The sequence below is a fragment of the Rattus rattus genome, chromosome 7 (genome assembly GCF_011064425.1).
Source record: "Rattus rattus isolate New Zealand chromosome 7, Rrattus_CSIRO_v1, whole genome shotgun sequence".
Classification (NCBI taxonomy): domain Eukaryota; kingdom Metazoa; phylum Chordata; class Mammalia; order Rodentia; family Muridae; genus Rattus; species Rattus rattus.
The window spans coordinates 127061673-127132783 of record NC_046160.1 but is presented as its reverse complement, the minus strand read 5'-3'; the positions used below and the strand labels follow the sequence as shown (position 1 = coordinate 127132783).

The 71111-nt window shown below is 49.7% G+C and overlaps 1 protein-coding gene and 1 long non-coding RNA gene across 2 annotated transcripts; one reads left to right on the top strand and one right to left on the bottom strand.

Moving 5' to 3' along the window:
- Window positions 1-12305: 12305 nt before the first annotated feature.
- On the bottom strand, window positions 12306-43248 carry LOC116906271. Its single transcript, XM_032909160.1, has 7 exons — window positions 43183-43248; window positions 40719-40728; window positions 39055-39166; window positions 35247-35320; window positions 34900-35144; window positions 26541-26626; window positions 12306-12639 (listed from the first exon to the last, which is right to left on the bottom strand). The coding sequence occupies exons 1-7, from the start codon at window positions 43246-43248 to the stop codon at window positions 12555-12557; spliced, it is 678 nt and encodes a 225-aa protein (XP_032765051.1). The 3' UTR covers window positions 12306-12554.
- Window positions 43249-45501: 2253 nt separating this feature from the next.
- Window positions 45502-61936, top strand: LOC116906293. The gene is made up of 4 exons (XR_004388589.1): window positions 45502-45741; window positions 49098-49254; window positions 55275-55365; window positions 61811-61936. It is a non-coding gene; the product is annotated as an uncharacterized LOC116906293 (long non-coding RNA).
- The last annotated feature ends 9175 nt before the right edge of the window (window positions 61937-71111 follow it).

Sequence of the window (71111 nt, the reverse complement as noted above, 5' to 3'; positions counted from 1 at the left end):
GGGGGGGGTCTGTGTGAGAGGAGGCAGGGAGGAGCTCAGAGGAGGGAGGGCTGAATGAGCAGGAGGGGAGTGGGCTTTGCGTGACATTAGTGGACTCAGCCTGAAGCACTGAAGCGAGAGAAGCGACAGAAGACTCAGCTTTTCCGGAGCCACTTGTGTGGCTGTGAGGAGAGCTTTGTGTGACCTCTGGATGCAGGAGGATCTCTGCACAACAGTCAGATGTGGAGCAGCTTGGGGTGATATTGGGAGGACTAAAGGGGTAGGGGAGGAGCTCAACATGATATCAGGAGGCAAGGTGGGTCCGGGTTACATGTGGTAGGGACACATGACTAGATAGAGACTTATGGGTGAATAAATGGCTCTGTGTGATACTCCTGGAATAGGAGCATGGCTCGCTCAGTGTGACCCAGGGATAAGGGCGAGTAATAATTCAGTGGAGGGGTGCTTGGTAGGACATAAAAGGGGGGTCTTGGTATGACATAACTAGACGAGACAGTCAGGACACGTTAGAAGGATTTGTGTGTATAGGTTGGGGGCTTCTTAGGATAACTGGAGGGGATTTCATGAGACACACAGTGGAAGGCTAGCACATGACAGAGGGGTTTGATGAAGTGCCTGGTACTGTGTCTCAGGCGAAGGGAGAAGACACAGGAGCTGGGAAGGCGACCTGACAAGAATGAGGAGCTCATGCAGTACAGTTCACACATGAAGGGGGCTGGGCATGAGACACAGAGGGACTCAGGGGGGGGAGGGGCTGTGAAAGGGTAAGGAGGGATTCATTGTGGTTTGATACTGGACCTCGTGTAACACAGAGGTGACAGAGGTTGAGTGTGACACTGGGGGCCTGAACATCACGCATGAGTGGAAGAAGGGATTGAGCGTGAGCCATGAGTGGGGAAGCTTGTCAGGCTGACAGAACCTTCAGGTGACTCCTGTGGGAGGCTTAAGCAGGTGGGGAGGTGAGACACACGGGTGTGGCATGAGAGGTGGGGGGCCTAGGGTGACATCACCGGTCGGGTTTGATATAACTTGTGAGCATAAGCACCTGGAGATTGCTATTCCACGGGACACTGTGGTGTCCTGGGTTGAAGGGAGGCCCAGAAGTGATCTCAGGCCCCACCCAAGGCATCAGCATACCCAACCCAATTCCAGTTCTGAATCTACGAAAGCATTCAAGGGAACATCCTGCAAAAGTATACACAGACTCACCCCAATAATACATCCTTGAGGACTCAGTACCCCAATCTCAAGTAGATTCCAAACCCAAGGGAACCTTTTAAGTCCCATGACCCACCCTCCTAAGGTTTCTCAGACCTAGGAACTTCCAACATAGATGTTTAACAGTATGTGATCAAGGAAAAATAATTAATAACAAACAACAGACAAGAGAGATCCCCATGCCCCTCCCCGGAGCCCCAAAGTGCATAGAAAATAGCACAGAGAACAACCCCCAACGAAGCAAACACTTGGGGGTGCTGACCCAGAGACTCTGGTGTAGACTATAAGGAAACAAGGCTGCTGGGGGACAGGAGTCTGGGAGGGAGCCATGGGGAAGGTGTTCGCTCTAATGGACTGAGTACCTGGTACCATTTCTGAGACAGGGCCACCCATAGGGAACAAAGAGGGTACCTAAGGTCTCTCCTTGCAGATCCCTTTGGCAATACTGGGGCAGAGGCAGCATCTACAGCCCCTCCCTATGTCCGCGTCCCCAAGCAGCCTTGACACAGGCTCTCGCCATCCAGCCGCTGGCATGTGTCTCCCCGAGTTGTGGACTCTCAAGGGCAACGTCCATCTACACGATGCCTGGCACAGGGCCTGGTACACAGTAGACCTTCACCGAATGTGCAAACAATGAATGAAAGCCTACCATGTACAAGGCCCTGGAGGCCAGAATGAGCCCAGAAGCGAAGATGATGGAGGTGAGGAGGTGAGATGCTGTGCCCAGGAAGATGACAGAGGCCAGGCAGAGGTGATGAAAGTCATGGTGATGAAGTCCGTGGTGACAGACATGCATGAGATGGAACAGAACAGGAGGGAAAAGCCAGGACCCAAGGCTAAGCCTGGAAACCTCTCTCTCTCTCCCTCTGAAGATCAGTGTGGGTCCCCTATGTGGCTTGATCCTCCACCCAACCATTCAACATGACAGATCGTTATCCCGGCAGGCATGATGGTCGGAGAATTTCTGAGCCTGGGTGTCCTACCAGGTAGGAACAGCAGATGTCCTGAGCAGCACCCCCAACCCCGTAAACAAATTCTGTTTACCGACACCCACATGGAATTCTAGAGAGCCGCCTCTCCTCCTCCACAAGTCCATCTTAAAAAATTACACGTCTCATTATCGTGTATGGGAGAGTGTGGGTACGCAATAGGGCGGTCAGGGGATAACTTTCCGGAGAGCCTTCTCTCTCCTACAGCGGGTTCTGGGGATTGAACTCAGGTCATCAGGCTTTCACAGCAAACTGCCGAGCCTTCTCGTTAATATCGTAAATCTCATTTAATTTCCTTTAAATGTTTCCAATTTTAAACGGGCCACCAAACTCCCAAGGCAAGCTAGAAAGTTAGCAAGCTATAAAGTGGTCTCCAGAACACTGCCCAATAGACTTGTGACTGGTTTGCCAGAACTTTCCAGATGTGTCCGAGTTTATTCCTGCCGATTCTTGCTGGCATATTACCCAGCAAAGAGCTTGCTCAGAAAAACTCCGATGCCATCAGGGACCTTCAGTTCAAATTATGGTGCTCGTAGTTGTCAGGAAAACAAATACATTGCACGTGGTTACTGAATCGCTTTACCTGCACAGTGAAGGGTGCAGGGAACTCACCTGGAGCCGAGTGGATGATGTCATCTCTTGGTGGTGCCTCGGGGTGTCTCTCTGTTGAAGCCGTGGTGTAGCGGTGCAATCTGGAAAGCCCATCCAGTCTGGAGCTCCCCAGACCAGCACCAGAGGGCAACAGGTACCCCAGGGAGTGGCTAGGGAGGTTGGTCTAAGGAGGTAGACCGATTCTGGCCCAGTGAGCTATCACCAAACCAGGAGAGTGGGGTGGGGGTGTCAGGGTCTGGGGAGCTGATTAGAACCCCAAACAAAGGGGCAGGAGCTAGAGGCTGGACAAGTTGACCAACTCCTCATAGGGAAGAGAAGCCCTGATGCAAGGGGCTCTTTGCAGCTGATAGGGGAGGGGAAGTACCACACTCATGCATGCAGTATGGGGCTATCTCAAGCATATGGTCAGAAAGAAGGGGAAATTGGGGAGTGGGATCACAAAGGTGGTAGGGACTGACCACCAACTCATAACCCTGTAGTGGCAGTAGCCAGACAGACTGGCTGGTGGTCAAGTTGAGGAGGTCGGGAGCGGGACATGGGGGGGAAAGTGTACGTAGAGTCTGCACCTAGGGCATCTGGGGCTCAGGGGAAATCCACTCAGTCTCTTCTTACTGCCAGGCACTCACAATTATCCGTCACACCCACACTCACACAAACCACACGAGTGCACTCAAGCACACACATAAGCTAACATGCACATGCACACCATGCACACACACCACACACACACACACAAAAAAACACACACACACACACAACACAACATACCATAACACACACACACACACACACACACACACACACACACACACACACACACACACACACACACACACACAGACTAGGTCTCCTGCATGATGGGGCCTCTGATGGGAGTCCAGTGCCCACCTGAACCTAACACACAGACCAGTGGACATGGGGGCTTATTTATGCCCCCAATCAGGCACTACCCATTATTGTGGCTGCCCAAGAACTGGGTAAAGGGGTGGTGGGGATAGCCTCCATCTGAGGCTCCCAGATAGGAAAACCCTCTAGAGGAGATACTTTTAGAAGCTACATGATCACAGGGCTGTATGAGCCATAAGGCCCAGCCTTTTGCGGAGGATGGCACTTTATTCTAAGTAGAAGGAAGTTAGGGGTATTAATCTGAAGTTGTGGATCAGTAGGGGGTCTGGAGAAAGAATCCTGCTTCTGCTAGAACCACCTGAAAATTTATGGTTTGGCCTTCATGCCTTCTCAGAGCCAGGGTCTCTGTCTATGATACACAGACACACACACACACACACACACACACACACACACACGACACAAACAGACACACACAGACACACACACACCCCACACACATACACATACACAGACACACACACACACAGAGACACACACACAGAGACACACAGACACACACACACATGCACACACAGACACCTCCCCTCATACATCCCACCATCAGACAACACCATGCAAACAATAAAGTGCTTTGTAAAGTGCAGGTATATAGACAGTGATCTGAAATACCACCAACTCCCTCCCCATCCCACCATCTCCCTCCATGCCCAGCCAACCCCCCACCAGGCTTGCTGACTACTTCCTACCTAGTGGACCCACCTCACTTAATACCTAGCTACCCTGCAGAATGACCCTGTATACAGTAAGAGTTAATACCAGCCAGGTCGAACGAAGCTAACACCTAATGCCAACTCCCTTGCCCAATACGATTTGGGTCTGGGTCCTGAGAGAGTCAAGGGTGTCTAGGATATTAGCATCATCCCACGACTCTAACCAGTGTCTTCATAGGGCAGTCAGGGACCTCCCTCCTTTATTGAATCCAACCTGTCTTCTGCTGACTATCTTCTCCATCCACCTGGCCACTAATGGTTCCAGATTCACTAAGGGGCTTTCTAGAAGTCTATATATCAGACTTCGCCATCACCAAATAGGACACTGTATAGGAGAGATGGGGATTCCAGAGTTGGGACCAACATGTCCTGTGAGAATGGGAGGAGAGTCAGTTAAAAGCATCTACTATGAAAATCGGCATGTGTTGGGGGATGCGGTAGGGGCAGGGGAGTGCCTCACTGCCTGCCTGTCCGCCCTGGCACACTCCAGCTCAGTCTTTGTAATAGCAGCTGCCAGTGAGGACAAGAGGAAAATTACAGTCATCTAGAGAAAGCTGTGACCCAAGCATCACCAAGCTGCAAGCCCTTTCACTGAGCTGGGAGTATCAGGGAAGCTGGGACCAGCTTAGCTCATCCCAAGAGGGACAAAGACTATGATTTTCCTCTCTGGAGTCATTATCCACTTCCCTGCCTCTGGTCTCTTCTGTCCAGTAGCTATCATTCAGGAAGCTAACCATCCCTTTGGAGTTAATCATCTGGACCACACCATTCGATTCTGAATGCTACAGGTTATAGAATCAGGTGGATGGAGAGGACACAGACAGGTGAGCCTGCAGCAGCTTCAAAAAGAACAAATTGAGTAATGGGAAACTGAGGCTAGAGGGAGGGGAGTCAGGGAGCAATTGGGTCTGGGAAAATACCCAGGATTACCTAGACAGGGAGAAAGAGCACTACTCTGTTCTTCTTTCACTCTTACCCTCTCTCTCTCATTCGGAGGGTCAGAGCTGGTGATAGAACCCAGAACCTCACACATACTAGGGAAATTTTCCATCACTGAAGCTATACCCCAGCTCTCACCTCTACCTCAAGTCTGAAGCTGAACCTGATGATCTGGAAGCCTATGTCGTCCCGGACACCGCCACATTCTGCTGGAGTCTTCTTGTGAGTGCAGTGGAGGAGCAGCGACATTTCTGAAGGTGTGCGAATTCTTCATCCCTTGAGTCGGTCGGCATCACCAGTCTTTGATTTGGCCTCACAATCTGTTGTAGAGACGTCTGGGAACTCAGCAATCACTAGTTCTTGGAAATCTTCTAAAATAACTTGGCCAGATGAATCGATGAGCAGAGACAGTCCTCGAAGATGGTCTTACTCTTTTGTTCCATTCCAGGGTCTAGAATTCCAGTTAGTCATCAAAGAAGTTCTTGTGTATACAGTCTAAATTCAACTGAATGTCCAGGCAATGTCACCAAAATGATGGTGGCACCATCAGGGTATTTTCTCAGGAACTCTTGCTAACTGCTTCCTTTCCTCTAATGCCAGCTAAAGAAAGAGTCGTGCTGGGAGATGGAACCTTGTCAGAACAGCGTAACTGATGAGATCAGGTTCTCAGAAGCCCCCAGTATATAGGCTGTGCAGATGGCAAGTCCAGAATGACATTCAAGGCTCTCTTCTCCAAGTGGCTACAGTCTTTGTCCCCCAGCCCGGTGCCTTCTGTGATGCTCTTACAGCTTCTGAATAAGTCACTATTTTTTTTCTCTTATTTATTCAACTGTCACCTCCCAAGCTCAGTGGACAGTATGGGGTCAACCATGTCCCAAGAGGACAAAAGATGCTACCAAGAAGCACAGAGCAAGCCTTCAGCTCCAAACATAACCTCATCTGGTACGTCAGTGCCCATGCCTCCAGTTATTTCGGGGTCTCCTTTGTGGCTGCTACAGTCTTTATAGTTATCACAGTGGTCTTGCCCTGTCTCCAGCCTCAAATTCATGAGCTTCTATTGCTGGAAGGAGGCAGCCCTTTCTAACCAGCCCCCAAGGTCGCAGCTTGACAGCAGGCTTGTGAGTGGGTGTTTAGCACCTTGCACTGGGAGAGGAGCGAAGCCTCGGAAACTAGGTTGGGTTACATTCCAGCCAACTTGGCATTCCTGTGGGGTCAAGGCTGGTTGGTGTCTGTCCAGCCATGAACCCAGCACAACTAAAAAGCATAAAGTGGTGCTTTGCTGTTAGCATTACCCACTGTTGGGCAGGCATCCTCAGAAGGTGCTGATCTGCAACCCATGACATCAGTTATCATAGTCTTATAACATGTGGCTCTGCTATCAGGAGTCTCTTTCCCACATTTCTTCTGAAAACTCTCTCTCTCTCTCTCTCTAAATACGTTAGAGTCATTGAATGCCATGAAAAGCATTGTCATCTGTCCACTCAAGTCTCAGGTCAAGCTTTGGACACACCAGCCCTGTCCCAGGAAAGCCCATAGTCTACAAGTTGTTTTTTGTTGTTGTTGTTGTTGTTGTTGTTTGCTTGTTTGTTTGTTTTTTCTTAATTGCAGATATCCGAGTTTTTCTCAAAAAAAAATGGAGTTTGACTTTCAGCTCTAGAACACCAATGAGGTCCCTTCTTCTGGACAGATCATCCAAAGTAGAAATCACAAAGTCTCTCTTTCTGGACACTTGAACTTCATTAGAGACTACAGACGGGGTCTCTAGGAGAACATCAAAGAGGTTGTTCTTGCTGACCCTATCTGAGCTTCACCAAAGCTCTATCTTTAGAACAGCATGGAAGTCTCTCTTTCTGGACACCTGAGCTCCATTAGATATTGAAGTGAAATTCTAGGTCTAGAAAACGAAGAAAGTCTCTATTTCTAGACATCTGAGCTTCACTGAAAATGGGATGGATTCTTGAAATTAACACATGAAGAAAAAAAAACCATACTTCTGGACCTCTGATCAGCACTGGAGATTAGAAATGCAGACTTGTTGTAGGAAAAAGCGGTCTTCTGGTGTCTACGTTTTAGAACCTTGAACCGTGGTTCTAGCTCGAGCATGTCAGGGAGGACCCTCTTTCTAGACTTCTGTGCTTCTAGAATCTGTGCTTTATCAATGAATGAAAGTACAGTCTTTGTTCTAAAGGCCCCCTCTTTCTGGATAATTGGACATCAACAAAGATTAGAGGTAGAGCCAGGCTTCTGGAACAGAGTGGAAGGAAGTCCCTTTTTGTCAAAGGGTGGAGATGGAGTCATAGCTTTAGTACATTGTGGACATTCTTCTTTATGAACATCTGAACATCAAAGGCTGGAGATAGAGTCCTGGTTCTATAAATTCATTGAGAATACTCTTTTCTGGACACCTAAGCTTTTCTGGAGACATGGAGGCATAGAAGGCTGGAGGTAAAGTCTTGGTCCTAGAAATCATGGAAGACCCTCTTTCTGGACATGGACACCATCAAAGGCTAGAGGTGGAGTCCTGGTTCTAGAACATCATGGAGGCCCCCCCCTTTCTGAACATCTGAGCTTCATCAAAGGCTGGAGCTAGAGTCTTAGGTCTGGAACATCAGAGAAGTCCCTCTTTCTGGACATCTGGACACCATCAAAGGCTGGAGGGAGGGCCCTAGGTCTGGAACATCAGAGAGGCCCCTCTTTCTGGACATCTGAGCTTCATCAAAGGCTGGAGATAGAGTCCTGGTTCTTTAAATTCATTGAGAATACTCTTTTCTGGACACCTAAGCTTTACTGGAGACATGGAGGCATAGAAGGCTGGAGGTAAAGTCTTGGTCCTAGAAATCATGGAAGACCCTCTTTCTGGACATCTGGACACCATCAAAGGCTAGAGGTGGAGTCCTGGTTCTAGAGCATCATAGAGGCCCCCCCTTTCTGAACATCGGGGCTTCTTCAAAGGTGGGGGCTAGAGCGGTAGGGCTGGAGCATCAGATCAGGCCCTGTTTATGGACCGCTGGCCACCATCAAAGGCTGGAGGGAGGGCCCTAGGTCTGGAACATCAGAGAGGCCCCTCTTTCTGGACATCTGAGCTTCATCAAAGGCTGGAGATAGAGTCCTGGTTCTTTAAATTCATTGAGAATACTCTTTTCTGGACACCTAAGCTTTACTGGAGACATGGAGGCATAGAAGGCTGGAGGTAAAGTGTTGGTCCTAGAAATCATGGAAGACCCTCTTTCTGGACATCTGGACACCATCAAAGGCTAGAGGTGGAGTCCTGGTTCTAGAGCATCATAGAGGCCCCCCCTTTCTGAACATCTGAGCTTCATCAAAGGCTGGAGCTAGAGTCTTAGGTCTGGAACATCAGAGAAGTCCCTCTTTCTGGACATCTGGACACCATCAAAGGCTGGAGATAGAGTCCTGGTTCTTTAAATTCATTGAGAATACTCTTTTCTGGACACCTAAGCTTTACTGGAGACATGGAGGCATAGAAGGCTGGCGGTAAAGTCTTGGTCCTAGAAATCATGGAAGACCCTCTTTCTGGACATCTGGACACCATCAAAGGCTAGAGGTGGAGTCCTGGTTCTAGAGCATCATAGAGGCCCCCCCTTTCTGAACATCTGAGCTTCATCAAAGGCTGGAGCTAGAGTCTTAGGTCTGGAACATCAGAGAAGTCCCTCTTTCTGGACATCTGGACACCATCAAAGGCTGGAGATAGAGTCCTGGTTCTTTAAATTCATTGAGAATACTCTTTTCTGGACACCTAAGCTTTACTGGAGACATGGAGGCATAGAAGGCTGGAGGTAAAGTCTTGGTCCTAGAAATCATGGAAGACCCTCTTTCTGGACATCTGGACACCATCAAAGGCTAGAGGTGGAGTCCTGGTTCTAGAGCATCATAGAGGCCCCCCCTTTCTGAACATCTGAGCTTCATCAAAGGCTGGAGCTAGAGTCTTAGGTCTGGAACATCAGAGAAGTCCCTCTTTCTGGACATCTGGACACCATCAAAGGCTGGAGGGAGGGCCCTAGGTCTGGAACATCAGAGAGGCCCCTCTTTCTGGACATCTGAGCTTCATCAAAGGCTGGAGATAGAGTCCTGGTTCTTTAAATTCATTGAGAATACTCTTTTCTGGACACCTAAGCTTTACTGGAGACATGGAGGCATAGAAGGCTGGAGGTAAAGTCTTGGTCCTAGAAATCATGGAAGACCCTCTTTCTGGACATCTGGACACCATCAAAGGCTAGAGGTGGAGTCCTGGTTCTAGAACATCATGGAGGCCCCCCCTTTCTGAACATCTGAGCTTCATCAAAGGCTGGAGCTAGAGTCTTAGGTCTGGAACATCAGAGAAGTCCCTCTTTCTGGACATCTGGACACCATCAAAGGCTGGAGGGAGGGCCCTAGGTCTGGAACATCAGAGAGGCCCCCCTTTCTGAACATCTGAGCTTCATCAAAGGCTGGAGATAGAGTCCTGGTTCTATAAATTCATTGAGAATACTCTTTTCTGGACACCTAAGCTTTTCTGGAGACATGGAGGCATAGAAGGCTGGAGGTAAAGTCTTGGTCCTAGAAATCATGGAAGACCCTCTTTCTGGACATCTGGACACCATCAAAGGCTAGAGGTGGAGTCCTGGTTCTAGAACATCATGGAGGCCCCCCTTTCTGAACATCTGAGCTTCATCAAAGGCTGGAGCTAGAGTCTTAGGTCTGGAACATCAGAGAAGTCCCTCTTTCTGGACATCTGGACACCATCAAAGGCTGGAGGGAGGGCCCTAGGTCTGGAACATCAGAGAGGCCCCTCTCTCTGGACATCTGGACACCATCAAAGGCTGGAGGGAGGGCCCTAGGTCTGGAACATCAGAGAGGCCCCTCTTTCTGGACATTCGAGCTTTATCAAAGGATGGAGGTGGAGTCCCAGTTCTGAATCATCAGAAAGGTCCCTCTTTTTATACATGTAAACGTCCCTGGAGACAAATAAGCCAGAGTCCTAGATCAAGACTACGAAGGTGGTCTCCTTTTCTGAGCTTCTTCAAAAGTCATCGAGATATGGCTTTATATTGTCAACTTCTCTGGGACATTTGGGCTTTATGAGAGACTTGAGATGGATTCCTGGCTCCAGAGAATCTAATAGTTTTCAGGTGTTTAGGCTTCACTGGTGACTGGTCTAGACTATGAAAGACTTTCTTTAGACATCAGAGTTCTCTTAGAGGCTGGATCTTGGCACTAGAATGTCAAAGAACTACTTCTTTCTGGACTTCAGGGCTTAACACAAGAGCTAGAGTTAGAGTCCCATCTCTAGAATGTTAAGGAAGTCCCTCCTTCTTGGTTCCTGAGGTCCATCAGAGGCTAAAGCTGGGCTCTGTGCTCTGATATACAAAAAGAACTTATTCTGGATGTCCAAAGTCTGTCAGAGACTGGAGTAAATGTCCTCGCCTAAGGACATCAGCAGGCTTCTTAATCTGGGTATCTTAACTTCATCAGAGGCTGGGCTTGGGACGAGGCTGGACCATAAACACAGGACTCTGCTTAGCGACACTGACAAAAGATGAGGCTTGTTTGAAAGCTGGAGATGAGGTATTTTCTCTGAAATATCAAGAAAGTCTTTCTGGACATTTGGGCTCCATCAGAAGCTGAAGTGAAGGTCTTTTCGGTAAACAGCATTAGGGCACTCACTCTGGAAACCTGAGTTTCATAGGAAGGCTCTGCTCTCCACAGAAAGGGCTCTTCTGGACTCTTGGACAATCTTGGCTGGGCACAATTTCTGGAGGCATATCTTCTCACTGTTGTCTGCACTGCGACTCATCAACCACACATGCCAGAGTCCCCATCATGGCTGGTATTGGTGTTTCCAAGGCTGGGTCATGGCCAGTTCTTCAAGATGGTGATTTGGCAGGGGGAGTAATGGCTGGTCCTGTGAACTTGCAGTTGCATTTGCCTGGTGCTTGTCTGCGAGAATGAGGAAGTGAGGAAAGGAGAAAAGACAAAAAGGGGGAGAAAGAGAAGGAAGAGGAAGGGGAAAGGAGAAGGGAGAGAAGAAAAGGGAAGATGAGGAATCAAAAGAAAAAGGAAAGATGAGTAAGGGAGAGGAAGAATAGAAGTCGAAGAGGAAGGAGAGGGAGAGAAAGGATGAAAAGAGGGAGGAGAAAGGAGGGAGAGAAGGGGAGGTAGAGGTAATGGCGGCAGCAGCAAAAGCGGCAGTGTTCTTAGAAGATGCTGGTCGTTGCGTGGTAACTGTGGTCGTGGTAGTCATGTGGTAGCTGTGGTGATTAGGGCCATCTTCTTCCTCTTTGTTGGGATGATGTTCATGTCATCTGCTCTAGAGGAGCCAGGATCTACCAAAACTCAGCTCTATTTCCCCTCCCTCTAGCTCCCAACTCCCTCCGCTGCTCAGGCAGCCTCACTCTCCCCCCAGCCCCCTCAGAAGTCATGAGGGTAGGGTTCACCTCCCCAAACTCAACCAGCATACCTGATGCCAGGCATCATGAGCGTCTGAGCACTCACTCAGACCCATTCAGGAACCACTTTTGTAGAAGCTGTGTTGGCCCAACCCATCTGGGTCATGATGACTCCTCAGCTAGGGCCCTGGCATAGCCCCGGGGAATGTGGAGGGCAAGGGGGGTGCACAGAACTCAGCCCCGGAGCAACATTTTCTCTGGAGCTCCAAGGACCGGAGCTGTGAGCCCCTCAGGCTCCAAAGCCAGACCTCCCACAGTTCTTGCATGGCTTCATTTCCAGAAGGAAACTGACATCCTGGGTTCTTCTAAACCCACCGAACACGGGCCCTTCATCAGGCCCCAGTACATCCATCTCTTAAGCACACACAGGGTAGCACAAAGGTGACTAGGTAATCTAAGGCAACTCCTCTGCCCCACTACACTACAAAAGGAAGCCCCAGCAAGACACCCACCCTCCCTTGTATTAGTAGCACACCCATCACTACTTTAGTTAAAACAAGAAACATTTATTGAAAGCACCATGAGCCACCAGGCCCCATGCTTCTAAGCACATTGCAAGAGCCTCACAACAGCCCTGTGAGGTAGGAACCTTAGCCCATTTCATAGATGTTGACTCAACAGTGAAGACTCAACAGCCTTCCCCCCAAGTCTCAGGGTCCATGGACAGGGATCAAGGCCACACGCCTGACCCCAGGGTCAGCGCAGTTCATCAGTCAGTAGGTGAGTCTCTCTACTCAAGGGGAGGCCAGGATCCAGAGTCTTGGGTCCAGCATGTCTGTCCCAGAGGAAGTGTGCAAGGCGTGCCCGTGGCTGTGGAAGCTGAGAGAGACACAGCTGCAGATGAAGACCATCTGCTCCCCATCCCCATGGCTGATAAGAGTTTTCATGCACCAGGCAGGGTAGGAACTGGAGGGGACAACCCAGCCCTATGCTCAGAAAGCCTGAGTTATATAAAAGGCCCAACTTCTGGGTAGCCATGGGGGTGGGGCAACACCTACCCACCAGCTCCTGCCCTCACTAACCTATTCTAGAATTTTCCATCTTTCTCACACACACATACCCCCCAAGATCTCTAGCCAAATCACGGTCCATTAAACCTTGACAGTTTTCTGAAGATCTTGCCCTCCTGGAGGGGTCTTCTAAATATTCTAAATATTCTTCCTAGTCTTGTACCTCAGTGTACCAGTCTGCCAACAGAACTGCTGAATCTTAACATTCAAAAGCAAGCCCTTCCTTCTACCTCTGTCCCTCAAGAGCTGGGTAGGTGCTACCCTCCGGCCCTCCACTCTGCCCGAGTCTCACATGGACTTGAAGTTTCAGAAACCAGGGTACATCATTACCCAGGGCCCAGGGCCACCTCCACAACAGCCAGTATGAGTTAGCCGACAAGAGCACCTGCATTCCAAGCAACAAACCATTCATTTTCACACACACACACACACACACACGCACACACACACACACACACACAAAATCTCACTGAATGCCCAAATCAAACCAGGTGGGTCTGACTATTTCTAGGATAGGGCAAACAGCCAAGGCCACACGGTCAGCAAGGGGTTAGGATGGATCAGAACCCAGACCTTGATTCTCAGGAGCCACCATAGGATGGTTGACACCTTTTTTTTGTTTTTGCAGGAAGGGAAACTGAGGTTGGGGGTGGTTCAGGTAAGCTGTTCAAGGTTCAGTTGGGAAAAAAAAAACAAAAACAAAAAAAAAATAAATAAATAAAGCAGGTCTGAAGCCCAAATGGCCAAGACCCTTGGGACCCCCTCCCCACCCATGTGACCGCGGAACACTCTAAAAATTAAGAATCCAAGGTCTGGGGTCCAATCTCCTCTATCCCCAGTCTGCCAGATGCTCAAGGCTGTACCCAAACCTCACAAGTCACTTATAAGGCAATGCTGATTGTCACCAATTGTGGGGACAAAGGCTCTGGGGGGGGAATAACCTCCTTTCACCCAGAGAGGGGCCTCAGAGATATCGGCACAGCCAAGTCCTCCTTAGTATTGGGAGATTGTCAAACATCTCCTTTACAGCATCACTCAGGCCAGAAGTATCAATGAGGACATTTGAGCCCTCAAAAAGTCTGGTCCTAGACATAAATATCTCCAAAGCAGGGTTTCTACCAGGAAGGACCCTCCTGCAACTGACTAGATCCCAGGGAAAGCCCTCAGGGGTTCTGCAGCCTTTGTGGACAAGACCCCCTCACAGAAAGACCTCCCACTCATCCACCTATCCACATCCACTTAGCCTTCCTGACTTCCTGTCATTGGGCAAGTACCAGGCATCCACTACTACAAAAGGCAGGGTGTCACTGAGTTGGAGTTTAAGTACAACAGCTTAGCCAACATCTAGACGTTCTCTATTTGCCAGACCCCTGTTACTTCCAAGGGACACAAGCTACCTAACAGGCACCCATAAACCTGGCCTGCAAGCGGCCCAAGGCCCATCTAGACAGAGTCAAAATTACCTAAGCAAAGGGCCCTATCCACACGTGCCTACCATGGGACTCCAGAGCACAGAAGCAAAGCTTCCAATGAGTTGTCAAAAACAGGGGATGAACAATAGCAGCCACATAGCAGGCCTTTAACACAGCCCAAGGAAGGCAGAATCAGGATCTAGGGTAGTGAGGTATGATAAGGCAAAGACATGGCGGCCAGAGGGAACAATGAAAACACAGGCTCCTGAACCCAAGGACACAGTGACAACACCAAGGGTCTAAGGGCATCTAGGGCTAAGACACCATGGCTTTGAAAGACAGAGGCAGCACAAGGAACTGAGAGGGGCAGGGCTTCTTGGAGTGGGCGGGGCTTCTGTGGAGTGGGCTTGGAGCCAGAGTGGGAACATAAAATGCTACTCGCCCAGATTCACAGGATGAGGACCAGGGATGGAAGTCAATGTCATGGAAAGACCCTCGGAGAAAACAAGCCAGGATCCCACCAGACCTTGACTAGGCCACCATGGAACTGGGAAACCTGGAAGGACATAGCCTCCTTACTCCTCTCTTCATGTCTTATCCTGCCAGGAAACTGGGTGGACAGTGGGACATAAAGTAGAGTGGAGACGATTGTGAGTGCCCCCCAGGGTGAGGCAGGGGTGAGCCTAAGAAACTTGGCTTGCTGAGGTGCTGTTTTGGTGGAGTGCAAAGAGTTATTCGCATAGGAATGTGAAGATTGTCCCCAGCTCTCAGTCTGCCCATCAACAGAATGGGACCACAGCAGTCAAGTATGAGAGACCTAAGTTCAGTCCAAAGCAGAATTGGGTATAGGGAAAGGTAATTTCTCTCATCTCCTGGCAGGGGGAGAGAAGGGGGGTGGTAAGGAGAATGACCATCCAGGCCTACCAGCTAAAACTGGAGAGAGGCATAAGAAAGATCTCAAAGATGCCATTCATTATTCGGAAGCCCCTGTATTGACCCTTGGTTCTTGGCACTGGCCCAGGGGTCACATATGCACACGCATCACACACACAGAAACACAAGCCTGAAGAAGCATCTCCCAGCAGAAACCACCCTTTACAAGACCCCAAAGCACAGTGGCCCAGCCAGCTTTGGCCTTCACATAACCAGCAGCATCAGCCGCCATGATGGAAGGAAAGGGAGGGTGAGGGAACTACAAAGGGACAGAGAAGCTAACATGCACAAACCCCAGAAGCATTTAGCCAGGACAACACAGCCAGTCACTCTCAGCCAGCTTGGCACACCACATCAACTGCTGGAGGTGCAACCTCAGTGTCCACAGTGACTCTTTATCCAGTGACCACAAATAAAGGCACAGGTTGTGATCCCGGGCCAACCCCATCGCGGTACCATCCCTGGTGACAGCCAGCATGGTACATCATATTGTTACAGCCCTTGGCCCTCACAACAACCCTGTGAGGTAGGCTTGCCAGGGACACACACCTGAGAGAGAAGAAGACTATGGGTCAGAGGGGCAGAGAGACAGTTTAGTGGCCCTATCGGATCACACCTGGGTGAATCCCAAAAGAAACAGACACTCGGCAGAAAGCAGAAGTTCCTTTACTTAGCATGTGAGACAGTGAGGCACTGTGCAAAAGCCCCCTACAACAATGGCTAGATAACAGGTTAGGGAAGAGAAAAATACAGTGAGGTGATTTGATACAGGTTCAGACACATTCTCCATTAGAAGCCACTGTATGAGACCATCCACATCTGACCCTAGGACCTGTTACAATTGTTAGCTGACCATCTATCCACACAAATACAACAGAAGGTAACCAAAGCCTCACCCCTGGCCAGGCACTGTGGCAGGCACCAGATCTCAGGCAGTCTGGCCTGATGCTCAAAGTCAGAGAGAGGACATTGGGAAAGGGATAATGGGGTCTGCCAGAAAATGCCAAGTGCTCCCCTGGGAAGAGCCTTTTGGAAAGGGTTGTAACTTGGTGCCATATACAGGTCTGAGTCAGAGGCTTGGTCCTCGGTCAGAGAGCTAAAGGTATCCCCAATCTCTCCTAGAGGTAGCTGTGAATGTGTCCAAGGGAGGGGGGCAGAAGACAGAGGTATTACCAAGAGTCCCTACTTTATATGAAAATACATAAATTTAACATATGCAAACTATTCCCCATCACACCCAAGAAAGGCCACTCCCACCCCAGACCTAGGGTTCCCAATGCTCTGGCACACCCCCCAGGGACACATACACTGCCTTCTCCAGTCACAGTCAGAAGTGTCCAGTTACACCAATCCTCACAACAGCCCTGAGAGGTGGGCATCACAGTCCCCATCACAAAACATACACTCAAGCTCTTAGATAAGATCTAGCACACAATTTGTCCAGCTCCAGGTCCTGGCCTTGCCAACCCCTACTGTTTCCAGTGGGAAGAGAATTCAGAAGGGACCTGGGCCTCTTCCCTTTCACAGTAGAAAACTAGAGGGAAGCCTAACTAGCCTGGGACCCCATCAAATGCATAGGGTTGAGCTCGGGGTTTGCAAAGTGCCAAGTGCCTGGCTTGCCTGGGTCTGCGAATGGATTATTCAGACAGGACACTGGGACGTGATCCTTGTCACCTGTACAAGCAACCGTCTCCTGCAATTTTCTCTAAAAGGGAGCCAGGCATTAGCTGAGCTCCAAAGTGGCCAGAATGACTCTCAGATCATCCTTGTCGAAGAACAGGGTGTCTCGCAGCCTTGAAAGCCTGCTCGCAGCCAGAGCCAGCTGCCTAATGCTTAGTCCACTCCCCATTTGGGCCTCTTAAGGATTTGGGCTATGATTTCTGAGCACCCAGGGAACACAGTTTGCTGATTACTAATCAACCTAGTTCTGCGAGGAACAAAATCGGAGAGAGTAATCAAGCTTGCAATATAACTCAGGCCTAAAGTTTGAATTGAAATCAAAAAGCTCATCTTATTGGCCACACAAACACAGCTTCTTTACAAATGTCCCCATCTCTTCTTTCAAAGGGCAGTGGTGCAATGAGCCCTTGTGAGCCGGCTCTAGTATAGCACTAGCTATTTTTTTTAAGATGCTTGCTGACTGTAAGAGAATGGATGAAGGTGTGAAGGAATGAGCACGTGAGTTACAGCCACTACCATCTGGTTGAGGAAGCTGCAAGGCTGAAGGCAAAGCTCATGACAGGGACCATGCACCAGGCAGGGTGAAGCCTGGGGAGGCAGCTCTGCTTATGGTGAGAGGGGTTGGCCCCAGGGTACTCTGGGAACCTGACCCTCCTGGATCACAATAGAGGGGTGTGAGAAGCCTCATGGAGGAAAAGCTGTGGTGATGGGGTCCAGCTGGGACGTGCTCAGAGCCATGACCTAGGAGGCGGAGGCTACGAAAGGGGACCTTGCTTCATGACCACAGCCCATGGTGTCATACAGCTTGCCCAAGGTGAAGGGGTTGGCTTTCAGGAGAGGGGAGGCCCAAGCACCAGGTCAAGTGATGGACGCCCAATGCATGGATGGATGGTTGGATGGATGGATGGATGGATGGATGGATGGATGGATGGATGGATGGATGGATGGGTTGACAGATGACTAGATGGATAGCTAGGTGGATGAGTGGATGAATCAAAGTCATGTTGAAGTCACCACTGGTTTTCCAAGCTTCAATGTCCAGATAAGCATGGGGTGAGAGGGCTGAACACAGGCAGACACGCTAAGTGCTATAGTAGAGTGGTGGGAAGGTGTTCTGGAAGGCAGGGTGAGCTCTCCTGGAGTACACTCCCTACCCAGATGGCAGTAACTGCCCTGTGAGGAGGTTGTGAGGGGAAGAGCAGAAACCAGAGAATGGCCTTGCTCCTAGGACTAAACCTGAGGGGGGTCCCATCAGTCCTGAACTAAATTTCCTATTCATTCCTCAAAAAGTCCACAACTGCCACTGAGGTGCAAGGGCAGGGCAGAGCTAGGGGATGTGTCAAGACAGATGAGAGAACGCTAAGAGGCCAGTTCCTGTAAGAACTGGCTCTAGAGTCTATACTCCCAGGAGTTAGATATATAATCCATCACTCAGGAAGACAAGATGGAGAATGGCCACGCCACAATAGGTACAGGGGACAGGTCAGAATTTGTAAGCTATAAAGGAGGGAACCCAGACACAGGCCTAAAATGTTCTCTACCTGCTGGTGCAAAGATATCATCATCCCTATTTCCCAGGGTAAGTAAATTCTAATGTCAAACTACCTGGAAGTCAGCTGGGCCTCCCACACCACTCTGCAAATGTCTAACCCTCAACCAAGATCCTTAAAAAGCCATGATCCACTGGACTTGGACAAACAGTTCACAGAAGATAAGATATAATTTGTTAACAAACATGGGTAGAAAATATTCAGCCTTCATTAGTAATTTGAACAAGTTTTACACACGAGAGCATTTCTTAACAGGAGTTGGGCGGGGGGAAGCCAGCAGATATCTTAAATACTAATACATCACCTTAAATGCTAATACATCACTAGACAAGATAAAAATACTGTAAGCTTTCTTAACTCAATCAACAGCCATTCAAACAATCCCCTTACCCTTTCATCCAAGAAGCTCACATCCACAGAGAATCCATCCATCCACTCACCCAGCCATTCGTTCACTAATCCACTCATCTATCCTCTCATCTGCCTACCAATCTTGCATTCGCTGTCATTCACACCTATCCACCCTTCCACACATACCCAATCAACATTCATATACACCCTACAAGAAAGACACAAGCCAGTTCCACAAGCTCCTCACCCTGAGTGGGCTCACAGTCTAGCAGAAAGAAGCAACGTGAAAAGAGAGGGCCATGGCAAGAGCTAGATGTAGGGGATGCTGGGAAAGCTGGTTGTGCAAAGCCATTAGTGTGATGTCATCGGTAATGTTAAAAAAAAAAAAAAAAAAAAAAGGAGATGATCATGCACCAGCAACAGTCAGATGGGTAGATCATGATGTCATAGCCATTCGGTGGAACCCAAGCAGGTGAGAGAGACCATGGAGCAAAGAAAACATGGACAACAGGATGCTCATTGCGACAGACAGAAAACAACAGAAAAGTAAACGACACTGATGGGGCTTTAAAAATAAAAAGTGATGCTCGTTACATGGGAATAAAAAAAAAAAAACTGCACTCATAAGACAAGAACTTGGAAGGCAGAGAGAAAGATGTGGCCCATGAAGGCGTTGAGGGTGTGGTTTCCCCCTGCTCTGAGTTACAGATCTTTACATTGACAACTTCATCTCAGGAAACACCAGGGCCTTTGGCCCACCTGCCCCTCGGATGGGTTGAAAGTTGCAGGGGGAGCCAGGGAGAGCTGTAGGTCCCAGTATTATCAAAGAAAGGACGTTGTGTTTTGCATATGCGTGTCAATCAAAAGATAAAATTTGCCTTCTTTTTATAATGTTGAAAGAAACGAACAAATATGGCTAACAAATATGGCTAAGAGCCCTGAGCAGGCGGAGGTGCTGGGACCCCAACTTGGGAACACATGCAGACCACCCTCCCCACACATATCCTGGGGAATTCTACAGTGACTCTCAGAACCCCAGAACTAGAAACAATAGCAAGTATTATTCCAGATCTGATTAAGAGTCGCAGACTCAGAACCAAACAGCTGGATCTACCCTTCCTGATTCCCAAGGTGACACAGCAAAGTCACCTACCCAAGCCCTCCTGCCCTCCAAGGCAGCAGCAGGTCCCACGGACCCAAAGTAACCCCTGACACCCCCTTCAATCTCTTGGCATGAACATTAAGACAAGGCCTACCTAGAGTACACCCCCGTGCTGCCCTATGTCATACTATCTTCCCACTGGTAGCCTCCATGTAGCCCCAGCATTCTCCTCCTCACCCGATCCCACATCTGCCCTCTTCTCACCTTGCCTGACTCCCTACACTGCACATGATCCCCATGCAAAGACCCTTCTGGCCTTTTCCTTCTGAGCATCTCCACCCGCCCCCTCCTCTCACACGGTCACTCAGACTGGTGTGGACAATCTTCCGGAGCCAGGTCAGCAGATGTCCCAAGGATGATAGGCGCCGAGGCAGAGCCTGGAACCCCAGATTCTGAAACAGGAGGCCATCAGACCCCTGCGGCCCCAGCTCCACGTCAGGCCCACGTGGCGTTGCTCACGTGGCCCAGACACGTGGTGCTGGGGGCACAGAAGGTGGCTTCTGACAAGGTTAGTCTGTGTCTTCCACGATCGGAGGCTGGGCCATCTATCCAGGGCCTACACTAAAGAGCTAGGAACTAGAAGCTAGAAGCGGAGGTAGGGAGGGCCCATCTTCCTTCTTCAGCCATCTCAAAAACGCTTCTTCCAGGGGCCCCTCCTCCTTGCTGGTATCTCAGACCCTCAGCAACTCGGGTAGCAGCGGCCCCACCCATTCCCAACCTTCCATGCCTTCTCTCTATGGAGCCTGCGCACTGAGCTCTCACCAAAGCTCCTTTACTATAAACCCATCTGTCCACCCTGCTTTCAAGTCTGCACATGCTCCCTGGATCCAGCCAAACTACTGTCCTCCTGCTTGGGCACCTAACAAGAATCTGGTTTGGTTTGGTTTGGTTTGGTTTGGTTTGGTTTGGTTTGGTTTGGTTTGGTTTGGTTTGGTTTGGTTTGGTTTGGTTTGGTTTGGTTTCTAGTGCCCCAATAGGAATTGAGAAGTCAAAGAAGGCTGTGACTTTTTTCTTTTTTTTTTTTAATGGCCAGACACAAGCATACAACACACAACCCTACAAGTCCACAACAGAGAAAGAAAACAGGACAGAAGCAGGACAACTCTCCGGGTCTCCCCCAGCAGCCCATGAGGGCCAATAAAAAGACAGTTTCAATCCACAGTACAAACGCGCATTTTACTAGTTACAGAACACAAGGTTTAAACATTCTGGAAGAGGGGCCTTGAAACGGGTTCCAGAGGTGGCATATATGTCTAGGAGCTGGGACCCAGGATCATGTATGAAAACCTATGTAGAGATAACCCTTGCTAGGACTCTGAACTGAGATAGGCTTGATCTCAGAGAGCTTCATGAACAAAAATACTTGCTTCACCCAGGGGCTCTTCACATTAGCTTTGTCTGCACCAGACCCTGGGTGTAAGTCACACCTCAAGATGGTAAGACGCAGGCAAGGCCTCCTATCCCCTCACTGCCTCCTGCCCTTTGGCTGGCTAAGCCCCCTCACATCAGGATCAGAAGGGATCCTTTCCCAGGGAGGAGTCAAGGTACCCACTGGGCAGAGCGCCCCTTATTCATAGAACCATCTACAGGCCCCAGGCCTGAGCCCTTCCCTCCTATCCTATGGATAGAGCACTATGCAGGGATGTGTTTATGGAGTGAAGATGTGACAGACAGTGAAATGCCCCCCCGACCCCCAGCAAGCAGGAAATGTCAGTGATGATCCAAGGTTAGGGACATCTCAGCTAGCCGCTCCCAGTCATTTAGGCTGTGTGGAAGCAGCCTGTGGGAGGTCAATAGCTGTTACTGATCCCAGTGGGCGTTTAGCACATGCAAGCCCCTCCCTCTCTCCCTGCTCCCCCCCCCTCTTTTCCTGCTACATTGTAACCATCTTCTCTTCCTTCACAAAAGCATTAAGATTTGATTCCTTTGGGGGGCAACAACAGCACAGTTTTAAGTAAGACATAACCTCTTGGAGCCCCCACTTTATAAATCCCTCTTCCTTTTCCCCATGTAGCTTTTAATTCCTTTCCTATCCATCTGCCCACCCACCCAGACCTCCGCTTTCTTCTCCAGCCCTGACAACCTCAGTGAGCAGAATAGAAGGAGGAGTCCTGAGCCCAGCCGGGTCTCTGCCCCATCTCTCAGATCTCGTTTCCCTTCCTCGTCTTTCCTCTGCCTTAGTTTGGATGGGCTTTTTTTTTTTTAAATCTATTAATTTCCTGTGAACATAATTGTATTACACATGCGAACCAAACATCGCCTCCCTCGTGTATCTGGGCTTGCAATCTTCTCCCTCTGTCTGGTCACCTTTTACATTTAAGTATTTACTGTTATTTATGGCCCTCCGCTGCATGTATTTTATTACAGCAATGGAAGGTGCAGCCTTGTTTGGGGGCCGTGGTGTTCCTCGATTTTTCACGCATTCTTTGAAAGGTATAATGTATTTATCTATTTAAGGACTATGCATGGGAACTCATTATTGTTTCTGTCCAGACAGCCTCTCTTAATTACCCATTTATCATGTTGCTCGTTTTATTATCTTCTCTCCTTTTTTTGCATCTCTCTCTCTTTTTTTTTTAATTCTCTCCATTCTCCCTCCCCGTAAGAACCTGGGTCTGGATTACCTCATCGATCTTTAGGATTAATGAGAGCCTCCTTATTAATCCTGGTGGATGTTCCTCTTCCGAGGCACCCACAGATCGCTTCCTCTCCTTGCTACTTTCTCATTTCCTCCCCCTCTCTTTCATTTTCTCTCACGCCTTTCCCTTCTCCTCTTCTCCCTGCATCTTCTCACTATGGGACCTCAGGTGCCCCGGATAAGATGAGCAGAAGTCCCATGGGCCACTCCTTCCAGGCTGCTATGACCACTTCCATGTCTAATTCGTTCCTGTGCGCTCATTCACCCTTTCTATCACTCTTTTATTTCAATATTTATTCTTTTATTTATGGACCTCAGGTGCACAGATTTAGATTAAGCATGATCCGAGGGTCCCAAGCCTTCTCCAAATGGATCTGCCTGAAGCTCTTTTGTTATTTAATCCCCTGTGCTGGTGCTTGGGTTCAGGAGACATTTAGCTATCTCAGGAGCCCGGTTTTGAATTAAGCATAATTCTCACTGCGCTCTCTCTCTCTCCCTCTCTCTCTCTCTCTCTCTCCCTCTCTCTCTCCCTCCCTCCCCTCCCATTTCCTCTCTCCCTCTCTCTCTCCCCCCCCCCCCCCCCCTTCTCTCTCTCTCTCTCTCTCTCTCTCTCTCTCTCTCTCTCTCTCTCTCTCTCCCCCCTCTCTCTCTGTGTCTCTCTCTGTGTCTCTCATCCCTATATGCCCTTCTCAGGCATAAGTCTCCATGTATATTCATTATACCCTCAACCTTCTCGAGCGTCTGTCTGTCCTGCCCCTCTTCTGTATGGCTTGCATGTTTCCTTTATCTCTTTTGTACATCTTTTATCCCTTACACGGCTTAAGCATCATGGTGATTTACTCAAGTCCCCGCTTCTAGGGCCACTCCTGAACTTGTTTCTTTTCTATGTTTGCCCTTTCCTTGCCTGACCCACCCAACAGATACGTCTTCACCGCATTTAAACACTTATCTATGAGCTGCTGTTTCCCCTCGTGTTCATCTAAATCTTTCCTACGTCTTCCTTCGACTCTATCTTCCAACTGATCTAGCTCTCTTTGTCCCCAAATCATCAACAACAACATTTTACAGCCTCCGGGCTATAATTTGGTTTCCTGCGTTTGTCTTGCAAGGCAGAGGAGATAGAACCAGAGCTTGGCACATGCTAGGCTTCACACACACCCCCAGCTCCGGCCCATCCCTGGGCCTCAATTTTGAATTAATATGGATGAGTTGTGTTAAACAAGCCCCTCTCCTAGACTTAATTGTCTCACTTATTATCTTCTGCGCCCCTTTTCATCTCTCCCCCACCTTATTGTCACTTTCTATCACTCCCTCGCCCGCCCTTTCATTCCCGGGAGATCAGGTGACCCTGGGGCTCCTCAGCACCCTCCCCCCAGAGTGAATGCAAATCTTTTTTTCTCATCCATTCATTCTACTCTCTCATTCTACTCTCGGGGGCTTCCATTCAGTCTTTCTTTCCATTTCAATACTGGTCTCCCGCACTTCCAGAGGGCAGGTGCATCTAATTGGAGACATCATAATCTGCTATTAATGGGCCTCCCCTCCACTGCCCCATTGAAGCCCTCCCTGACATCTTGAAGCCTGAAAGGTCTCTTGGTCGGGTGGGTCGTCGTCCATCTCAGAAGCACAGATGGGAATTAACCCATCTGCTGACACAGCCTCTCGTCCTGTCCCTAGCTACATTCATCTACCTATCTATGGGCCTATTATTACCTTTCTTCTCCTCCTTTGTGTCCCTGGCTGTCTTTCTCAGCTGCATCCCTCCACAGGACCGCACTTCCTATTCCTTTCTCTCCTCTGCGACTTTCACAACTACCAACCTTTCTGCAGCTTGCCTTCCTTTTAGTGTTTAAGCCTCTGCTGGTAGAATTAAGTGGTCAGATTGTGAAACCTAGCTAAAGCCTCCCCTGAAGCTCCTCATCTGTCTGCTCTTCTTTGTCTCTGTCTCTCTGTATCTCTCTCTGCCTCTGTCTCTCTGTCTCTCTGTCTCTTTCTCTCTCTGTCTCTCTCTGTGTCTCTCTGTCTCTGTCTCTCTGTCTCTTTCTCTCTCTGTCTCTGTCTCTCTCTGTGTGTCTCTCTGTCTGTCTCTGTCTCTCTCTCTCTGTGTCTCTCTCTGTCTCTCTCTGTGTCTATCTGTCTCTGTCTCTCTCTATGTCTCTCTATCTCTGTCTCTTTCTGTCTCTCGGTGTCTGTCTGTCTCTATGTCTCTCTCTGTCTCTCTATCTCTCTCTGTCTCTCTCTGTGTATGTGTCTCTGTCTCTCTTTGTCTCTCTCTGTGTATGTGTCTCTGTGTCTGTGCCTCTGTCTCTCTCTGTGAGTCTCTCTGTGTCTCTGTCTCTCTCTATGTCTCTCTCTGTCTGTGTGTGTCTCTGTCTCTCTCCCTCTGTCTGTCTGTCTGTCTCTGTCTCTCTCTCTCTCTCCCTCTCCCTCTCCCTCTCCCTCTCCCTCTCTGTCTTTTTATTGTTTCTCATGCATTCTCACTTTCTTACTTGCTGTCTCTCATCCCCTTGGAGCTGGGGTGCCCCGAAAGAATTAGCTATCCACGGGTACCCCAATGCTAACCCAGCTGGGTTCTCCTTGCATGCTCACATATCCCCTTACGTGCTTAGATTTTAGGCATCTTGTTTGTTTTCTCTCTTTCCTGCTTCCTTCTCTCTCTTTGATCCCACCGTCATCTATCTGCTTACATTAAGGGGCCTTGAAAACCTCAGAGCTGGTTTGGACAACTCTTCTTCCCCTTCCTTCTGTCCTTTAGGATTCCTTCTTCAATTAAAAAAAAAAAAAAACCCCTCAGGTTCATGATGACCCAATAGCTATCAGCTAGTCATTTTATTGATTTACATATCGACTGCCTGGGCACCAATGAGACCAGACGATGACTGCGTGCTCCCCCCTCAGTTGCTTCCTTTCCTTCTGTACCTGTTTGTTCCCTACCCCTTCACGCTGCTTTCCCTTGCCCAGCCAAACATGCATTATGTGATGTAACACACACCAGTGAAACAGCCTCCCGACAAGAAAACCAGAGCGCCCGTGCCCTCTTGGCCCTTCTTACTTCCTCCCACCATGTTAAGCTCTAAAGTGTACAAACCTATAGCCCAGAAACACACACAAATGGCAGATGTGGTGCAAACACAGCATATGTTCTTTTACTACCAGATTCTCCCAGGGTTTACCCTAGACATACAAGGAGCAAATCTGAGACTAGACCCCTCCTTCCCCAGACCCCCTTGGCTGGGCAGACACTTCCCTTTCTGCCGCTCTGGGCCCCAGTGAATGGCCATCCCCATGAGAAACCTGTTTCAAGACCCCAGAATACATAGAGATACAAACACAGTACAGCCTTCCTGGTGGGAAACGACGGAACAGAGTTCATTTGTAAATAGGTGGCTTTGTCTACAGCAATATAAAAATATTTTGGCCTTTCAAGACAGATACAAAAGAAAGTCCCCATTACCGTCCCCAAGTGTCTCAGTCCTAAACAATAAGGAACTTGAAGAGGTTTCGATGGAAACTTTGAAGACAGAAAACCTGCCCATTATGCTTTCCAGACATTTCCAGGGGGTGGGCTCAGGTCATGGAGGCTTGAAGCCTATTTGAGGAGCTGGTCTCTCGGACTGCATTTTGTCCTCAGCCCTTTGAAGGCCTCAGCTCAGAAGGGCGCTTCCAATCCTAGTCAGTACAAGAGCCAGAGGGAGAGTCCGCAATGAAAGGCCCATTCATTTGGAAGAGTGAAAAAGGAGAAATTCTTTTGGGGTCCCACACTTGAAGCTGCCTATAGAATTCTTTTGAGACAGACAACACTAGGCGGATGGAGGCTCCCATCTTACAACACAAGCACCAGGTCAGCCCTCGACTTGGCTCGCTGGGCAAACCGCCCCCACCCACCCCCATCTGCACAGGCTGCAGCACGGCTGAGAGGGTACTTTTGGTGGAGCCCCCACCCAATCAGCCATCAAGTAAGCTCACTGTACTCTAGCCACTTACGATTTACAGTTGGAGGGTCCTATGGGCAGGCTCTGTGTCCGTGTGTCCAGGCTCCCACGCAGGATTCCAGGTGATGACGACGTTGGCTAAAAATCAGAAAGCTTGCAGTCACAGGGTAGAATCCTACCCAGGAAAGAAGGTACAAGGAGGGGGCTGGCAAAGAATGTCGAGAGGATGGCTTACAGCAGGGGCTCTCTCGAGTTCAACAAATATGAAATCCACGGAGACTAGTATCCCTCTGTTCAACCAACTCATTCCATGCTCACCCCTACCAGCTACCTACGAGGGGATAGCGCATATACCAAGAGCCTTGGTACTATCCTGCATGGTGGACTAGGGGCTGCTATTTAAAAAGCAAAGACTCAGGGATGCTGTAACTATAAAATGCAAACGTATACCTACTGAGCCACCCATCCCCTGGTAGACAGAGCTTTGCAAACACCCTGAAGGTAGGGCACAGGTTGTGCCCAGGGACAAGTCAGTGAGCCAGCAAGACTCAGCATGGGCCAAGCTTGGCAGAGGCCAGGATTCCAATATGTGGGCTATGCTAAGAACCTTTCAGTGGTCCCTGTCTTGAACAACCATTGCACATAGGCACACAGACAGAGAGAATGACAGGTGACCCCCCCCCAATGGTACCCAGGCAGATACCTCTGAGCAAACCATGTCACAAGAGTATAAGGGACCCAACAGAATGCCAGCACACCAAGTCTTTACAAGTCCAGGATTTGCCTCAAACATGAGGTTAAATATCACGGGACAACTACCAAGGCCCACAAAGAAGTACAACATAGAACCCAGCCTCCTGGTAGGGATGCCGTTCTACTACCCAGGCGTCAGGGTTATCCAATGGCAGGACAATAAAAGCACTATGTAGGCACAGCATGCTAACGAAGAGGCCAGGGTGACTCAGTTTTCATTTTAATTGTATTTTCGAAATTGGTCCTGATGTAGCCCGGACTGGCCCTCCTGCCTTTACCGCCCAAGTGCTAAGGTTACAAGCGCGCACCACTGCACATGGTTTTATTTGGTGCTGGGGACTGAACTCTAAGGCTTCTTCTCTGCTGGCTGGCAAACATTCCACTAATGGAGCTACACCCCAACCCCCATATTCGCTTGCCTTGAGTTTTCTACAAACTCAAAGTGCTGGAGAAACCAGCAACAACAACAAAACAAAAAAACAAAACGAAACGAAAACCAAACGACGATCGAAAACATGTTTTAAATGAGTTGACTTTTAAAATGTCTTACTAGCGTCTGGGAAAGGTCAACGTATGTGGCAAAGGGGGAGTCAAAAGGCCGTGTCTGTAAAGTGGGGGGGCTCTGGGATGTCACAGACTGAGATGCATAGAACGGAGGGACCTGACACCTAGTGCAGACTGCCAGATATATATCTGCCCTGCTGGCTCTCCAAGGACTCTCTACACTATCTGTACTTCAACTTCCACAGACAAGTTTCTCTACCTATACCCCCTCATTCCCAGATGGCTCTCTAACTGAGGGACCCCAAACCTTGCCAGGGCACAGTGAGGACACAATTCTTATCTCCAAGCCTCCCACAAATACCTTGTCTGGCCTGCGCTCCCCAATCCCAACTCTCCTATAACTGCCCCAATCTGTGTCTTAAAAATAAGGGTGCACAGGACAACTGGAAGATTTGGGCAAGCCAAACGCTATTGGTCATCTAAGGTCAGGCTACCTAACTGCATACTGAATACCCATCTCCCCATGACCCCTGATGGGTGGGGTGGCCATTCATCATAAGCACGGTCCCCAGGTGACCACGAGACTGCAGACCAAGAACACACAGCAAGACCAAAGACGCTGCTGTTTCCTTGCAGGAACCTGAGCTGGGGCCTTGTCTCTACCACTTGTGTTTTCCTCTATTTTGTTTTTAATGGCATGGAGGTAATCAGAAGCAGCCCAGGGCATCTGGGTTTTTTCCTGCCTCTCCTCCAGGCCCCTGTGGACCCTCGGCGCGCCTGACTGTCCTTAATGAACTCGGCATGCAGTCCCCAGGCTGCTACGTTTGCACGAAACCCTGGCAAAGTCGTGCCTCGGTTTGAAAGCTGCGTGTACTAGCTCCAGGTCTGCGTGATATATTAATAACAAGAGAGTGCGGGGCTGGAATCTTAACAAATGTCAGAAAAGCTGCAGAGATGACTCACTGGAGCCAAAGGAAAAAACAAGATTTTATAGAGTCCGCAGGAACCACTGTCACAGATGGCTGATGGAAGACCTTGTAAATGAATGTGCCCTGAGCTCATGCTACACATATAAAATGAGGGCGGGAGCCGTAAGCGCAGCCCCCACGGCTCAACAGGATTAGAACATCCTAACTCTGCATCTTGAGATAATTTTTTTTTTTAAAGTTTCTCTCTTCCGGAGGCACACAGGACCTAATTGATCTTGTTTGGGGCACAAATATCTCACCGCCGTTTCAAACAGAGGAAAAACGTCAAAGGACTATTTTTACTAAGATGTTGATCTCAAGAAATAGTCTGCAGTTACACGAAATGATCAGCCCTTCCCGCTCCCTACCTGTTGAGAAAATACTACGCTCTTGCAAGTTCCCCTGACAAATGTAAGCTCTTTGTAGAGCTAATTTCCTGTACCTTTGTTGAGACCCAGGCCCTGGACATTAGGGGCCCATTTATGAAAATGGGAGTGGTAATTGGGACATCTTTTGAAACCATGTTCCCCTTCTCCACATCGGGCCCCCATCAGCCCTCTAATTTGCGTTGGTCGGGTTACAGAGGATGTTTATATATGCCTCTTCCTGGAATTTCACCTCTTTGCTTCAGGAGTAGGCAATTAGAGCGAATTAGGACCTATTTGGTCCATGTTTACCCTTAATGGATAGAAAGGCTGAAGCAGCCTTGGGAACACAGTCTGTCAGTCTAATTGAAGCTGGCAATTTTTTGATTCCTCGTTTCGGCTCGTAGGTATTGTAGCAACCAAGGTCACAAAACAAAAGCCGCAGTCCACCACGGTAATGACGGGCACAGACTGACAGAAAAGGTCTGTGAGCTCCTGATTACTGTGCTGAGGCCCCGAGTCAGACAAAGATGAGTACAGGGGAGGGTGGGGGAGGGTGGTTACCGCTCACTTTTTTTACGAGTTGCTACCTTGGGTGGCTTCAGCTAGAAGTTCTTCCCTGAGTGAGCCAGGATGCTAAACAGGGTGATGCCAAGTGCCTCTTGACCAAAGGGTGCACCATGACCCCTTGGGAACAGCACCTCTGGGCACATCCTCCTGTCAGGGAAGTCATGGGTCTACTCTCATTACACAAGGGATGCTCTCTGGCCCAAAAAAGGGTTTCCCAGCCTGGCCTGTAGAATGTTTGAATAAATTCCCTGTAATAAGTAAGGCCTTCACCACAGCACGTGGGGCAGCAACGGCCTCCAAGAAAAGACCTGTGATTTCTAAAAGCTGTCAGTGAGGAACTAGCTGAGCTCTGAGACACCCCTGACCATGCTTGTCACTCAGGAACCTGTAATCAGCAGCCCTCACCCAGGGGCCCTCTGGAATCTCCAGCCCCCTCACCTCTAAAGCAGGGAAGAATTAGAAACAAGGCTGCCAAGGAGTCTGCTATGCCAAAGACGCAAACTCCAAAGGCCTCGGGTGACTACAGACCTGCACTCCTCATCATAGAGATGGAGAAATGATGACCCTGAGGGCTGAAGGCAAGGCTGAGATCACACCCACAGGCAGGGCTGACAAGGGGCTGGGTTCAGATCCTGGAAGGCAGCTCCAGACAGCTGCCTCTCCAGGACCCAAGGACCCATTCTGAGCTCTGTCCACTGAGCACCTGACAGTTTCTAAGGAGGAATAGGGTGGTCTACCAGAAATCTAGAGGAGGTTAAATGGGGACTGTATCTCATTACAGAATGGGTACAGTTAGGTTCTGATCTCATTTTACAGACAGAGAAACTGAGGCTCGGAAATGGTGAGTCACAAAGACTCCAACCATGACTGCGAACCAGGACTCCTTCTCCTAGAAGGGACTTTTGCCTTGGGCCAGTCTAGGAAAGTAGTGGGACAACCCCTGGGCAGGGGTGTGGCCACTCCGACCTCTTCTGCTCTATGTCCCTAACCATACATATCTGCCACACCAACTACATTTCAGACCCCTACCCCCTCCCTCTCCAGTTTCCTAACCTTGGAGAAACTGGCTGCCTATCCACTTACAGGACGTGCTGGAAAAGGAAAAAGAAAAAAAAAAAAAAAAAAGCCACACAGCTGTGGTCCCTGGTGGCCAGAAAAGACATGTGCTTACTCTTTGGCCCTTCCACCATCCTCTTTCCCCAACTTTCCATTCTGGACTATCTCTTGGCCCCATTCTGTCTTTAAAGCATCTTTTGGGCTTTGGGCCCAACGTGATCACATCCTTGCCTATAGTTAATCCTATCGCTCTATCCCAAGAGCCTTACGCAAGTCTAGCCCGAGGAAGGACAAGCTCAAGGGTCCCCAGGGTCAGACAGTGGATGGGTGACTACGTGGGGTGACTACAGCAGGGGTCTGCTCCTAGGTGGAACACACACACACACACACACACACACACACACACACACACACACAGAGAGAGAGAGAGAGAGAGAGAGAGAGAGAGAGAGAGAGAGAGAGGGCCAGGGCCCCACACAGCACCCTGGGAACACACACACCATGTCGAGTAGGTAATTGTGGTTTATTTCCTTTCATATGAAGAAAGGACACCTTCCATTGACAGGAGCCATTCACAGGACCTGGGAAACTCATCGAGGCTAGCTCTCCCAATTATCCCCAGGTGGCTGTACTCCATGGGGCTCCCCCACATTCCTTTCTGCCTGAGCCTTTGTTTCCAGCTGCAGCGGGGCCTCGGAGCTCCCAGGCTAAGAGTCTCCTCCTTAAGCCCCAGCCAAAGACCCTATTCACTGAGAGAAGAGAAGGCCAACTCAAGGTGGTGGGGAGCCAGGCTCTGGGGCCCCTCTCCCAGGCTAGGGGAGGGAAGACCTCACCATCTGCAATTTTCTCTTAAGCCCAAAGAAACTAGAGAGCAATTAAGAAAGTCAAGACTGTACCCTCCACCCTTGCTCTCGCCTTAATTAATTCCTCTCCCACATCCTGCTTGAGTTGGAGGGTGGGGGCTACTGGCCTCTGTCACCTGACACCTGCCCTACACACACACACACACACACACACACACACACACACACTGGACTTGGGGATGAAGAGAGATGAGAAAACAAACATGGACAAAGCCTCTGAGAAGCCCGACAAAAGCTACCAGATTCCCAAAGGAAGAAGAGGCGGGACCCCATACATTGGCCTCAGGGCCCGACAATCCCAGAACACACCAGACATTTGCATCAAAGATGGAGGCCTAGGACCCCTCTCCTAACATTGTTCTGCTCTGTAGCCCTGTTGCTGCCCAGAAGGAAATACCATCAGAGGCTCCTAATACCCCCCCCAAGTATCCCTAACTCCCACAGGACTAATTGTTCTTTGCCACAAAGGCAACCTCACCCTGAAACACCCCTTTCCTCAGAAACCTAGAGAGCCTGAGGTGTCCATGAGCAGCCAGGGTTTACTCAGAGCCATCCACCACCCACACCAGCATCTCTCTCTCTCTCTCTCTCTCTCTCTCTCTCTCTCTCTCTCTCTCTCTCTCTCTCTCTCTCTCTCTCTCTCTCTCTCTTACAGAGACCCCTGTGCTTAAGTAGACCCCACTCAGAAAGACCCAGTTCTCCTAGAATTTTCCATCTTCTCTAATTAGGGATGGGATCTGAAACCTTACTTTCCTCCTTCTTTTGTCTGAGAAGGATGGGGCTCAAATAGGCAGAAGAGGGGGTAGCTCTCTGGACTCATTCACAGCCTGTTAAATTCCAGTCTCTAGAGAAGAAAGGGGTCCCAAGGTAGCCACCCCTACCCACTTCCTCCAGCATGGCTTCTTCACTGTCCTTTACTGTCCACGGCTCTGTAACCTTTGAGGGCCTTAATTTACCTCCCTCCACAACCCCTTGGTGTGATACCCCTTTCTCTTCATTAAGCAGCTCATCAAAATATGGGTAGAATTTTTTTTTTCATTCTAAGAAGTCAGATTGTTCATAAAAAAAAAAATTAAAAATTTAAAAAAAAAGATGTAAGTTACTTCATGTAAATGAAAGAATAAGAAACATATGCATCCTGCTGCCCTGAAGTCTTGCCAGGTTTTGACATCATTTAGAGAAATGTACTTTCGAATACAATTGGGGTTTGAATCACACAGATCAGGGGCCCTGAAAACTGCAGCCAGCAGCTTGCAGGCGGGAATGTGTAAGCAAAACCAGCCCCCTCCACCAGTAACCTCTGCTTAGGTCAGGCATCCCCTTCCCACCCACCCCTGGGGCAGATGGACAGGCACTCCCTCAGGAAACCGCTATCTCTTCCCACAATCTACCCTCCTCGTGAATCACTGAGTTAAAAAGGACTGGGGGTAGGGGGAGCTAAGTGCCTCCTATCACCATGGCAGAGGACCAAAGACCACCTCCCATCTTCCCACCAGGTGACAAGGTCCCTGTGCCTGCTCTTTTAGCAATTCAGGGCTCATTTCCACCCTTTATGACTCAGGGATTGCCCAAAGCATCAAAAAGAATTTTCCAGAATCTTTTGATTCTCACAAGTGCCAGCATCTCTCGTTCCTAAGACTCTAATCCCAGAGGCTAGTGGACTGTATATTCATTCAGTATATTCTTCCTTGTTTTTAAACCTAATGTCACCCAAAATCTACCAGAGATACCTGCCTGAGATTTTAGCTTCCACGGTCCCTGAAACATCAGTCAATCAAAGTGTGCCTTCCTGTGAAGCCTGTTCCTGGATCCTGGGAGGGTAGGTGGGGCTGGCTGCAGAGTGTGGGAGTATTCTGGGATATGTGGGCTCATGGTTGGGTCTGTTTGGCCTCGTCTTAACCTAGCCTAACCTCTTGGCTCAGTCTACCCCCCAAGTTCCGGGCTGTCCCTAATGAGCAAGCTCAGAGCTGCAAGCCCTTGGCTCAGCTCAGACTACCTACCCAGTGGCTTTGTCTAAGCTCCGGATTTGATGCCCCCGGGAGCTGGTATCCTGCCCTAAGCAAGCTTCCCCTCCCAGCCCTGCTCCCTGGCCACGTCACCGTGTTTGCAGGTTGCTCAGTAAATGCCAGCTACGGAGTAAATGTCACAAGGCAGAGCCTTCCTGATGCCCTAGGCACACACTCCCTCCTCGCTCCAGCACGCCGGGCTCTCTAGAGAGGAAAAGCAGGCAGGCAAAGGCCAGGCCTGGGTGCTTGGCCCCCTCTCGGAGTTAGGTTTTGTGTAATAATAACAGGATCCCATCCCATTTCCACTTCGGAGGGGGAAAGGCGGAGCCGTAGAGGAGCTAGGTATGAATCTCATTTAATGAGAGAATACCGTGGAAGCTGCCTCCAAATCAGAGATACCACGGGAAAGACAAGCGCCCCACCCCCAGTCCCCAGCCAGGCTGACATGTTAGGAGGACTCTTGAGACAGCACATGGAGTTCAAGGTGTCCAAAAAGGTGGCAACGGGGCCAAGGTCAGACCTGGACACAGTCAAAGTGCCCCAATGTCTCACACCACCCCAAGTGGGGCAAAGCAGGAGGAACCCTCCTCTCGAAGCCACTTGGATGGCTGCTCTGTTCACCTGATCCTTCGACCCTGTGAAAAAAACCTGGTCCTACCCCGCCCCCATTACCCACACGCACAAGACTTCAATGGCTCTATGAATATACATCCTGATTAAACGAACTAACCACTCTTTGTGGTTCAAAACCGTGAGAACACATGATGAAGTCGTCTGTGTCTTCTCCACCATTACTGTGTCACAGCAGTGTCAGACGTGAGGGAAAGAAAGTCACCCTCGCTCCAAACCACCATTTCACGTGAGAACATTGTCAAAGTGCCATGTGTGCAAGGCTGAAATTCTCATGGGAACAGAATTGCCATGGCCATGGGAGAAATGTCTCCCTGCCAAGGGTGGATAGACATCTGTGTCCACATCTCTGAATAGGAAAAGGCCAAGGGCCTGTGGATTCACATCGTGAACATAGTCAGTCAGGCTGACTGTGTGCCTACTGTGTTTCTTTTCCTGGACATTTCCAGGAGTGTAGACTATGTGTGACCTATCCCCACTTACCGTCTCTGGTCCCTGCTAGACAGGGACCAGGATGGACTCCCACACGTGCTGTCTCGTGGTAACCGTCTCAGCTCCGGGCAGCGTCCAGGCATCCAGGTTCCGAGGTTAAGGCGAGAAGCTTCATCAGCTGCACCCCCATGTATTCCTTCTTGAGTGAAGATGTAGTGTCAGTGAATTCTAACAAAGTTGTGTTTGTCGACGCAAGAGACTCACCCTATTCCAGGAGGGTTGCAACGTAAGGATGTGGAGTCCTCGCGCTGGGCGTCCTGGGGTCCTCGCGCTGGGCGTCCTGGAGTCCTCGCGCTGGGCATCCTGGGGTCCTCGCGCTGGGCATCCTGGGGTCCTCGCGCTGGGCGTCCTGGGGTCCTCGCGCTGGGCATCCTGGGGTCCTCGCGCTGGGCATCCTGGGGTCCTCAGTCCTCTCTTCTTCAGCCGGCACGGCCGGTGGGCAATGCCAGCTTTGAGGAAAGGCAAAAAATTAGAATTCCTACAAAGCAAACATCCTGAAAGAAAGAAAAGCCACCTGTACTCACACGCATGAAGACAGGCAGCGGCCTCACCTGCTCTTCTCTGAAGATGGGCAGCTCGTGGAACCTGAGCACAACAGGAAATGGCACAGGAAGACGCGACGGGCCTGGATAGTAGCCCCCAAAACAACACCAAAAGGTCAGCAAGGGGCTTAGGAGGGCAGAGCCATGAACTCTCAAGGACACGGTGGTGGTAAGTGTGATAAACACCCACCAGGGTAGGGCGACGACTTTGAGTTCGACGAAGCCGACGATGGGATCTCCAGGGCCAGCAAGCCAGGGCATAAACCTGTTTTAAGACCCTGGTCACTCAGCCCCTGGAAACTAGGCCCACGGGAGATGAAGAACCAGCAAGGGATTGTCCAACAGGCACGGGGAGGCTGTTGGCAACTGAGGTGAGTTTGGGGAGGTGGAGGGAGGTGGAAGGGATGGAGGAGGAGCACAATGGGATGGGGACCTGGTGGCAAGGCTAAGGGCAGCGGGGGGCCAGGTTAGCCACAGTGTGGCTTTAGCAAGGGAAGCCAGACTTTAAAGCAGGGGTAGGAGTGGCTGAAACCCGAGGGAGAGGTTGGAATAGGATGGCCCAGTGACACCGAAGCACAGGTGGGTGTTAGGGAGACACCATGGAATAAGGCTATGCAAGCAGAATGCCAAGTGGGCGATGAACCCTGGCACTGTAGAAGCAGGGGGGAGCCAGCAGGTAGAGAAGAGCAGGTGGACAGCCAGGCAGTGGCGGGGCCTGCACATGCTCTCTGAAGGCTCCTGACATGGGACACAGTCTCCAGCCATAATCGGGGACAAAAAAAACGGCCGGACTGAGTCCCAGGGGGAGGAACAAACTGTGGAAAGGGTCCAAAAGCCTCAGACCCCCATCTATCAACCTATCAAGAGGGAGACCTGTGTGGCCAGGACAAGGCACATCACAGCTGTTCCTTTTGCGTTTGCCTCAGCCCTAAGCTGCGGGGACCAGTAGCCCGTACTCAGCCATGAATGGGGGGAAGGGGGGGGCAGAAAGGGGGGGAGGCAGAGAGGGGGAGGCAGAGAGGGGGGAGGCAGAGAGGGGGGAGGCAGAGAGGGGGGCAGGGCCCTGGGGGTGGGCAGGTCTGCACGAAGGCAGGGCAGGCAAACCAGGCCCACCCCATGCCCTCTGAATGCCCTCTATGGAGCCAGAGACCACTGCTCTGGCTCCCAGACAACCCCCCAGCTTGCCCTCCCTAGGAAGCAGAGGCCATCAAGGGACAAGCTAGGTGGCAGGTGCCAAGCCCAGGGCCAGGACCATGGGCACGCTCAGTTAGGATCAACTGTGGATGACAGAGTAGACGCGCGGACGAATGCAAGGCTCAACCCTAGAACCCCTCAAAGGGGGCTGACACTAGGGCAGGTCGCTAATGATCCCAGTCCCTTGAGCCAGACCCCCACAACCCCTTGACCCTTAGCTAGCTGCCCAGATGTGGCAGTTGAGCCTGTCCATTTGTCCGCCTGTCCCACCATACATCATCCCACATACTCTTACTGAGCCCCACTATTTACCGGGTTGGTGCTGGGACACCCAGAGGAGGAGGGGGTGGCCTAGGGGCACCCCGAAGGAACCAACCAGATTCAAATGGGAAAAGGGGGTGGGGGGAGACAAACAGAGGGAGGGCTGAGACAGAGAATGAAGGAGGGGAATGGGCAGTAGAGGCAGAAAAAAAATCAGTTGTTCTCAGAAGAATTGGGGCTGGTGCTTCTCCTGCCTCCTCCCTCCCCCTCCTTGGCCTCATCTCCGTAACTTCCCAGTATGTCCTGAATGATTCCATAGATGTTGAGTACCCAGAACACTCTAGCCCTGTGGGCCAACTACTCTGAAGCCAGCCTAAATGCCTGGACTGAAAGGGGAGGGGGGCTTTTATATCCATTGATCCACCTGAGAGTCCCAGGAAGCATGCTAGCGGGTGAGAAGCAAACTGTCCTCAGGAAGCAGTTACCAGGAGTCCTACTTACAGGCTTCCTGCCTTCCAGAACATCAAGGGCTGAGATGGTGGCAAGGGGAGGGGGGTGGAGGGCCAGGGTGGGTGGAGGGGAGTCTTGTTTGAATCGCTCAAGGCTGCTAAGTTTGGAGGCCTGATGACCTGAGACTAAAATCCTGAACAAAGGCCCTCTCCGCATGGCCCTAGCTTTTGAAATACTCCCGGACTCCTAGAATATCAAAAGTGGCTTCGGGGACCTATTATTTCAATGTAAATATTATTAACAGGTATTTGAGACAAGGGACCCTGCAGACAGTGGAAATCTCAACAACTGACTGTGCACTGTGGACAGGGAGCCTTGTGGGTGGCTTCTCCTCTCCTAGGCCTCCGCTCTATCCTAGTACCCTACCTTCAAGTCCAGCACAGGGTAGTGACATAACTTGGACCCATGGTGCTATAGAAGACCCACTGAGGAAAGGGGGGTGTGCGTGGGGTGGGAGGAGGGAGTCCCCTTTGCTTGTTGATTGCTGGGGTGGGACTGGGGAACTTGGCAGGAGTCTGGGTGACAAGGAATGAGTGTAGTCACTATGGACCTCTTGTAGTTCCTTGACTCAAAGCTACCTTCAACTTGCCACCCTATTCAATGGGTCTTGCACTGGGACGGGGCAGGGGCGGGGGGTGGAGTGGAGTGAGGGGTTAGGCTTCAACGAGGAAGGAAATCTACATTAAAGTGTAACTTTAAAGAACCCAAAAGCCCCCACCCCACCCCTCAGCCACCAGCTCAGCTCTCATTATGATAATCAATGTTTTTCCTTCTCAGACAAAGAGGGCTCCTTAGGAGATGACTATTGGAGCCCAGCAGCTACCTCATTAGCTCTGAAGCCTCTTCCTTCCACAAGGGCCAAGATTAGCCCCATGTTCATTAAGGAGAAAGGCCAAAAAAAGTAGAATAAAACTGGAAAGAAAAAAAAAAAAAAAAAAGAACTGGCCGGGTGGGGGGGGGGCAGAAGTGGCTCCATCCCGGGAGCTGGTCATTCCTGGAGACCCTTCTTGTACCATGGGGACTTTAATCACCAGTCCAGGGAGGCACTAGGGAAGGGTAATCAGGGCAAGAGGTTAAACCTCGGGAGAGGGGGAGAGGAACTCAAACCCCTTCAATGGGGCTATGTGATATCGAGGCTTCCTGGGACGTGTCACTGGGTAATCAACTTAAAAGCTTCCTTCTGGTTTTTCTCCTCTAAGCCCAGGCTAACCTAGGAGGAAAGCTTCTGCTGAGGTTTGGGTAGCTCTTAGTATTTTCTGAATCTCCTTTCCTGGCTTCGCTAATGCTCGCCCTTCCTCCAACTCCCCCACCCCCAGGCTCCCCCTCCCAGTGTCCCTGCTCTTTGGTCTTCTCTGTGGGAACCTAACTTTGAGAAAACTTAATTGTGACCCCCCCCCCAAAATGCATTTGCTCAGGAATACCTAATTGGTTTCCCCTTCCAGTCCCTCAGCTAAGGAGTCATGTGTCTTACCTGATGGAATTCACCTGGCCTTCCAGGTGAAGACCGTGAACTCTGTTTTAGCCAAGGTAGCTAGCTTGGAAGAGCTGGCCTACACCGTGATCCCAGGTTTAAGTGGTTTTCCTAGGACCTGAACCCAGACCACCAACCCCAGAGTGCTCTAGGCAGCCCTGGCGGCTGGGTGGCATGAGGCAGGTTTGGGAAACTGAGAGGACTGGGAATCTAGGTTCCCAGAGAAAGTGAGAAGAGTTGTGTCCGTGAAGCCAGTAATGTGGAAGTAGGAGAGGGAACCAGAGCCGTGAAGCCATGGAGCAGCAGGAATGGAAATGCATTGTCCTTGTGTCCAGCCAGGCTGGAATGGTGCCAAGGGTCAAGCTACAGAAAAGTCTTTACCTGAGCAAGAGCCGTTCGATGGAGAAGAGCGAGTCAGGAAGCAGTGGGTTGGAGGGGAAATTGGAGGTGAGGAAGGAAAGCAGCGAGTGTAGACAGGCCTCGAGAAGCCGGGCTGTGAAGGAAAGACAGACACTGGAGTGGCAAGGAAGGAAGACAAGGGGAGGCGGGACTCCAGGTGAGGGCAGCGGAGTCAGAAGTCCAGAGAGGAACTGAAGTGGAGGTGCAGGCTGGAAACAGGAACATGTCCACTGCTACTAAAACGGAAGAGGCCATGAGGCTAACGATATGTGGGGGCCCCATCAGAGAAACCACTTGGCGACCTCTGCTTCCCCGCGTGACGGCAGGCCGGCCCTGGGTCAGGACAGGGAGTTGTGAGCATCAAATGAATGGACGATTACAAGAGAGGGACCAGGGTAGCTCCAGTCTCCATGTGCACAGAGCAGTGCTGACAGAGCAGGCAGTAGTGAGAGCCCCTGGCCACTCTGCTAGACGGGAAGGGTCCCTCCAATTAGCCTGAATTAACTCAGAGAGGGTCTCCGCCCATGGCATTTGTCTGCTCCTACTTTCTCCTTCTGCCTTCATTTGCCTCCTAATCCAATCAGCTCCTTTCAGAGGCCAGGACACTATTGTCCACTCCAAGACTGGGTTCCCTAAAGCAGCCCGGTTTTTTTTTTTTTTTTTTTTTTTGTCTTGTCTGGACAAAACTGGTTGGTTTAAAAAGCCATCAAAGAAAGTGCTGGTAAAGACGAGGGTCCTAATTAGCCTCCGAAAGAGACTGTTCGTCATTATCTTTGTACCTCAGCCATAGCCTGGTGCATGGGGCACATGGTCAGCGTCTCAGAAAATGTTTGTTGAATGAACTTTTTTTTTCTTTCTAACTCTGGAAATTATTTATTGAGCACAAATACCCAGCCCCTACTGGGTGCTCACAACAGTGAGCCTCGGGCTGGCCAGTGGGCGGTAGGGACAGCCTCCTTGGTTAGTAAGTATTTGGCAATTTCTGGGCGATTTACAAGGCACTTTCTTGTGAGTTACATCGTTTGGTCTTCAGAAGCACTCTGTGGGTAGACCAGCTGTTTTCCCCACCCCCACCACCCCACCTCCCCCCCACCCCCACTTTCTCTTTCCTTTTTTTTTTCTTTTTAAATGCCTATCTAGGGGTGAAAGGAACTGAAACTTGGAAGCTAAATGAATTGTTTAAGGTCACACGTTGCTAAGAGGTGAGGTCAGCACATGCTACCAGACTTGGGCCACCACCACCCCCTCCCCCAATTCCCAGCAGCTCCCCAAGACCACCCTTGGGAAGCAAGAAATTTCCCCGTTTGATAATAAAAAGCGTTAGGCAGGGACGAGGGAAACCGGACCATGAGAGGTCATCACAATGGCAACCATGTCCGACTTTGTCCCCACCCCCGTCCTAGCCAATGTAGCAAAAGAGTCCATTGTCCTCAACCCCACGAGTGAGGTGGGGCTCTCCCAGTTCTCTTTCCCACCTACCTTTTTAAAAGTCATGAAAACTAATTTAAAAAAAAAATCAATGCCAATTCACCCCTCTCTAGACACGAGGCTACCCCCTTGACACACACGAATTACATAGGAATAACATGGTCATATTACATAGAAAGTGCTCTGGAAATGGCCACACACATTACTCATGTCCTTACTCAAAGTCTCCTGGACGGCCTGTTGTCTTTAGGAGCCCCTAGCTGGAGCAAGAAGAGCCCTGGGCATAGGGGCTACAGGAGTCTGCAGGAGAATAGACGAGACACATGAGACTGTGAGTTGGGGGACTCGATCCACCTGCAAACCTTTCAACAAACATGTGCTGAGGTTTCTGCCCAGTCCTGCCTCAGGCTGCTACAGTTCATTTAATTCTCACAACAACCCTAGGAGGTTGCTCCTAATGTCCCCACTACCCCAAAAGGAAGGGACATCTCCAAGAAGGTGGGTGGAGGGGGAGGGGGCATGCCTTTGGGGGTCAGCCACATGCTCATTCCAGAAGGAAGCACCCCACCCCACCCACAGTTGCCAGCAAGATGCTGGTCCCCCCCCCGCCCCAAGCCCCCCTCCTGAGAGGTTCCCATTGGGGACCCTTCTGCTCAGGACATTGTTAGGACAACATGGTCAGTCACAAGGGACGACCCCCCTCGGGGAGGGAAGCACTTCAGTTCACTAGCTGATGAACACAAGCACAGATGTACAGGGAAGCACTCAGACTCAAGATACAAGCAGAGCAAAGGTTGAGGGGTCATGGCCAGTGCCCCCTCACTAGGGCATTGGTTCAAGGTTTGAACCCCAGAGAGAGACTAGCTGGACACTGATGGATCCTCTTTGTTGCTTGTCCCTCGATGTCCTGATCCCAGGGGGGTCCACAAGAAGTTGTTCTGTATGCTAGTGGGTTCCTGGAATCCATGCTCTTTGACTCTACAAATAAGCAAAGGTTAGAGAATTTATTAAATGCCCAGGTATAAGTATTAATTACAATTTAAGCTAATTAATTACAACTAATTACAATTACAGCTAATTATTTAACATTCTAATGGCTTGTCTAATGGTTGTCTTTAATGGCTAATGGGTCTGGGGGTGATGAATGGGGAATGGGCAGGAGGAATCCACAGGCCATATAAAATGCAAGCAACTTGAGGGAGGGGCTGTGGTACCAGGAGGCAGAGGTGCACAGCAGGTACTTGAGCAGCAGCCTTGGCATCCAGAAGGTGGTCCTGGAAGACTGGTGTGAGCCGATGATGTCATCCCTGAAGAGAGCTCCTATGATATGGGAGGGGGTTGTTAGAAACCATCTTGATGACCTCTAACGGCCAGCACAAGAACAGCATAGAGAGGGAGGGGGCAAGTGAAAGAGCAGAGAAGGGAGGGGCAGGCTTGGAGGGAAAGAGGGAGGGGTGGGAGGGATCAGGGAGGAGAAGCAGGGATGGGATGGAGGGGAGGAAGAGAAGGGAGGGGTGAGAGGAATGAGGGAAATGGGTAGGGGCGGGGGAGAAAGGAGGAGGAAGGGAGGAGGGAAAAGAAGTGGGAGGAGGGGAGGAGAGGGAGGAAAAATGGGAGGAGCAAGATAGGGGAGAAATGGGAGGGGAAAGAGGGAGAGATGAAGTGGGAGGGGGAGGAGGGAGAAGAAATGGGAGGGGGAAGGAGGGAGAAAAGAAATGGGAGGGGGAGGAGGAAAAGTAGAAGTGGGAGGAGTAGGAGGAGGAGAAATGGGAGGGGAGGACAGCAATGGGAGGGGTACAGATAAATTGATTGACAGGTCACAAGTGTTAGCTGTGTGCGCATGCGCAACTCTAGCGCCAGTCTAGCAGGCCAAGAACCATTTGCACGTAGAGACCGCTAGGGGGCGCACGGTCCGCACCAAGACTCCAATAGCCCAACCACCTGAGGCACCCCCCCCCAGGCACCAGGATGCAGCTGCTAGAGCTAGGCTGACGTAGGGGTGGGGGGAGGGCGCCCAACAGGTTTCAGGCTTGGGAAGGGGGGCATAGCCCACGTCGGCCATCTTTAAGGGTCGCAATGCGCCACCACCGCCCCCCCCCGCCTCTCCAAGATACCACTAGCCAGAGCCAATTTCCAGACATGACGCAGCACACTCACATGCATCTAGGAGCCGCCTTGCACCAAAGCCACGACCATAAGGAGACCCTGCAGTAAGGGGCTGCCCCCAGACCACAATTCTACTTCTGATAAGTAAAAGCAGGACGCTGCCTCCCATCATTAGTAAATCCAATTAACCATAATTAAAATTTAAAAGACTCAGTTCTTAATACGCAACACACTCATTTTTGAGGTCTTAAGCTATATGACAAAATAAAGGAAGACCACCCTGCCTCTCCCCTCCAATATCCACCCCTTCTCCCCAAAATTTTGCCCCCCCCTTTGCCACGTCAACTCTGAAGACCCCTAATTAACATTTTTGCAATCCTTCTCCTCAAAAAGCCACTCCTTTCTAAGACCCCATTAAAAAAAAAAATCACTGAAAATAAATTAATCTGCGCCATGACACCCTAAATCACACAGCCACTGCAGATGACGCCATCTCTGACCTATGTAAGTCCTTGCAAGCGCACCTCAATAAACCCATGTATCTACTAACATTTCCCCTTAGGTAAATGAACCCACAGTCCCGCAGCCCACCTCGCGCCCGACCCCCTCCTGCAGGAGAACAAAGGCCACCTCCTCTTCCATCCCCACCCCGCCCCCCAAAATTCCGCAGTGCCACCAGCGCCCTCTTGCGGCCATCAATAGAACCTTCCAGAACCTGCCACGTAGCAGCCCTTTGGCGCGCCCCCCCCCCGCCCTCAACCAGCCAGCCCAGGATGAGGAGGGGGCGGCCGAGGGGGGGGCTTGACAGGGACAAAGGAAACGGCAAAAGGTGATTTACCAAAAGTCAAAAGCCTTCAATACGTCAGAATCCTGCCGCAGCCATCATGCGCAATGCTAAAAACCCTGCCTCTAAATTCCCAGCACTCAGATCACCCCCCCTCCACACACCCCCTTTTCTGCGTTTCTCTTTTCCTTCATTCGAGACGCAAGGACATGGCTTTTTATCAACCCCAGCCCACCTCCCACATCTATTCTGCCTGTGCCCCCTATTCCTTGACCCTAGCGTCAACTGCAGCCTTCCCTATGTGATTGGGGTCTCCGGGCAGATTTGCCTTTGACACCATCTCTGGCCGCTGTTAAAGTAGCTGCGTCACGGAAACGGCTAGTAAGGGTTACATTTTTTTCCCCCCTATATTTTGCCTGAGATCGGGTCTACACAAAACCCGAGTGTCTGGATTCGGAATCGCTAGATTACGTGAACGTCTAAATCTTACGCCCACGATCCACTGAGAACCTGGCTAAAGACTAGGAGGAAAAGATGGCTTAAGACCCCTCTTTTCAGGTACCTCCCCCTCCCTATTTTACGGGGCTTGCAGGATGCATCGCCGCCATGTCTCCCACCATGAATGGGTTTCTAAAGGTGGCTTTGAACCGCCAAAATCGGGTTTTTAGACTCCAGAAACCAAATTACACTGGATTGGGGGGGGATTATCTGGTTATCGCTGTTGTTCTTAATAAGGGTCTCTGCCACGCAGCCCACGCTCCAGAACTAACGGAGAAAAGAGCCCTGGTGGACCCCCCCTCCCGCCCAGGAAAATGTGCCTGAGGATTCTTTTCCTAACAGAATTTTGTGTCAGATGCTGGGGACCAGGCTGAGTAAGGGGCTGCCTTTGGGAGAAGGTCCCCAGCAATGGTCTTTCGGCGAGTCCAGTAGGACAGAGCCAAAGCCAGAAGGAGATGTCGTCTTTATTTTTGCACATCCTTCCAGGCAAAGGATGGCTAACCACTCACCAGGTAAGGCATTCTCCCGTGGCCGCCCCGGGTCTCTGGAAGAGCTTCAGCCAAGGCCAGCAGAGCCGAGGCGAGCTCTATTCCAGTTCTTCGCCTTCTGCGCTAGGGGCTGGCTGGGTGGGGTTTATATAAAGGCGCAGAAGGGGTGGTCTTTGACGTCAGCGCATTCTGCTGCAATGCGCTCATTTCTCTAAAAGTGATTGGCTGGAAAAATGAGCCCCCCAGATTCTATGACAAATTGCTGTAGCCGCACCCAGACTGCAGCAAAGAACGAAGGGAGAAAAATCTGCCGCAGTGCCCCTGGCCGCCATGACCAACACCCTGTGGTCGCTGATGATTTTTCCCTACATGAGCCCTAATTGTGGGTGGAAGGGCGATTTGTAGACACAATCTGGGGGGAAATAACCCCAACTGGTAATTGTCCTCAGGCAGCGAAGGATAAATGTGGGGTACCGGGACTGGCAGATGGCTTGCCCGGGTTTTTCAGAACATCAGTCAGAGGCTCGGGCGTAGGAAAGGAGAATGCTGTTTTTTCCTAATTGCACGGGAAAATTAAAAAAAAAAAAAAAAAACACCTAGATAAAATAATTGATTCCCAAATGTTAGTCCGAGGCTGTCACCCCCACATAGGGCACCCCAATTCTCACAGACTATCTTGATACGGGAAACTTGGCATCTTTGAGCCAAAAAGACCTTGATTTTGAGTCCGGGGCTTTACTGCAGATACAACCTGTGCACCAAAAACCTTGCGCTATTCCTTCCTTTACCAAGGATCCATTTCTACGCGTTAAGGGAATACCGAGCAACCCGGGGCTTACAGTGAATATAGACGGGACCGTGCCCCCCTAAGAAAAGTACTTCGTTAATGAAAATAGGGTCCTGTGTGGTAATGCTTAGAGTACACCCCCAAAGCGGGTTGATTCCCCACACTCTGGAAGGTGCCCCCCCCCCTCTCCGCAGCCCGAGCAGACAGACAGTGACACATGTTGCTATGGCGCATAGCTGCTGGCTGCGTACGCTCTCAGACTTGGCACAGAAGAGCTAATCCTTAACAGGTGGTATCTCCGGCTGCTCTACCCTACCCTAAGTGGCAAAGTGGGCAACGCGTCAATCAAATGTCCTCCCAAAAAGGTCAAAATGCTGTTGAAAGGGACGGAGGATCTATCTTAGGGTGACAGGTGGGTGGCAACTGTGATTCCAGAGAAGAAGCGTCTGGTGACAGAAAAGGAGCGAGGATGATTGAGACCCTAAAAGGAAAATCAGAGGCTCCCTGAAGGACACGAAGTTGGAAGAGCCGCCCCCCAAGACTCCCGGCCTTATTTACGGCTCTGCAGCTGCTTTCAAGTAAGCCCCTTATGGCCAGCGACCGTAGGATGCCACTGTAGCTCGGGTCCCGGGGCTGAGAGGCACTGAGAAAAGATACCGCTAAGCCCAGGGTTACCGATCGTCAGCTCTGCGGTGACTCAGGCCTTTTCAGGGGTGGGGGCATTGTTAATGTGGGAACCGAGGCGCTACGGAGGGTGAAAAGGACGGTTTGGGGCTTTGGGGGCATCACAATGAGCTTTCTGAATGCGTCAGATACTAGGAGAGAAAGAAAACACCCCATTTTTGCAAGCAGCCCCCCAAAAGAAGGCCCCTGATAAGCTAAAAAGGCCTTCACCAGCCACAGACGTCATGAATGCAGCAAAAAAACATGGCTCCCAGCACCTTAGTCAACAGGAGACATTTATTAACCCACCGCATTAATACCTAGGCAACAGCCTAGCTGGCTGGGGCCAATCATCAGCAAGGAGACCCTGTCGTCAAGCCCCTGTGGCCAATCAGACACTAGAAAGGCCCAGTTGCTAGCCTCTGGGGGCAGAAGCAAGGGGTGCGCATTGTCATGGAGGCTCATGTTAGTGGCCCACGCATGGGATTGCAACGGCCACTAGAGAGCATCAGTAGCCGTGTACTAGGGGTCCCTGAAGGCTGTCAGCATTGCAGCCCCCAAAAGAATATGAGCTGGAGCCTGGTGCTAGCCACTGGCGAGCATTGACAGGACCCTCAGATACCTAAAAGCCATTCTATGTGCTCCAGGCCCTGAGCCCTTGAGGGAAGGAGGGCCTCCACAGCTAAGTCAGGCTCTGCATTTTTTTTCCCCCTTGGGTCCCTCATTCCTAAGCCTGTTCCTGGCAGCAAACCATATCCCTCTGCTTCAAAGCCTTTGCTGACAAGCCAAGGTAACAGACTCTGGAAGCTATGTGTTTCTGATGAAAGTGCAGTGGTTGGAATCTCAGCTCTGTTCCCTCCCTGATGGAAGGCCAAGGTCCAGTCCCTTCCCCAGTCTGGGCCCCTATTTCCTCATCTGGAAAAAGGAAAGAGTTGGACAGGAGAGTCCCCAGGGAGCCTTCCAGTACTGCTTTGCTTGATTTGAATGTATACATCAGGCGAGTCAAATGTCTTCCAGAACATTCTTCATGACAATAATTAGTATCAGGTGTATTCTACAGTCCATGTGGTTACTTCATCATGCAGCTTTTCTTTCCATTGTATTTTATTTTATTTTATTTTATTTTATTTTAAACAGAACTCCACAGCAAAGTGTTTACCCTTTTGCCTTCTAAAAGAAAGAACGAAAAAAAGAAAGATGGGGTAGCGGGAGACAGCAACCATTGCTGTAAACGAATCTCTACCAAGCCTTACCGTTTAACAACAATTAAAACAAAATCTGTATGCTTAAATGTCTTTGTCAGCTTCTCTGAAGCTCAAAATCTAACTTCTTAAAAAATTTTTTCATCCAGAGCAATGGGAGAAATTCTGGAAGAAGCCAAACCTATGCTAGTGTTTAGATGGGAACTGTTCCTCTGTCTGGCCAATGCTAGCATGTAGCCCCACTCAAAAAAGATATGTGAAGGCCCAGATTGGTATCTATGAAGGAAAATGGGGGAACAGATCCACATTTGAGAAAGAGTACTTTCCCTCTGAGTGCTACAGCGTGACTTTCTTGAAGATTGGAGAACAGCCAGCTTTCCACAGCAGTGGCTTGCCTAGCCGCCTCCTCCTCCTCTTCCCTGTAGCTCTAATGCATGGTATATAGATTTTTCCTTCTTTTTAATTCTTTTCTTAAAACAGGGTATCCAGGCTAGCCTCTAATTCACTATAGCCCAGGCTAACCTCAAGCTTACAGTTCTCCCACCTTGCCTTTTGGAATTTCAAGCAGGGTTTTTATTTATCTATTCATTTTTGTTTTTTTTAATTCATATTTAAGAACTCAGAAAGCTATGTGAGCTGGGTGTGGTAGCCTGAGTCTCTAATCCCAGCAGAGACAGATAAATCTTAGAATTCAAGGCCAGCCAAGACATAGTAAGACCTTGGCCAAAAATATAAAATTAAAAAAAAAAAAAAAAAAAAAAGCAGCTACGTGAGCAGTCTCTTACTTTGTACATATTTGTGGTCAAATATACAGATGTCCTCAGATTCAGCTAGGAAGTGAACGCAAGTTCTTTTTTCCTTTCCCAAGCATAGGTTAATAATGCACTCTTGTAAAACGGCTGATGGCTATTGTAAAACAGCATATAAATGCTGCCCGCTCAGAATAGCCCTTCCAGAGTTCCCCTAGACGTCACTGTCCTCCAGATGCCCAGATATCTCTGGGCCACATGCTTCCGAACCCCTTCCTAACTCACAGAGAATAATGCACTTGTAAAACCATGCTGAGTTCTGTTGTAAAACAGCATATAAATGCCACCCGGAAAAGCACATTCAGAGTTCCTTTAAACGTCACTGTCCTCCAGATGCCCAGATATCTCTGGACCACATGCTTCCAAACCCCTTCCTAACCCACAGAGAATAATGCACTTGTAAAACCATGCTGAGTTCTGTTGTAAAACAGCAATTAAATGCTGTCCGGAATAGCATTTCCAGAGTTCCCCTAAATGTCACTGTCCTTCAGATATCTATATCTCTGGGCCACATGCTTCCAAACCCTTTCCTATCACGCATAGGTCTCAGCCAAAATCAGAGGGACTAGAGGGCACAAGGAGGATCTTTAGGCTGGGTTTCTTTAGGAGTTTGGAGGGGCTGTTTCTCCTGCTGGGCTGAGCACCATCAGGAAGAGAAGAACTCAGAAAATATTAATCAATAGACACACACACACCCCCTATCTTCTGGAGTATGGGTCTCTCCTTTAGAAGGCACACTGGCCCCAGATTCTCCAGTGTCAGAAGTTCCCTGCTCTCCCTGAAGTCTAACTCCTCAGTGTGGTGCCACCTTAGCCTGCAAAGAAGAGTTGACCAGATTGTAGGATGCAGAAAGAAAAATTGGTCCCACGTCTTTTGCAAAAAGCCAAGAGTAAAGTTCACTTCCTGACAGACTGCAGTGCTTCATGGCAGGGCCTGTGTACGTACGTGTCCTGTTTGAACTGTATCAGCTTGAGCCATAGCCAAGGCCATCAGTAACATAGGGGTAATCGTTTACCAGAGAGAATCGTCCCTTGCTTTAGCTCACTGGATATACAATGTGGGAGAGAAGGGGGCTTTGCTCTTCAGGGCTTTTTTTTTTTTCCTAAGCTGGGGTCACTGAGAAAGTTGGAAAGCAACCCTCCCTCCCAACATGGTGAGAGGAAAGATAGTTGTTCTGAGTAAATGGATTTGGAATATATGTTTTTCCCCCTCTTACGGCTTTTCAACTAACATGTGTTACTTAAAAAACTGTGCACTTAGAAAAAGAAGAGGAGGAGGAAGCAAGAGAGATGGTCCAGCAGTTGCAGCTTGTGGAAGATCTGGGTTTGTTTCCCAGAACCTAGAGTGGGTCACTAAAACCAGTATCTCCTTGGCCTCTAAAGACACCAGGCAGCCGCAAGATGCAGCACACATGCAGGTAAGCACTCGTGGACATAAAATCAAAACAAATAAACCTAAAAGGAACATTAGAAAGGAAAAGAGCAACAGTTGAGGGCTGAGGAGAAGGAGATGGGTAAGTGGGTGAAAGACTTGCTGCCTAAGCATGAGACCCTGAGTTTGGATCCACACGTAGAAATTCAGAAGCCGAAGCCAGTGCCTGTAATCTTCACCAGATAGATAGGTGGGCTTTGAGTTCAATAAGAGACTGTCTCAAGAAGAGAAAAAAAAAAAAGGTAAGTCGTTATTCAAGATGACACCAAGTTTCAGCTTTTAACCTTGACCAGCACGCACACACATGTGCACACATACTCACGTACATGTACAACACAGATGATAATATGTAAACACAAGTTCAAGAAGACTTAGCAAACATTTTAGCTTCTCCCATAGAAAGGAACCTACTTTACAAAGTCTTTGTCTAGTAAGTGAGTTAAAAAGCTAAGGTCTCTGTGCTCACCACTACCCTTCAGTGAGAAACACTCCCAGGAAAGCACACAGCAGCTTCCCTCTCTAAAAGGGCTTTCACCCTTCAGCAAAGAAATTCCTAATGGCTGGGGGCTAGGGAAGGGCTCTAACATTCCTTTCTTCTGGAGGAACCTAGAAAAACCAGGGCTAGGGGGCAAGGCAGATGAAGGACAGGGGTTTAGCCAAGCTGGCCATTTCTGTGGGGTGGATTTTAGAATTCACATCTTGACACTTGGAAGAGATGGCCACGTCGCCAGATCCAACCCCTCCCGTCCCCCCTGGCTTGGGCAGAGGCCAACCCCGGATTCAGGCAAGGGGTTTTTTTGGCCCTGCTCCATGGAAATATTTCCTTCAGTGGAGCAAAGAACCGCTTCATTCAACTGCCTACGGCTAGGGAGGGGGTGTTGACAGAGGCAGCCAGGCCTGGGGAGTACTCCCACCCCCAAGAGAAAGTATAGCCCAGGTAGAAAAGGACTGGAAAGTTCGCCTTTCCACCCATCCCACCCCACTCCTCCTCCTTCCCCTCCTCCTCCTCCTCCTCCTTCCCCTCCTCCTCCTTCTCTTCCTCCTCCGCCGCCTCCTCCTCCTCTTCTTCCTCTTCTTCCTCCTCTTCTTCTTCTTCTTCTTCCTCCTCCTCCTCCTTTAACAAAAAGATTGAAGACAGTTGAAAAGCTGCTGCCCCGCCCAAGAGGCCGGAGAAGACACTGATCTTAGATTACCATGAGGTCTGGAATGTTGCCTCACTAACATGAAGGCTCATATAGAGCTCGCTGGCCTCCTAAACAGAGTCTGGATCCTTTCAGAACCCTCAGGCAGCCTTTTGGGCCTGCTTGATCTCACCTCTCAAGCTAGACAGCAGCCACTAGCTCCCTGAAAGAGGTCAGGAGGGACAGAAGAAGCCCAAGGCACTTAAGGAGGTAAGAAAAGACAGTGCAGGGTGTGAGGAGAGGTGCTACTCTGGCCAGCCTACATGCTACTGAGTTGGGGGGCGGGGGAGGGGGGAGGATGAGTCACGTAACCTGATTTGAGGGGTGATCAGCAAAGAGGCACCCTCGACTCCAATCCGGAACACAGGTAGAGTAGTAGCCTGCTGGTCAAATGTTTGGTCCATGAGATCTTGAGAGCACACCATAGATTTAAGAACACTCACTACCTTTTGGCTGTGGGTCAGTTTGGTGAGCCTCTCTCTCATAATAACTATGCCGTGAGTGAAATATGCCATTAGTGGGGAAGATTAAATAGAGCAAGAATTATACACACACTAGTCATACGCAGTGAGCTGTGTTCCTATGTCTCCCAGCCAGAGGATACAAAGGAGGTGGGTGGGAAGGAGACCTTGGTATTGGCACTTTCATTTATTTAATAAGCATACATTTTAATTTATTCATGCAGACCTGTATAGAAACACATATACATTCTCTATGCAGGAGCCAGCCTCGAACTCCTAGGCCTTACCTAACTCCAACCTGGACTCTGGCTGCCCTGAGTCAGCTGTGGAGGTATATGTAGCCAGCAACTTAGCTTTGAATGCATTCTTTTCCATCTCTCCATACCTCAGTTTCACCATGTGGCAGCCGAGGATAATCACAGCCCCCATCCCCCAGAGTCATACACAGGGTTCAGTAGGGCCAGTGTATGAGACTCTCTGGGAACACCAGGTTAACAGAGCAAAAAGTTCAAACTGTTTGCTCCCCAGAGAGGGCACATCTGGTGATACCACCTTGCCCCCAGATGTGCAGAACCTGAAATCATGACCAAAGTTCCCTACTTGGGGTGACAACCCTGGGTCTGTTGGTTACAAGCTGTCAATCTCATGTGCTCTCAGCCCTAAGGGGTCCTGAGATCTGGGCAGTGGCAGAGACTTAAAGCTAGCCCACTTCACCATCCAGGTTAGAGCCTTAACGAGAGTAAGTCAGGAAGCTCCTCTGAGGGTATTTTACAGCCTGTTCCAAAACTTCCTCTCCCCTCCTTTAGAGCCTGGGTTGCTAGAAAAGAACAAAGGTCACTGTGGCTCCCTCTGCTTCCCCTCCACCTAGCAAGTTGCCTGGGCTTATGCTGTACAAACTCAGTGCCCTCAGAGACAGACTCAAATGTTCAACATACCCTTTAGGTGTTTGTGGAAGGGATGAGCTTAAAAGCACTGCCTTTAGGTAAACGGGGTTGCCCTTGTGCATTTGGTGATAAAGAAAAGCAAACACAGGCTGCTTTCCAAAGGCCGGCCTTGCTCCCACCAGTTTCCAATAGGTCGTCCTTGGCTCTGTGAACTTTGGGGAGCAGACAGCCTGGGGAGGGTAGGGAAATGACAGTGGTTCTTCAGGACCCATCCACGGACAGAGATCAAGCCACTTCTTGTGTCTGCAAAGATATGAAGAATTAACATCCGTGCCACAGATTCCCTGAGAACACAGAATAAATGACAGACTAGCTTTTTAAAACCTTCCCTACTAGCTAAATGAAAAAGAATCTTATTGATCAACGCCTCTGGCAGGGGGCTGGGATGGGGCACACTCAGGTCTGGGTGCCTGCCCCCAGGATACACCATTTCAAATGGTTACTCTGATTCTGTAGACTTTCAAGAGGAGAAAAAAAAAAAAACAGCTAGAAAAGCCATGTGCACAGGCTCATCTGCTAGTTCAAGGAACACAGGAGCACGCACTAAACATACAAGGCAGGGAGGCTGGTACCACTAGAGGTGCCAGCGACAAAATGACAAGCAAGGTGAGGGTGACTCTCCTCATATGTTCAGAGCCAGCAGGAGAGCCTACTGCGCCCCTACTGTGCGTGGACTTCCCTCTAGGTACCTCTGCCTAGATCTCAAGTACACAGTTGGTGCAGCCCAGCCTCTGGGGGTGGGTGAGTGCTCCCCCCGTACCCCCTTCTCTGGAAGGACAAGTCAACAAGTGGGAAATTGTCATTTAGCTGACAGGGAGAGCTGAGTTGGGGGCTGGGATGCCCATGAAGCACTGGCGCTCTTGCCTGGGTGGGAACATCAGGAATGTGGACCACGTCCTTTCCCGACAGTCTGGCCTTCTGTATGTTTCCCAGAAACTTGTTCTGTTTACATGGAGGGGCCTCTCCAGAGCAGGGGGCCACTCAGATCCTGTTTGCAGCCCTAACTTACTCTCCGTCTCCAGGAACAGGCAGCATGGACTGTTGAACGTATGGCCACGTGGCCAGCCCAGAGATCCAAGCAAAACCCTCTGCCTTCCTGGCTAGGGATGTCCCTGAAAGGCTACAGTGTATAACCTGGCCCCTGCTCTAGGGTTCCCACAGGGCCTCACACACACACCCCACCCAGCAGGCACAGACCCAGGCCCACTTGTGGCTGTTTCCACAGCTGGAGCCAGAGCTGCCCTTCAGAGAGTCGTGAGTAGATGATCCTCACGTAGGATCCCCACTGGGAAAGTCAGGAAGTGACAAGGGGCCTTATACAACTCTTCTCTCCCACCTCATAAAATGAAGCAACAGAAGAGTGGGGCTGGTGAGAAGAGGAGGAAGACGATGGGGGAGGCAGAGAGACCAAGGTGACAGAGGACTGGCTGCTGAGACCAGATTATCCTCTCACGCTGTTCCTTGGCAGGAAAGGAAGGTTCCCACAGACATCTCGGGGATTGTAGCTAACGGGTGAACGTCGGGTCGGGTACCTCTGCCTTAGCCTACTTGAGGCTTCTGCCTAAAACTAGCTAGGTCCAACCTAAGTCCATGAGCTTCGTGCACTAAAGGTAGCTGTGTGTGAGCTTACTTAAAACATATTTCCTTTCACATGTTTCCTCTAATTTGATTGCACAGTTGACTGTGTGCTTTGGTAACAACAGAGTCGTGTCTCAACGTGTGTCCTCTCACCAGTAAGAAAGAAAGAGTCCTGGGGTCCCGTGTGGACCAGAAGAGCAGGAAGGGCTAGAGGAGTTAGACTAGCTCCCTCTGTTTGCACAGCTAGACTAGCTGAGGCAGAGAAGGCCCTCTGCTCTGGGACTAAATGTCAGTCTTGCTAGGGCGTTCTTGTGACAGCGGTGCCCCTTTTGGGAGGTGAGAGCTGCCCTATGGGACTCACTATGGTCTAGTTGGTGACAAAGATGACAGAGGCTCTTGAAATGAGGAAAATGGCTGCCGAGTGGTTAGAATCCATTGGCTTCTTAACCACCGCTTTCTGATCTTTAACTTTTGATCTTTGCCAAGAGGTGATGCGGGTGTCACACTGTGGGATTCAACCTCTTCCAGAGGCTCAAAAGCCTCAGTGCTGGCCTTCTAGCTCCCATTTCCTTCTAAAGTTAGTGGCCTCGCTTGGAGAATCTCAGGGAAAAGGCCCAGCTGACCATATGCTGGGTTACCCAGAGCTGTAGGCTAATGTCAAGTCTTGGAACCGATTAATCTCAACAGATGTATCTGCAAGAGGAAACTGAGATTATTCTCGCCGCCCTGGGACCCTCAAAAGGCCAGGCTCTGGTCTCAATACGATGTGGCTTCCAAAGCTGTAAGGGTGTCTCCTGGGCTAGGGCTAGGTCGGTAGAGGCTTAAGATGACATGGGACTTGAAAGCAACTGTGAATCCAGTGGTGTGTGTGTGTGTGTGTGTGTGTGTGTGTGTGTGTGTGTGTGTGTACATGCAAGCCTGCATGTATGTGCAGAGAGATAAAGCTAGCTTGTTTGCAGGACAGTATCTAGCCTTAGCAGTACTGAGAACCCTAGTATCCCACCTCCCTCTGTTTGCACAGCCAGGACATCAGGTCTGCTTAAACAGGAAGGGAGGCTGAGGCTTCCTTGTTCTGACTGCCCCATCCCCCCACCAAAGGCTGCACCATCCCCCACCACTGGCCGCCAGCAGGGATTTCCTGGGCTTAGGATCAGCCCATTCACTAGGAACCAAGAACCTTGGGGGAGGGTTAACCGGTCAACAAGAGACGCCATTTCTCATGAAAGGGAGTTTTTTGTGGGGGGAGGGGTGTGAAGGCCTCAGCTCTCTGGATGGGGGGAGGTAAAGGCTCCTGGCTGGTAACAGTTAAGCTTTCTCTAAATAAAGAGAAATACAAAGTTACTGGATGATAGGAGATAACCTATTGTCTGAGAACAAAGACCCGTGTAATCAAAAACCAGGACGAATTGTGGTGAATCACAGGGAGCTGTCGCACAAAGCTGCCCTGGGACCAAAGGACTGGAAAGTCAGGGTGACACACTCTCCACTGTGGCTAGTTACAACACCACGGAATTAGGTTGTGGCCAACCGCGGACAACTGGCAGACCTCAGGTAATTGACAACCTCGAGCCGACCACGGGTAATTGGCAACCATAGGCAGTTGACGGTCTGCAGTAAATGGCATGTGGGTGATTAGCAAACCCCATCTCAGCAAAAGAAAAAAAAAAGTCACTTCACACAGACTCACTGTCCTCAACAGGTTTGCATTGGAGCCTTGAGTACAAGAACATTGCCATCACTTGCAAGCTACTGGGAATGGGGGTGGGGGGGTGGGGAGGGTTAGTGGTCTTTGGGATGAAACTACATCAAACTTCCCTGTAACCCCAAAACCTACTATCTTAGGTTCCAAGCTTTAAAGAAGACCAAAGGAAGTCAACTATGGCAGCTGTAAGGAATTGAACCCTTGGCCAAGTGAGAGACATCTGCAAAACAAGTAGGTTCAGGTGTTGGGGTAGGGTTCTCTCATTCCTACAGCTTAGGGGTTTCTCCAAGCCCAGTGTACTTTTCTACCCTGCTTCAGGGGGAAATCAGAATGGTCAACCTAACCCGCCTGCTGATCAGAGGTCCCAGAGCATTAAATGGGAACTGTTGCTTCTTGTTTTCTGGATTGTGCCCCAATGCCATTGTTAGGACATGGGTTTTCTGCTCTCAGGTTTGTCCAGTGCCAAACCTGTGTGGGCCAGGGCCACAAAACTACCCTTGATAGGAGCTGGGGTTGCAGGCCAGCTCTCAGGAGAACCAGGCACCCAAGGGCTCAGGAACAGGCCACTTGCATTAGAGTGAGCGTCTGAAACAATCCAACCGCAGGTTTTAAACATGAATTCAAGAGTATTCAGTATTCCAGTGTTTTGTCACCTGGGGAGCAATGCACAGGCCTGAGATTCTCTGAGACCCAAAGAACTGAAAAACTTGGTCAGCCGTGGTCAGAAAAGTGGTTCTAGACAAGGGTGAGCCAGGGTGCCAAGAGCTGTGGTCAACAAAAGCATCTCTGTGTAACATGAAAAAACTGTCAGACTGCAGACACCATCCCACAAGGAACTGGTAAACCACGGATATCCACACTTCCCTGCGGGCGGCTTGGAAACCTCAGCTCTGAGGCATTCATTACGTTTGCTCTTTGTCTCAGGCATAACTAATATCTTGAAATGAAGTTGCAGATTTCAAACGCCAAACTCAATTCCTAGAATCACAGAACTGAGCGGAGACGAATTGGCAGGGTGTCTCTTACCCAGAATCCACTGGGTCTGTTTTGGGGGGCAGCTTTGTTAACCACTGGGCTCTGGTCTATTTGCAAGACAATGAGAGGGGATGAGACTCCTCTAGGATCCCCGGAGCTTACGGGTCTTCCTTTTCTTAAAGAAACAGGGTGTCTCCCGCAGGCTTCTAGGAGGTATTTGAAGATGGGGATTTACTAAGGACAACCTAGGGAGGAGGCATTGATATTATTCTTACCCTTGGCCCTGGTGAGGGATACCCTGAGATACAGTGGGGGAAGTCACTGTTCAAAGAAACCATTTTGTAGACTTAAGACCTCCACAGACCGCTCTAGGATTAGAGATTTCAGCACAGTCCACAGTCTCGCAAGGCTACGGCAGGGAGGCAAGAACTCAGAGACTGCTGTTGTACGTGCACACAGGATCACGATGCCTAAACCAAGGGCTGCCGGGGAACTGTGGCTGAAGGAAATCAGCCCACCAGCAGCCATACTCTAAGGAATTTAAGATGTGAAAGTCCTCTTTCCTTCCCAGCTAACCCGATCTCCACGCTATTGGAGGTCCTGGGGGGGCTCTGCAAGTGCCAGGTTCCATCAGGAGTTTCAAAGCTCAATTCTACAGTCTGTGTGGTCACATCACAGGACAGAGAATAACCTCTTAATCACGTGAGCCTGTCCTCATTCTGTGAAAATGCTCTAGCTGTTCCCAGGGTTCAAGGCACTCCCTGTTGACAAAATTACCCAGCCCTTCCCTTGCCCCGGGAATTAAGAAAAAGAAGGAAACAGCCTAACATAGCTGCTACGATGGTAATGTGAAAACTGCAGTCAAACTGCTAGAGAATTGCAGCAGTAGTTCACGACACACCGCGACACTAATTCACGGCGCACCATGACACGAGTCCACGCGATGCGCGGCACTGGCCTACCGCGAACCGCGGCAGGCGTACGCGGTACGCGGTGTTCCGCGGCACTGTGAACCCGTGGCGTTTGTCTGGAGTACACCCACAGCACTAGTCCATAGAAAAACCACTGTAAGCCCTGGGACTGGCCCAAGACAAACCACAGCAACTGTGCACAGTCCCCCGGTGTCATAGTATACGGCGAACCTCATTAGTTCACGGTAAACCGCAGCCTGGGTCCACAGCACGCGGCGCTAGAGATTTATAACACACCTTCGTATAGACTCACAATTCTTCATAACACCAGCACGATGTATCACAGCACAAATATACTATGTACTAGATATAATATGGCTGCACAGGGCACCACGGTACAAACATTCTCCACACGCATTCTCCACACAATGCACAGGACATATGTACAGCGAGTCGCGGCGGGCACCAGAGGCATTGTGCACAGTATAGGATGTCCCATGACACAAGTGCACAGGGTGCTACATAGTAGGCCTGTCGACTCGTAGCAAGTGTGCACAGCGTAACACTACCCTGGCACAAAGGACCGCAGTACAGATACAAGATCCATTATGACACAGACAAGGAGATCCACGGTACGTGTAAACCGTCCTGTACAGTATACCATCTATTTGTGCCACGAGGCACTCGGCTTATACCGAGATAAACCCACCTATCTGTGCCACGAAACACGAGGTCTGTACTGTAGTACATCTTGAATGTGTGCCTCAAGGCAGTGGTTTACGTCGTATAATCCACACATTTTTTGCGGTGAAGCGCTAGGCTTCTACCGTAGTATACCACGTAGCTGTACCAGGAGGCGCTTGGCTCCTACCGTAGTGTACCACGTAGCTGTGCCACATGGCGCTTGGCCTGTACCGTAGTGTATCATGTAACGGTGCTGGAGGCGTCTGACCAGTATTGCGGTACGTCCATGTGTCTGTGCCACACCAGGCCTACACTGTAGTACCTCACGTATCTGTGCCACAAGGCACCCAGCTTGTACCATACATAGTACGCGATGTGTTTGCGCCACAAAGCGCCTATACCGCAGAACATCCACGTGCCCTCACCACAGGATATCAGGCCTATACCGTAGTATACCAAGTGTCTGTGGCACAAGGTGTTTGTCCCATACCACAGTATGATTGTATTTTACCATGAGGCATCTGGCTTCTACCACAGTACACCCACTTATCTGTGTGCTACGAAACACTGGGCCTGTACCATAATATACCGTGTACTTGGGCCACAAGCCGCTTGGCCTATACCATAATAGACCATGTATTTGTGCTGTGAGACGCCTGGCCTACACTGTAGTATACCTTGTATTTGTGTTGCGAGGCGCCTACCCTAGACCACAGTGACCCACGTAAGAACATTGTCCCATGGCGCGTACTGTTTCTCAGTGAAGATTCGCTACATCCGCGTTATAGCGCGCTTCTTGAATCTGTGTCACGGTAAAGCCCACGCCATCAGTGCCCCGTGCCTGTTTCACGAAGCCTTCAGCCTGTGAGGTGGAGCTTTGCGGATGTGACGTGATTCACTACCACTCTGAGCCGCGAAGCACCAGGCCGAGAACGTTGCGTACCACCGCTTAGCCTCGCGACACACACATCCCGGGGGCCAGGCCGTAATGGACCATGTATACGTGCCATAGTAAACTTGAACTTGTGCCACGATGCATGTGCCTGTGCCATGGTGCTCTGTGTCTGTGGTGTGGTGACTTGTGCAGCCTGTATCTGCTCCACAGAGCGCCATTCCTATGTCATGGCTTACCACGCCGCCTCAAGGCGTAGATCAGTGGTATGCTGTGGTGAAGGCCTATCACCTCACTGCACTTTCCAGTGTAGAGGGATGGTGTACTACCTACCACCCACGAGTAAAGCCTAGAGGGTAAGCATAGGACAGGATACATCCCGGCATGAGTTCAAGTGCACCTTGGCACAGCTCCATGGTCCATTACAGCACAGGCCTAGTGTGCACTGTGGCAAAGGTGGATAGAACCGCCACAGCACAACTACAGAGCACGGCACGGCAGAGGCGTGCCACACCTCACAAGATCTCCTCAGCGTGGGTCCGCTGTGTACCTCAGTGAAGGCCCCCAGGGATCCTCAATCCTGCCGGGTTGACTCATCTCCCGGAGTCAGTTTGAATTCACTGACGTGGGTTTCAGTGCATCTCATTCTCACTGCCACCAGGCAACCAACCACACACACACACACACACACACACACACACACACACACACACACACACACACGTTCAGCAAACCTCCCCCTGTCCGCTCCAAGGTGAATAAACAATCTTGGAGCCCCGGGTGGTCTTAAAGTGGCCCCGATAGACCCCAAGTATGACCTCCAAACCTGATTTTTTTCCAATCCTTGGGCTTCTGGGCAAACAGACCCGCAGGAATCACGTGCTAAAGGTTTCTACACCCCCACCTGTCTCTCAACCTCACCTTCCTCAGACACACCCAAGCAAGCAACAGCAGTAGGCGGAAAGCTAGAATTTTGATTGTCTGATGTTCCGTTTAGAGTGGGCGCGCCTTTATCTTTACAAAGGAATGGCGGGGTGAGAAGCAGCAGCTCCTCCCTCCTAGAGAGTTTGCTGGCCAACGCCTGCCTCCCTATTCAGCCTGCACTTCCCTCCTCACCCAGCACTCCCCTCGCCTCGGGGAAGCTTCCCTATCACACAATCCCTGCAGCTGGGCCAGTTCTGCACTGGTGGGGTGGAGAGGGATAACATTCAATGCTGGATTCTTGGGAGACCTCAAGTCTGGATGATGGCTGTTCATTGGTGTAACCATTTCTGGGTTCTAACATCATTTATCCCACTGAATGTCTTGGGGTTTTTTTCCCCCCACTGTTTATTAGGATTTAAACCAAGAATTTTGCTTGTGTGTTCAGTAGGAGCTCTACCACTGAGCACACCCAACCTAGCCTTCTGTCATTGGATCTTGACCTCAGATTCCTAGAGGGAGTTTTTAGTCTCCAATACCGGAGATGCCTAAACCAGGACAGTCAGGGCACCTTGACCTTCTTTGTTGCCAGTTTTCAGACCGACTAACAGGAAGTGTGACTACCCCTGAGCCTCTGTGCTGATAAGAAAGCAAAGTTCTTAGAGTGAGAGGGGGTCAGATTCCCCTCAACACAGATTCTGCAGATGAAACCGGGAAGGGTCGTGGGGCAGGGGGCTTCTGAGGAAAGACAGACACTGAACTCAGGGCTGGAAAGACAAACAGCCCTGAGAGTCTGGAGCAGGAGCATGGCAGACCCCAAGAAGAATGTTCTAATTAAGAAGCCTACACTAGAGCTAATCCTCTACAGTGACAGTGTTTAGGTTCAAGATGCCCATGAGGATATAAGCAGGGTCTCCTCGGGAGGACTGCTGAAATCCTGAGACATGTTGAATGCTAACAGCTAGCATTTGATGTGTGACAAGCTGAGAGAGCCAAGCAACTCCCTGTGGACAACTGAGGCAGAGAAACCTGGTGGCAGAAGGGATGTTTTTCTTACCCAGTCAGAAAGATCTGGAATGCCTCCCTCATGTTCGCTGGAGCCTGTCTCGTTTAATTCTCCCAATAGCCCAATCTGGAAACTGTCACAAAATTATAACCTTTAAAACAATTATAGGAATAATTCTTGTCCTTTGTTTAGCGGTGGGGGACAGGTAAGGGGACCACAAAAATAAACAAAAAGACAATCGAAGGCCCTTGCCTGCTGCCTCCCCACTCTGCTCTCCTTACTTGTGGGGCGCGTTATCACCCCAGGAGGGTCTGGATCATCTGGATCTGAGTGTTCTTATCTCTCTCAATGGGTTGAGTCTTTGTTTGTCTGTTTCTGGTGGGGAAACCAAAGACATGGCTGTCAGAGTCACCTTTTGTATTGGGGACCAGCTACCTGAAAGGGTCCCTCAGTAACTCAGAGAGCCTGGATTGAAAGTTGAAGCTAAGAGGGGCTCTCCTGCAGTTTTATCTCCTCCTGAAAACAAATTCACACGCAACTTCTTCTTCCCTTGGCCACCTGGACACTACCCTTTCTTGAAGTACAGAGATGGGCCCCTTCGGGGTCTGAAACTGCTGTGAGGAGGTTCCCCAAAGCAAGGGCTGTGCCTCACAAATTCCTAGGGGGCACTCATGCATATTTCCTTTCAGTCCAGCAGGAAATCAAAGTGCAGGTGCTAAGAGAAAAACCAAACCACTGCGCTGAACAAAGAGACCTCTGGCTCAGGGGCTGACTCTCTACAATTCTCCCTTCGAGACCACATGTTAGGGATTGGGCCAAGCAGGGGGATGGGGGGCGATGTCATGTTCTTCCTTCTCAGCCTCTTCTTTCTTCTCTTCCCAGATGCAACCCCGCCCCCATCCCCCTGGCTCCAGGAAGTCCATTAATGAAATGCTGGCAAAATGGATGCTCCGTGAACTCCTAAGAACACGCAGGTTTTATCTAACAAGGAGAACCTGGAAGCCATTTATCCCAAGCCCTAGCTAGCTAGGTTACAGAGTTTTCCTTGAGTGTCTGAAACAAAGCTGGCCCGGATAGAAAGGCAGCTGGCACCGGAATAAGACCCAGCGATGGATCCAGAGCGATCCAAGCACATTTAAATTTACAAGGGAAGTGAGTGGAAGGTGTATACTATTAACCCGCTTGCTTACCCCCGCCGCCCTCACGGGAGAGAAGATACCAGGCCCTTACCCCTCCATCCTCAGCAGAACCCATATGCAGCTGTGTTCTTTTCCCTCTGCATGGCAGGACGAGAAGATACCACATACCCCAGGACACAAGCGGAAGCCTAGAACATGTTTTGAAGAGTCACCATCTTCTGGCCAGGGCATTTCACATCAACACTCGGGAGGCCGGCTCATGTCCACCCTGGATAGTGAACCGTGAGTCTTGAAGCCAGGCAGTAGCACCTGCTGGTTTGAGTCTTTGTTTTTAGAGTGGCTTTGTTTCTTTCCCGTGTTTTATATTTCCATATACATTTTAGAAACACTTAGAATGAGCCTACTGGTTTCTATACTTCAAAAAAAAAAAGAAAGAAAGAAAAGAAAGAAAAGAAAAGAAAAGAAAAGAAAAGAAAAGTCCTCCCTGAATAGTAATTTAAATTATGCTGACTTGTAATTTAGGGAAAACGTTCTTTTTTGCTTTTGCTTTGAGGGAGGGTCTTGTTGTGTAGTTCAGGCTGGCCTCTAACTCACCACTCTCCCTGCTTTTCCTCCTGAGTGCTGGGGTCACAGGTCTCTGTCTTCACACCCAGCCAACAAAGATGCTTTAACATGAAATTTGCCAAGCCATGCTGCTCCTTTTACTCTCAAGTGTGTGTGTTTGTGTGTGTGTTTACGTGTGTGTCTATGTGTATGTGTTTGTATGTGTGTGAGTGTGTATCTGTCTGTGTTTGTGTCTGTCTGTGTGTATTTGTGTGTGTGTGTTTGTGTTTGTATGTGTCTGTGTGTGTATCCCTGTGTGTCTGTGTGTGTGTGTATCTGTGTCTGTTTATGTGTCAATGTGTGTATATCTCTGTGTGTGATTGTCTGTGTGTCTGTGTATGTTTGTCTGTGTCTGTGTGTGTGTCAATGTGTGTGTATCTGTGTGTATATCTGTGTGTGTGTCTGTGTATGTGTCTGTCTGTCTGTCTATGTCTGTGTGTCTGTATGTGTCTATGTGTCTGTGTGTCTGTCTGTCTGTGTCTGTGTGTGTTTGTGTGTCTGTGTGTGTTCGTATGTGTCTATGTGTGTGTCTGTCTGTCTGTGTGTGTCTGTGTGTGTCTATGTGTGTGTGTGTCTGTCTGTGTGTGTCTGTGTGTGTGTCTATGTGTCTGTGTATCTGTCTGTGTGTGTTTGTGTATCTGTGTATTTGTGTGTGTCTGTCTGTGTGTGTATTTCTGTGTGTCTATGTGTGTTTGTGTGTGTCTGTGTGTGTGTCTATGTGTCTGTGTATCTGTCTGTGTGTGTTTGTGTATCTGTGTATTTGTGTGTGTCTGTCTGTGTGTGTATTTCTGTGTGTCTATGTGTGTTTGTGTGTGTCTGTGTGTGTATCTGTGTCCGTGTGTGTCAATATGTGTGTGTATCTGTGTCCGTGTGTGTCAATATGTGTGTATCTGTGTGTATATCTGTGTGTGTGTGTCTGTGTGTATGTGATTATGTGTATGTCTGTGTGTGTGTCTATGTGTGTGTGTCTTTGTCTGTGTGTGTGTCTGTGTGTGTGATTGTATGTATCTGTGCGTGTGTGTCTGTGTGTGAGGGTGTGCATGTGTGTGTCTGTGTGTGTCTGTGTGTGTGTGCATATGTGTCTGTGTTTTTGTGCATGTGTGTCTGTGTGTGTCTCTGTGTGATTGTGTGATTGTGTATGTGATTGTGTATGTATTGTGTATGTGTGTGTATCTGTGTGTCTGTGTGTGTGTGTCTGTGATTATATGTATCTGTGTGTGTGATCGTGTCAGTGTGTGTAATAGTGTATGTGATTGTGTGTGTGTCTGTGTGTGAGTGTGTGCATATGTGTATGTGAGTGTGTGCATGTGTGTGTTTGTGTGTCTGTGTGTGTGTCTGTGTATGTGATTGTGTGTCTGTGTGTGTCTGTGTCTGTGTGTGTGTCTGTGTGTGTCTGTGTATGTGTGTGTCTGTGTGTGTGTCTGTTTGTGTGTGTCTGTGTGTGTGAATGTGTCTTTGTGTGTCTGTGTGTGTCTGTGTATATGTGTGTGTGTCTGTGTGTGTCTGTGTATGTGTGTGTCTGTGTGTGTGTCTGTTTGTGTGTGTCTGTGTGTGTGTGTGTGTGTCTGTGTGTGTGTGTGTGTGTTTGTGTGTGTGTGTGTGTCTGTGTATGTGTGTCTGTGTGTCTGTGTGTGTGTGTGTGTGTGTGTGTGTCTGTTGTGTGTGTGTCTGTGTGTGTGTGTGTGTGTGTGTGAGTGTGTCTGTGTGTGTGAATGTGTCTTTGTGTGTCTGTGTGTGTCTGTGTGTTCTGGGAATTGAACCTGGGTCCTCTGGAAGAGAGGTCAGTGCTTTCTTAACTGCTGAGCCATCTCTCCAGTCCCTATTTATTCCCCCACTCTTTTTTTTAAAAACTAGATATATTTTATTGTACATGTATGATCATTTTTTTCTCTCTGTGTGAGTGAAGCACATGCGTGTTTCATGCCTGCAGAGGTCAGAAAGCATCAGAAGGCACCAAATCCAGTTCCAGTTCCAGTTCCCTGGAACTGGACTCATCAGCATTTACGAAGCACGGTGTGGCTGGTAGGAACCGAACCTAGGTCTTCTGGAAGAGCAGCAACTGCTCCCAACTGTGGAGCCATCTCTCTAGGCCCCTCTCTGCTCTCATCCTTGCCTTCTCTCCACGAGACTTTATAGCTTCACTGTGTTAACCTTTGACCAATGTTTCCCTGGGTGTTTCGTGGTTTTCATATTACTGTAGGTGGCACTTTTACTTCAACCTCTTTCTTTACATTCTGGTTATTTGTAGCAAATACGTAGAAATACAAACGGCATTTTTGCATTGATCTTGCATCCCTCGGTTTTGTAAACCCATTTGTGGGGTCTCCGTAGCTTCGTTATGTTAGATTTTCATGAGACTTTAGACAAGAATATAGAGGGCACAGAGTTTGTAATTATCCCTACTGTGCTTCTAACATCCGGAGATAATGAGCTTCCCTTCTCATGGCCAATATCAGTAAACCGTACCCTTCCTCTTCCTCTTCCTCCTCCTCCCTCTCTTCCTCCCTTTCTTCCTCTTCCTCCTCCTCTCCTTCCTCCTCCTCCCCACTCTCCCTTCCTGAGACTTATCCATTCAATTAGTGGACATATTTCTCATGGTATGGGGACAGAATATTGAACCTCTGCTTTAAGGGCTTACAGTCTGCAACAAAGCTATACTCAGCTCTATTTGTACATTTTATTTTGAGACAAAGTCTCACTAAGTTGACCAGGTAGGCCTTGAATTTACTGTGTAGTCCAGGCAGGCCTTGAACTTTCGATCCCATGGCCTCAGCCTCCGGAACAGCTAGGATCACAGGCCTAGCCGCCTGGCCCAACCTGACATCTTATTGATCTTTTACACTATCAGCTTTTGGTTTCATTGATTTTTCTCTGTCACGTTTGTTTTATGATTTGTGGCTTTCTGTTTTGATCTTGGTTATTTCCTCTTTTCTGCTGACTTTGAGTTAAATATTTTGTCCTTTTCCTGGCTTATCAGTTTGGAGGTGAGAGACAGGGACCTAAACTAAACATTTGACTCTTGCTCCAGAGGTGGACAGAGTTCTCAAATTCCGATATTTTATATGTTACACTATTTATATGATTTATTTATAGTACAGGACACTTTCTGGCTGGCATGGTGTTACATGCCTGCAATGCTAGCACTAGGAAGGATGAGGCAGGAGGATTGCCACAACTTCAAAGCTAGGCAGGTCTATATAGACAAACACTCTTTTAAAAAAATAAAAAAAAGAAAGAAAAGAAAAAATCCTGTTTGCCTTCCCCCTTTATCCTCCCTATTCTTTGGGTCTAGGGTTATTTGGAAATTTAAACACAACACTTGCTTTACCACCCAGACTATGGTCTATCTTTATAAATGTTTTGTGTGCATTTAAAAGAAATGTCTTGTGTCCAGGTGGTTTGTTCCAAAAATGTCAGCTAGGTCCAGTTGGTGGCTTGGCCAGTCCCAGCCCCACATACCCTTGCTGGCATTCCGCCTACTTGTCCCATCAAGTAATGGGAATACAAGATATAAAAATGCCCACCTAGTGTGGCAGAGTCCACTCTTTCTCTGTGTAGTTCTTTGTGTATCTGGAAACTGTGCGGGGTCATTGTGCCCAATGGATTAATGACCCCGTTATCATTACAAAATGAACCCTTTAGTGTTGGGCTTCTCTCTGAAGCCCACTGGTCTGGCATTAATGCGGCCTTTATTTGCTGGGCCGGGAGATGCAACCTAGCACCCCGCTTCTTGTTTGACAAGCATGCCACTGCGAAGCCACACCCACAGTCCTCAGCTTTCTTTTGGTCAGGGTTAGCAGCTTCAGTCTCTTCTCATCCTTTGTGTTTCCACGTCCTTGCAGGCAGCTTTGGGCCTCGCTTGTCTGTTAATGGGGAGGGGGGTGGGGGAGGTTTTAGTTAGATTTAAGCCTACCTTCTACTTGGTTTCCTTTTCTCTCCCAGCTCCCCTTTCTCCTTTGTCTTCGGTCTTCCAGGCTAGTTGTTACTTTGTATCGGACAAGGTACTTTGTATCTCCCTCGTAGGTTTGTTAACCCTAATTCTTCACTTGGTTGCTTTGCTGTGGCTTTAAGAACTGTAGTACATGTGGTGAAGCGCTTCACACAGAGCACAAAGACCTCAACCCAAGACACCGGGTCCCTCTACTATGGTCACAAATGTTAATTTTTGTGTGTTGTAAACCCTACACTACATCTGCAGTATTTTAAACTTCTAAGGAAATCTAAAAACTTGGACTGGAGAGATGGACCAGTGATTAGTAAGTTCATGATTATGACTCTCAGGACTCACATTGGGCAGTTCACAACTGCCCACAGCTCCAACTCTAAGGGGACCCCACATGTCTGGCCTCTACAAGCACCAGTACTCATGTGCATGTGCCTGCACACACACACACACACACACACACACACACACATATTTAAAATAATTCTTTGAGACAGAATCTCACTGTGTAGTCCTAGAACTTTCTATGTACACCACGACTGGATTCTTAAGTCTACGTGACAGTGTGTTGGATTGAGGTTAAAGCCATATTCTACCACACACAGCATATGACTTTTTTTAAAAAAAAAAAAGGAATTTAAAGAATTTTTTTCAAAAACAACAATAAAAAACCCCAGTCTTGAATATTTACCGACATAGCATGATGGTTGATGTTCCAATTTGACGGGTTTACTTGACATTTCCTGAGCTGTGGGTACACCCTTTCAGTTCCAGGATGTCTGTAAAAGGTTTTATTGCACCTTTGTTCTTGGGAGTTATTTTCAGAGAGGGTGGAATTTGAGGGTGACAGCTCTTTCCTTGAGGACACTTCAAAGATGCTGCTGCTATCCTCTTGTTTGTGTGTTGTTTCTAGCCAGAAATCTGCATTAATCCTTGACTTTGTTCTCTAAATCCCTGCCTTTCCCCACTGGCTGTCTTTAAGACTTTTCCCTCCTTGCCATGATTACTAGTTTAGACAAATTTGTGGGGTGTCTGGGTGTCATTTTTGGCTCCCTTGGTCATCACTTGGGGTTCAGTGAGTCCTTCTGGTAGTGGGTGAATGTGACCATATACCAGTTATTATTTCTTTTTTTTTCGGAGCTGGGGACCGAACCCAGGGCCTTGCGCTTGCTAGGCAAGTGCTCTACCACTGAGCTAAATCCCCAACCCCAGTTGTTATTTCTTAATACCTCTTCTAATCCTGCGCTCCCTTGTGCTTCAGGCTCCTGGGTCACCTCCATATTGAGATGCAGGGTCTCACCCAACAACTTCTCTGGTGCTACTTTGGGTCACACACACACACACACACACACACACACACACACACAAGTGATTCATTTTAGTAGGTCCCTGTTCCTCCATGTCCTCTTCCCCTGCCCACGCCCAATCTGCCGATGGCCTCCTGCAGTGTGCTGTTCACCTCAGCGGCCCTTGGAAGTTGAGTTTGTTTCCTTCTTCTCCTAATCTCCTGCGTGGCCCCGTATCTTTTGAAACTCGGCGATATAATTGCAATCACCTTTTCCACGTCTTCTGCTGCTTATTGGAAAGTCTGAGGAGTCCCAGGTCAGCTGTAATTAACGAGTCTCCTCATTGTGGGTGGCATTCCTAAACCTCTTTGAACCGTCTGGTAAACTTTTTAACTGGTTGCCAGACCTTGGAAATTTCACCCCGCGTGTGTGCCGCCTATCTCTGCATTCCTGTAAATATTCTTGAGCTCCGTTCAGGGGTGCAGTCGAATTACCTGGGAATGGTTTCATCCTTCTGGGTCTGGTTTGTATCACATAAGAGGTGGGTTGGAAACACATTTAATCTCAAGCTAATTATTTCCCTCTGCTGGGGATAGAATTCACCTTCTGAGAATTCCATCCAGCACCCTGAGAGCCTGAGGCTTTCCAGACTGACGGGGGGGATAACAGAAGTGATCCACAGCCCTAGTGAGTGAATGCTGGCCACTCTCCCTGTCTAATCTCTTCAGATGATTTAAACTGTGGTGGTTGTTGTTTCGTGGAATTTGGGATAAAACCCAGGACCTGTAGCACATTAGGCAAGCATTTCTACCTCTGAGGGGCACCCCCCAGTACCTGACATTTTTCTCTTTAGTGTACACACACACACACACACACAAAGGGGGTGCACAATTCTCTGCTGGATGCCGGAGGGCAAGTCCTGGCAGCCTCAGAGGTTCCCTCTCTTTACGGCTTTCTCATTGTGCTCCGACCTGAGAGCTCTGGCACCTGAATCTCTCCCTGCTCAATGCTGGCTCCTCAGCGAGGGCTGCCTCCAGAAGCTGTCTGAATTTTCCCTCCTGGAATTAAGGCCTGGAATCTCAGCCCAGGACAAAAGCTAAGGCAGTCGCTCTCTCGTTTCCTGTCTTTCAGCCACGTTCATCTTAAACTACATTTTCAGACATTCCCCTAGTGTCCCTGTGGTGGTGGGGTGTGCACGTGCGTGCATGTGCCTGTGTGTATGTGTGTGTGTGTGTGTGTGTGTGTGTATGTGTGTGTGTGTGTGCCTGCGTGTGTGTGTGTGTGTGTGTGTGTGTGTGTGTGTGTGTGTGTGTGTGTGTGTGTGTGTGTGTGTGTGTGTGTGTGTGTGTGTGTGTGTGTGTGTGTGTACGTGCGTGTGTGTGAGTTTTCTCACAGGCCTTTAGCCTGGGTCTCACTGATTAGGTAAGGCTGACTAGCCAGTGAACCTCAAGGATCCTCCTGTCTCTACTTGATAAACTCTGAGATTCCGAGTGCATACCGCTATGTCTAGCTCTTTTTACATGGTTTCTGGGGAACTGAACTCAGTTCCTTCATGTTCACCCAACCTGCGCATAATCAACAGGACTCTCTCCCCAGCCTACTTTTGTGATTTTTTTACGTGAGACTCGATCTGTTCTTGGCTGTGCCAACTGTGAACATGGAAGTGCAGCGGCCATGTTTCCCGGGGTGACCGCCCATATCCTCACAGCTTCAACTAGGAGTGTTTAAATGTATGTCCTATTCTGTCTGACAGGAGGGTACAGTTGTCACTGTGGGACTCTCCTAGCGTTTATGTACACAAAGCAGCCCGCTTGCTTGCTTTCTCTGGGAAACTAAGAATATGTTCAGGCAAACATGGGATCCGCACTCTCAGAGGGTCTCAAGGGTACACAAGCCCACAGACTCCAGCTCAGTCAAACTATCAGGACGCCAAAGCTCGTGACGGAACGGACAGAAGTATCAGAAGCCGGTAGCGTTGGGGAAGACATGGCATTGAGGCCACAGCGCCCTTGGAGATGGAGTCCGCAGGGTGACAAGTGAAGGCTCCCACCAGCTGTTATTTCTGTACAGCCAGGGCGGGGGCTCAGCCCTGGAGAGCAACTAGCGTTTCTTGCTGAAGGCCTATCTGCTTGCCGAGCCACTTCTGGACCCGGAGCCCCCTCCTCTCTCTCTCTCGGGGGCCTTTGCCTGTGGGACAAGGTCAAGCCCGCCAGCAGGCTAGCTCAGGGTTGAGGCAGGGCAAGCTGGGGCCTCACATGGCTGGACTGCCCAAGCCAAGGGGCTGCCAGGGTATCAGCTAATCCCTCCAAGAGGCCGGTAAGAGTGGGTTTTGGGTCCCATTTTCCATATTAGGAGCCAGAACTCCTGAGGTACTCAACTGGCAGAAGGGTTGACTCTAAGTCTTCCTGTTCTGTAGCCATGAGCTGCCCCTTCACTCAAAAACTACTGTTCCTTAAATTCCAGGGCACCCGGACCCCAGACTCTCCTCACCTTGGCCCATTGCCTGGGTAGAAATAAGACACCAGAGAGCTCCCTGCCATGCTCCAGGCCTTCTAAGTAGAACAAAGCTGCGCATACCCAAGCCATCTGTGGCAGGTAATGATGGATTGAGAGGGTGTGGGATGAGGGTCTGTCCTAAATAGGACATGCTGAGAGCCTGGCAGGAGGCAGCTATGCCCTGATCTCACACACGCGTGGGGCTAAAATTGGAGTTGAGGTAGTCTTGACTTTTTCCAACCTTGGTTCACCCATCCTTGGCCTTTACTTGGGAAGGGTGGACAGGTGGTCCTGGCCCCTGGGCCCATGTGCCTGAATTCCTGTGCTCTCAGCAGAAGCCCTAAAATAGACAAGGACAGGAGACTTGATGGCGCTGCACCCTGCCTCCCTGTGAGGAGCCACGGGGTTTCTGTGGACTGACACAGGGGCTAATCCCTCCTGCTCCCCAAACCTGTGGTGATCTGGGGAGCTGAGGCACCAGGCAGGCCTGGCCTTGGATTTCTACCCAACCGCTTGTTGCTTGGGGGCTTAGGGCAAGCCTCCTAAGCCCTGTGAGCCTCCCATTCCTCATTTGTTCACACTCTTTGCCCTTCCCTCTGTGAGGCCTGGAGACTCGCCCTTCTCCAAAGTGCCTTAATTGGTCCTTTTTCTCATTCCCAAGGTCCTATAGCCATGTCTTATTTCTTCCGTAGACCCAGAACACACAGAGTTGGCTATGCAAAGACTCATCCTGCGCTCTGAAGTATGCAATTTACTTCTGACTAAAGCCTCTGTCCTCCGTCGGCTTCAAGTGTCCCCAGCTGACATACAGGCAGAGCAGTGTGGTAGCTGCTTGAGTTTCCTGGCAGAGAGCTGATTTACCAGGTTCCAACTTGGGGTTCAGGGGCCAGGCAGGGCCTTCACCTGGTGGGAAGCAGGCTGTAGCCTGAAGTGACTACACTCAGGGGACTGTGTGCCTGATCCTTACAAGAGTTGGTCAAGAACGCTCTCTGCCCTGGTTTACGGCTGGGAAAACTGGAGCCCACCAGTAAGAAGTAACAAATTCAGGCTAAGAAGTAACATATTCAGGCTAAGAAGTAACATATTCAGGCTTGCACAGCCAGCAGTGAGCAGGCCTGATG

What these genes read in the sequence shown, in the direction of transcription:
- LOC116906271 (XM_032909160.1), bottom strand. Translation starts at nt 43,248, where the DNA reads ATGGAAGAGGAGGTGGCCTTTGTTCTCCTGCAGGAGGGGGTCGGGCGC. An exon ending in ATCGAACGGCTCTTGCTCAG is followed by an intron (nt 35,321 to 39,054) that starts GTAAAGACTTTT and finishes GCTACTATCCAG; the next exon opens with GCCCGTCGCGTCTTCCTGTG. An exon ending in GGACCCTCCAACTGTAAATC is followed by an intron (nt 12,640 to 26,540) that starts GTAAGTGGCTAG and finishes TGTCTCTCTCAG; the next exon opens with CTTCCACAGCCACGGGCACG.